This window comes from Hoplias malabaricus, chromosome 13, assembly GCF_029633855.1.
Source record: "Hoplias malabaricus isolate fHopMal1 chromosome 13, fHopMal1.hap1, whole genome shotgun sequence".
NCBI classification, from domain to species: domain Eukaryota; kingdom Metazoa; phylum Chordata; class Actinopteri; order Characiformes; family Erythrinidae; genus Hoplias; species Hoplias malabaricus.
This window is the reverse complement of record NC_089812.1, coordinates 21802069-21869872: the sequence shown is the minus strand read 5'-3', so window position 1 is coordinate 21869872 and position 67804 is coordinate 21802069. Positions and strand designations below refer to the sequence as shown.

The following is a 67804-nucleotide window of genomic DNA, read 5'->3' as shown; positions in this document are numbered from 1 at the left end:
CACAAAATAAGCTTTACACATATTATTGGAAAAATGTGGAACAGATAAAGAGAAGAAAAGAAAAGGAAGGAATAAGAGAGGCATAAAAGAGGGAATAAGAAATTGAAGAATCTAAATATTAAATGACAAGTGAGCTGTCTTTGTTTTTAACCAACGTTCATATTCGAATCCCCCGTTCCACCTTAAATGGCGCAGCAATCACAGTCTGGCTCAAGAAGCTACATTTAAGGTGGAACGAGGAGTTCCAGTAAGGAAGCTGGAAAATAATTATGGTAACTTCGGCTTTATTCTTAGCAGTCTGTCCATGAATTTATAACCTTTTTATTTATCTCATGCAGGAACACAAATACATATTAGATTTCAGAAAATTACATTAGACAGTATATGTGCTGGGAATGAGTTGCATGATCTTGGCTTTTTAAGGCAGTGCAGAGAGCTGTTATGAGGCTAATAATGGAGGCGCAGGAGAGAGAGAGAGAGAGAGAGAGAGAGAGAGAGAGAGACTATGTATGTGTGTCATGGCTGAAGGGAGGTGGTGAGATGGGAAAATATTCATAACAATTATTTAGAAATATAGATATAAATGACAGTTCATGGCTTGTGATTAACGTCCATGCACAATTAGGAGGTGTGCAAAAAACGGGCACGAGACGAATAACAGCCAATGCAATGAGCAATCTGTGCGACTGTGTAATGATATGGAGACAGAGAGAGAGTGTGTGTGTGTGTGTGTGTGTGTATGTATGACGTCTTGCCTTGTTGCCTTCAGCTCGCACGCACAAGGATGCACGAATGCACATGCAAAATATATATATATACACACACACACACACTCACACAAACATATGAGATGCAACGTCGATATGCATGCACGGGTGCCAGTCAGTCCCTATTTCCACCCTCTCCTACCCCCCCCATCCATCCATCCATCCATCCGTTCATCTTTCCATCCATCCTTCCATCCATACACAGGGAAAGATAGCGATAAAGAATAAAAGCATGCGAGCGCACCCTGATCATGGTCCACAGTCTCGGAACCGGAGCGACGAAAATATTCGCCGTTTTTCTCCTCCGGTTTGTCGTTTCTCTCTCTCTCTCTCTCTCTCTCTCCCTCTCTCGTTCGCTCGCTCACTCACTCGCTCAGTGCTACACCTCACACACAAGCTCTCTCTCTCTCTCTCTCTCTCTCTCTCTCTCTCTCTCTCTCATGTAATAAAGGTGTGCGCGCGGTCTTAAAGAAACCCTTCTCCCCCTATCTCCTCCTATAGGCAAGCGCATGCGCAGACACGCACACATGCATAATGTGTACACATACACTGTGAATGCAAAACTTTGGACACCACAGGTCATCCCTGCTTTTTTGCAAAATTTCTGTTTATTTTCCATTCATTTTCTCACATTTAAATTCATAAAAACGTACATATGTTCAGAATTACAGCTGTAGAAATTATTTCTTAGACAGAAGCCCTCTAACGTATTAAAATCAGTTCTGGTTTAAACCTAAAACTTACCTGTGACCTACGAATCACAGGTGGATATACGAAGATGCAGTTAGTCGCCATCTCCACCCAATCCTCCACTGCTTGCCTGCAGCTTGAAGGCCCTGCAACATGGGTTGACAGGATTGGTTCATTAGGTGTGTGAGGTATGAAACCCTGTCCGTCTGAATCAGTGTTTCCAAGACTGTGTTTGGAATGCTACAATGCTAACGCATGACTTCTTATTCGTTCAGTATACACTAGCATGAATACAACACGCACACATACACACACACACACACACACACACACACACACACACACACACACTAACAACACTAAATACCATACCAGGCATATTAACAAGACTAAATACCACCACATATACACAAGATGGGTGTCATCTTTATGCCATCAGGGCATTTGATTTACCGAGCTATTCTAAGTAAAGATTATTTCAAGAAATATAACAAAAAGTCAAACATTTTAAGGCAAATAACCTACTCCAGCTTTAGGCACATGGCCCACTTGCTGCTTTATGTTAAATGCAGCAAATAAGCAGTGACTGTGTGTTAAAATGTTCAGAAAAGTGTTCATTAATTTACATGCAGAAAATCAAATAAACCTGCACAGGATTCAGTATGCTGTAATTACATGCACTCCTCACTCCTGTACGTTACAACACCACTTCATTTACAGATTCTGCTTGGTGTCCATGGGTTCTGCATTCACAGATTCATCCAACCACAGATTGAAAATATTTAAAAAAATGTTCAAGAAAGCAGATCTAGCATTTGAGGCGTGGAGTGCTACACTGAGTACACCCAGCTGCAGCTTCCCACACTGCATACACTATGTAATCATGTACTGAAGATATTCATTCATTCATTATCTGTAACCGCTTATCCAGTTCAGGGTCTCTGTGTCCAGAGCCTACCTGGAGTCATTGGGTGCAAGGCGGGAACACACCCTGGAGGGGGCGCCAGTCCTTCACAGGGCAACACACACACATTCACTCACACCTATGGACACTTTTGAGTCGCCAATCCACCTACCAACGTGTGTTTTTGGACTGTGGGAGGAAACCGGAGCACCCGGAGGAAACCCACATGGACACAGGGAGAGCACACCAACTTTTCACCAACAGTCACCCTGAGCGGGAATCGAACCCACAACCTCCAGGCCCCTTGAGCTGTGTGACTGCGACACTACCTGCTGCGCCACCGTGCCGTGCCGTATCAACGATATTTTTTAAAAAAGGAATCCAATTAGAATAAATATAAAATGTATGTATTTTCACTATTGGTTTCAGACTATGACCGTGTGTGTGTCTCCAGTTTTGCCTAATTAGAAAACCCTTGTGCACTGGGTTTGAATTCTATATTAAAGGATTAATATCAGTGGTCAACTGTCCTTTTATGTCCATTACACGTTAAAGATTACTTTTCTTCACTTGAAAAATTAGATAGTTTGGAGATAATAGTTTTGTTCCTTCAGTCACAATATGTATGTGTCTGTGTGTATGCAGTGTGTATACATGCATTCATTCATTCATTCATTGATTTATTAATTTTCTTTAACCTCTTCATCCCATTCAGGGTCATGGTGTGTTAACTGGAGTCTTCAGACTCAAGGCAGTAACATGCAGTGGACAGAGCACCAGTCCATTGCAGGGCATCACACGCTCATCAAGTCCAGTACTGAGTGTATCTGACCAATGAGGAGAGCAGCTTTTTAATAATTATTGTTGACTAGGTAGCTGAGGTCTGGAGTGGTTCATCATCACTGGCCCTACCATCAGGAGGTCACAGGTTCGGTCCCCAGAGGTGCCTCAGCCTTTCGAGGCTGAAAGTGATAGAGAGCACCACAGTCCACACTGAGAAGAGCCGTCAAAGGTTTAAAAATCCATCATTTGAACTTAGGCTTCTTTACCCTTTGAAATGTATTCACACAAATGTGAATATGGCATACCTCAAAGAACCCATAGTAGCACCTTTATTTTTCACACAAACACAGTGCTCACTACTGCAGGCATCTGTTGCCTGATGTGACAGATCTGGACAGTTACCATTCTCCTCCAGTGTGTTGAGCTGTCTGAGGCATGGCTGGATCCCCATGTCTCAGAGGGCACATGGGCTTGCCTTTAACTTCCCAGGCTCATGGCATTGTGTGCTTATTTTGGATCGAAGGAGACTCAGTTTCTTAGAGGTCAAGAAATCACACAAAGGCTTCTTCAGACATTTTTCCTTTCATGTGTGTTTATGTCTGTTTATTATAAAGTCAAAACAATATATCAAAACACATAGTTTTTACAAGTTTGCTCAGGTGTCTGAGACGTCTACACATTATTGTATATCACTGTGGACAGTTTCACACACTTGCTCACTCACTATTTTGTTGTGTCCCTGTTTTTGCTTGAATGTCTTCATTCATTCATTCATTCATTCATTCATTCATCTCCTGTAATACCTCGGGTTGCAAAGAGTTGGGAGTCTACACAGAATCACTGGGTGCAAGGCAGGAACACACGCTGGACACACACACACACACGCACAGTCACAAACACAAGATCTACTTTAGGTCTACTTTCCTCATTGTGAGTTGTAGTTAAGAAAAATTCCTCCAATTTATGACAGGCTCATAATAAATTAATTACGCCACTGACACACACTGGAAACTGACTTTGCTCTGGTGAATATCAGTAAACATATCACCTTACAACACAAATGCCATCACGAAGTGTCCCCCGACACAGCAGATTAATTAATTTGTATGATACAAATGTGCGGATGCAGTTGGAACACGATGATTTAGCCTCCACAAATGCCTTTTCATTAACAGTAAGCACAACAACCTCATTAAGAGGAACATCTGTGTGTTCATTAGCTGAGTGTTGTGTGTACACTGTGTGTGTAACAAAGATATTGCAACTAAGTCCAGTGGGAGTGGGGATGGGGACTATCTGAGGTGCCTATAAATCACCTTATACAAGTTAAGACTTAATTAATAAAAAAAAAACTTTTACTTTCTCTTTAAATGAATCTACATTAATTTCCTTTCGGTAGTTTACACTCCGCCTGTTGTGGTGGTTTGTAAAATGTGCTTGTGCTGTGTTTAGTATTCAGTTTGTGTGTAAATGTGTTCGATCACCTCCCTCCCTCTCTCCTTCTCTCCTTCTCATGCAAATCTATTTTCTGCATATTGATCATGGGAATCTCACCGTGACGTCACCGCGAACCAAACGACCCTCAAGCGGCAGACGGAGAGTAGCCAATCAGGACGAGCCACAGGGGAACTCTCAGCCAATGGAAGTGAGGAGGGGGCGGGGCCTAGCTGCTCAGAACGAACCAATGGTGAAGACAATTGAGTGAGAATAAACGTGTGTGTGGGGAGGGAGAGAGAGCGAGAAGAGGGAGAGAGCGGGAGAGAGAGAGAGAGAGAGAGAGAGAGAGAGAGGAGGGGGACAATAGGGTGGGGTAGGGATGACGTAATGTGGTTTTAGAGGATGATGTCATCCCCATGCACAAGGAATTGGGGAAGAGTGTGAGGGAGGGGGGGCTTTAAAGAGGCACAAGGGGCCGTGTGAGGACACTACACTTTGTGTGTGTGTGTGTGTGTGTGTGTGTGTGTGTTGAGTGGGGATGGAGAGGGGCAGTTTAATTTTACCTCCATCAGCAAATCTGTTCCAAAGCAAACAAATACAAACGGATATCTAGAACACAGCTCCATTCTGAACACACACACAATATTAACAACACTATGCCCTGTTCTAATAATTGTGTTAACTAACTGGCAGCTGATGAGATGCCTCTCTCAGGTGGCAGCATCCAGTCACAGCCGTGGTTGCCATGGCAACAGAGGCAGCACGGTTTCAGAGCTGCAGCATCACCTCCTTACAGCTTATACAGAGAGAGAGAGAGAGAGAGAGAGAGAGAGAGAGAGAGAGAGAGAGGGGACGGGGGAAGCCCTTTACAGAGTAACTACAACACAGCCCCTTTATTACAGACACTCACAGGGGTCAGAAAAAGTTCAGGCTCAGAGGTCAGGGCAGGTGGCCAAGCCTACTGTCACTGTTTGTAGTTTATGTTTTGTATTTGTATTCAATTATGATGTTTCTATGTTCAAAATGTTTCATTCATTCAATATTTCAGACAGAGTAGTGGTGCTGGAGTTTTTAAAGCTCTCAGAATCACTGCAGCTCTCAGAATGACCCACTACCCCAATCATACCTGCTCCCTTTGACCATTGAAGAACAGGGTGAAAGATGTCAAAGTATGCAGAACAACGGATGGACTACAGTCTGTAACTGTAGAATTACACAGTGCTCCTTTGCGGTCAATGCAGCACAGAATGGATAGTGTTCATTCAATGTAGTCATAATATTCTGATATGACTGTGTAGAGAGGTACAGTGTCTCTGGTGTTGCTTATATTGTGAGGATGGCGCCCCCTCTGCTGGAGAGTTGTGATACTGCAGCGTGGCCCACATTCAGAATGCTGTGACAACAGGTCAGATAACAGCAACAAACTTCCCTGTAGAAGGCTGTTTCAGCCTTTAGTGTGTCACAATAACGAAGAAGATTAGAACTGTATGAATTGTACTATATTATATTATACAATTTAACTTTGTTACCTGATTTGTGACATTAAATTATTATTATTGTTATTATTCATGTTGTTATTAAAAGGTGGCATTATGAATTCTGGTATGCAGCTATTGATCGGGTGTACAATTATATTGTAGCAATGGACTGTTCTCCCTGTGTCCATGTGGGTTTCCTCCGGGTGCTCCAGTTGCCTCCCACTGTCCAATAACACACGTTGGTAGGTGGATTGGCAACTCAGAAGTGTCCGTGAGTGTGTGAGTGAATGTATGAGTGTGTATCTCCTTGTGAAAGACTGGCACCCCCTCCAATGTGCACCCAGTGATTCCGGGTGGGCTCTGGACCCACAGCAACCTTGAACTGGAGAAGTGCTTACGGACAATGAATTAATTCATTAACAGTAGTGTCTTAACATGTCATAGTCATGACTCAGAACCTCAAAATAATATGAATATGTATTAATTTCACATATAAAAATATTCAAGAACTAAACAGAAGTTTCAGGAAATATCAAATTGTGAGCAAGAGTCCAAGAGCGCACAGATAGACAATGCTAGTCAATGGTGAGCATCTGTTAGCTAACATAGTTCACTGGGGCAGTTTCCAAAAAACCAAACAGTGTTAAGAACATGTTAAACTCTAGAGAGAGTTGCTTTCAAGGAACTCAGCCCTGGTTAGTTACTGCTCTCCTCCAAGTGTGTAGAGCTCCAGTGGGACTGTGGTTAGCCGCACCCTGATAGCAAGGAGACGGCGGACCACTGTTGACCCACTGAGGGCAAAGTTGGAAGTCCACTAGTGTTTTGCGCACATTGGGTATGGTGTTCAAGTTTGGATGTCAGAAGCGTGCACACACACTCACACACAAACACTGCAGCAGAAGCTAAACCCATGCTAACCCTGCGTTAGCCTCCAACACAAACATGAGCCACAACAAAAGCGGAGTGATTCAGGAGTAGTTAGCCCACTCAGCCATGCTAATGACTCAAAGCCTTCACATCATCGGCACTGAAAAGCACAGCTCTCTTTAATACCTCTCTTCCCACTGACTCTGACTCATCTGCTTCTGCTTTTGTGCTACATTTCCTTTTTGTCCTCTTTCACAGCAGCGTTCATCATCTCAGCCCTAATTCCACGTCCCAATTCAGAGTCTATAAACACTGCTTACAAAGACATTTTACAGTAGCAGCCGTGGCCTAATGGTTAGAGAAGTGGGTTTGAGACGCAGGCTCACCAGTTATATCTCCTCACCAGCAAGAAAATTTGTCTCTTTCCTTAACACACACAGTTAAGGTACTTGTGTTTGTCTTAACTGTCACAGAGGACTGAAATTCTGAAGAAAATATTTGTTGTACAATAAAAAGCACATTTTAAAAACTTAATTTAACACTCTACAGTTTTACCACCACTTTATCAATAAATGTATAACCCACTTTCCAAATAACGTCCACAACTTGCAACAAGTAAATAAAACAGAATCAAACCACAGGCCCATTATTAATCCCTGGGTTTATTTGAAAACAATAAATACACACATTCAAATGTTGAAATAAATTTGTTTTTGAGCAAGATCTATTTTCCCATTTTAAATGTGTTGCTAGCAACATGATTCAGAAAAGTAGGAACGTGTGTTTACCACTGTGATGCACCTCCTCTTTTTAACAGAGCATTTGGGGACAGACAAGACACGTTGCTGTAGTTTTGAAAATAAAAATGTTTTGATATTGTTTGATTCTGCTCAAAATTTCAACTGAATAAATCGGCCAAAATCTGTGTTGTAAACTTTCTGTTATAATCAGCATCATTTTTTTCTGCAATTCATGATCCACATAATTCCCTCTTTTCTGTCTCTCTACTGAAGCATCTGCATGAATTAGGGCATGTTTAATGTAAATGAGCCACTGGTGAGTGATACTTGAGTTCACACACTGATTCATCAACTGTGTTTCAGTTTCTATGTCGTATGAAAGATTTGAAGAATCAGACGACGGAGAAATTGCAGTCCTTCAGCGTGGTCAAATCTGATCTGGCTTCTCAAGTATTGTAATGTTTTATTATTGCTACTTTTTACAGATGGCCCTGTCGCAATTTCAGATTTATAACAGTCATTGTTTTAGAAATGTGATTAAAAAAAAGCCTTTTTAGTAATTTTATCATTATCAATTTTATAACCAGGTTCATTTCTTTATTAGCTTCGGTGCAAAACTAAAGAAATATGTTTCAGGCACAAAACATGCTTTGTCTCAACCACATTATAGCAATTAGAGAAAAATGGCATAAAAATATAATTTCTAAGAGAACCATGTCTTTAAAATTAAATAAATAAACCCTGCAGGGAGATATTTGAAGTGTATTGTAATGAGGGGGGAAAAGTGGCAGGTCATTAAACAGTGACAGGTTTTAAGAGTGAAGCCTCTTAAGTAAACAGCTCCTTAACAGCTCTCCACTCTGACCCTGGAGCAGACCTCACAGAGGGTTTGACTGACAAGTGACAGCTGAGAGGGCGGGGCCTCAGGGTCTCTGGGGTTACAGAGTCTAACAGGAATCTGAAGCTGGAATGTGGCATGTGATCATACATGTGAGTAAAACACACACACACACACACACACACACACACACACACAGAACTGCTGTCTAAGGAAACATAATAAAAGGAAATTTAATGTCACAAGGAAAAAAGAAAAATAATAAAAGATGGCAAATGAAAAAAAGGTGGAAGTGGACTCAGGAGGCGGCAGTCCTTTGGAAAGTGAAAGAAATAAAAAAAAGTGAGTTATACAAAACATAAGGAAGAAAGTGAGACAGAGTGGGAATTTCATAAAGAACAGAAATGAAAAAAAGAAGAGAGAGAGACTGAGAGAAAATGGGAGCAAATATGTGAATTAGAGAAAGCAGAAAAATAAAGGGTCAATAAAATGGAAAAAAGAGAGAATGAGGAATGAGTAAAAGGAGAGAGGAACCATATGATGTTCAGGTACAAACTGAGGGCCAGGAGAAAGAAATCATTGATTAAACAGATGGAGGGCGAGGGAATGGTGTTTTAAACGTCAGGAGGAGACTGACAGAGAAAAATGCCAAACATCTCAGTACTTCAAACTCAGGGTTAAAGGCCAACAGTCAGAATGAGGAGTGTGTGAACAGCAGGGCGATCGGCATCTGTTCAATAAAATAACCACACCACAGTCTGAGCTCAGTGTCTGTCAGGACTTTATTAAAGATGTGTATATTAATGACAATCACAGAAATGATCTCTATCATCCCAACCTGTCTGTCTGGAGTGTGTGTGTGTGTGTGTGTGTGTGTGCGTTCATGCAGACAGGTTTGCAGAGTGAAGGTGTGCATCATTTCTGTTTTATGACAGACGTATAACTTCTTTAAAGGGTCAAATGTGCAACACGTATAAGAACACGGCTCATTTTCGGCACTATGCGATACAGAGGTGTCCGCAGAAACAGCAGGAGAACCCTAGTTACCATCAAATACAATCTTAAAAATAACATTACACTTTTCTTTATTACACTTTTTGCCAGACAAAAAAAAAAGAATAAAAATACCTCCAAACTTTAATTGAGATCTTGGATAAATAAAGGGAAACTTTTTTTATTCCCTTATAGTTAACTGGTTAAGATGTAAAATAATAATAATAATAATAATAATAATAATAATAATAGGGTGGGTTTGTTTTGGTATGAATAGTGGCTGGTGAATTGAAGAGGGTAACATCACTGACTTCACTGCACCGGTGCCTTGGGCAAGACTCCAAACACTATAGTTGCCTAAAACGTACACAGTCGCTGTAGGTAAAAACATCTGCCAAATGCTCCAACTGCTTCTAGAGGCATTAACCAAATCACAGCTGTTCTCAGGTGTGTTGAATGGAACCAGATGTCCACCTCTAAAAAGCTACTCAGGAATTGACTGCAAGAAACGGCTCTGCACTTGCTGCTGATGCCCAAGAAATAATTTCTGATAGTTTTGTGAAAGTTACAGAGCTACCACCGTCATATGGTAAATTCAGAAGTTACTGCTGCTGGTGGAAAAGAAAGATGATGTTGGGTTCAGGTTATAGACAAGAAGATGTCTTTTTCCATTCCCCCACATTGTTTCTCTACAAACATTTCACATCAAATCAAACTCTCTCCATCTCTCAAGACTTTTTGAAAAAGGAAAAACGGATGGCATTTCCCTTTAAGATGAAGCTGTTTTTCTGCAGATGTGTTCAGTAACATTGTGTGATCTTTTCACCACATCTACCATAAGACCCTAGTATTGAAGCATGTGTTTTAAAATAAAGCTCACAAACACCAAACTGCTTAAATATGTTCAGATTCACAGCCATGGTTCACACATTCTTCAGCATCGCCCTAAAACCCATGCAGCCAGTGATTCTACGATCTAAACTTCAGAGTCCAATTCTGATCTAGATGCCAAACTGTAAAGGTAAAAGCTGAGAGGAGGATCCAGAGTGAGATGTTTAGTAGTGTATTCCCACGCAAACAACACCGGCCAAACTCAAAATATTAAAACATTAAAGCTTTCAATGAACCTCAAGCTTAAACACAGAAAAGGTTTTAACAACTGCACGTTTACAGGATGTTTTTAAAGGACCTGAGTGTGGGAGCTTTTCCCTTTTATTTCTTTAGATGTTACTGCAAATGATTTTTTGTTTTTTTTTAATACAGAAAGTATTTCCACTTGTTCTTCACAATCTTCTAGAGGGGCTTCAGCCTTTGGTCTGCGAGTCTTACCTCTTTTTAAGAGTGGGAAGAAAGCCATTCCACACTATTCTCTGGTACTATAATGCCTTACTGCAATGTTTTATTCAATTTTTTTTTTGTCAGTGCCAAATAAATCTCAATGTTCTGCCATTTTGGGTTTGGCCCATTGTTTTGCATGAGGAGGAGTGTATGTGTTTCCTGGTTTGGAGACTTGGAGGATGTTTGTGTGGCAGATTGTTAGGCGCTTTTAATAACAATAATAAGTGTGTGTGTGTGTGTGTGTGTGTGTGTCTGTGTGTGTGAGAGAGAGCAATGAGGCAGTTTGTTAAGAGGTGTGTTGGGGAAGGTTCTGTGGCGGTTCTGCAGGCAAACTGTTCTGGACTTCTCCGTTCAGATCAACCGGCATTTTACCAACTGGAAAAAACAAAACAAAAAAAAGGTTTAGCCTCCTGGGGGTAGAAAATAAGGGAGAAAATGTCTAATAATCATTTTCTAAAAATCTAAGTTTCAGGAATTAATTCTACCCTCTAAACTACACTCTCAGAAAATAGGTACAAGAGAGGAACATAAAAAAGGTACAACAGTGGTGTTAAAGTCCAGTTGTGTTTCTCAAAGAGGTACATTACATTCTCCAGAAGGAGAGGTGAATATTTTTAATCTTTTATTACAGAACTGTGTAAAATAAAAAGTCCTGGAAAAGAAACTTATTCAAGGTATGATCAACAAAAATGAGTGTCAGTGAATATCATTTGTTTTTATCAGCCAAGCTCCACACTTTTGCTTAAAGTTATACTCTCTGTGGTCAAATCATATTTATTTTGATTTTCTCTTTGAAAAAATTTAAGCACATCCTAAAAAATAATGTATTTTTCTGCATATTTTAATGCACAGTCTGAGCAGCATTAAGTCTGTCCAAATTCCTAACTCTAGCAATGAAAGGCTGAATGTATTTAGGCCTCAAATTATAGCAGCATGAAATTCAGTGCAGTCAAAATCCAAGAAACAACATTAAAATAGAATAATGATAAAAAAATATATTGTTAGATTTTCATGAGACAAAATACACACACACAGGAAATAAGGGATGAGCTGTTTATCCAACAGCAACAAAAACAGTGAATCTCCATCAACCTGGGAGTGAGCTGTGAATTCTTTTCTCACCTGGATTCTCATCTTGAGACAGTTTCTGAATCTCTTGCTGAAACTGTAATTCTCCATTTGGGCCTGAGGGTGGCGCCTGTTGCTCTTTCTGTCTCTGGGACATCTCCAGCAAGGCCTGAATACAGAAAACACACATAAAACACTGAAGAGCCTGACAGCCACGGCTAGTTCTACACCACTGGCAACATAGACAGCTGCTTAGTGGCTCACTGCCACCAGGAGGCGCCCTTACACGTGCTGGACAGCACAAAACCAATTTGCCAAACATTCAGGTGTTTCTTCAATATACTTCTTCAAAGTAGTTTAATGTTTCATCTGAAGAAATCTCCTATTCTGGGGTCGCATTATAATAGATGTTGGAACATTGCTGTGAGCATTTAATGACTTTCAGCCACAAGCATTAGTAAGGTCAGATACTGATGTTGGATAATTAGTTCTGTATCACAGACATCACTCCAACTCATCCCAGAGGAACTGTATGAAACACTAGCTGCAGGGTGGAGTTGAGATTATGTCCCTCACCTGTTGGTACTCTCTCTTCTGAGCCTCCAGAGCTTTCCCTCTCTCTCGGAGGAGTTCCTGTTCTTGTCTCAGAGTCTCTGCCCTCCTGCTCAGTTCCTCCTCTTTATCTCGAAGCTCTGCCTCAAACCTCTGAAGTTCCTCCTCCGTGTACACCGGCGTTTTGTCGTCCAGTGTCTGTCAGGACAAGATGTGATAAAAATTAACTTGTGAACTATACTAGGCCCAAGTTCATCTCCAATAAAAACTGATTTAAAACCCTAGGAACTCACCTTAAATCTAGGGCTAGAACAGTATACTGAGAGGAGCTCAAATTAAATATATTTAGGTCAATACAAGTCATTCCCTACCTCCCACTCCTTTGCGTTATTAAACTCCTTCTTCTCTGTGGATCTGATGAACTCCTCTAGACTCACCAGCCGGTCTCGGTTCAAGTCGACCTGCCATTAGAGAAACAAATCAATCAATTACCCAGCTGACTGTATACATATCTAATTAAAAATAAATCAAGCCACAACAGGTACTTGAATAATTAGTAACTGATGGCTAACAGACTGAAATACCAACTAGCAAAAAGATTGACAGGATGGCTAACTGACTAAATAACAGAACCTGAGAGATTTACAAGCTGACTGTCTAGCTAAATTCAGATTGACTAACTAATGGACAGACTGAACTGTTAACTAAACAATTAAATGACTCATAACTAGTTAACTCATAACCAGTTAACTGACTGACAGACAGGCTAATAAACTAGCTAACTAGCTAGCTAAAATGCTAATTGACAAGCTGACTGACCCCTAACTCTCTAACTAACTTGTTAATGGACTGACTGGCTAACTCCCTAACAGATTGACTTACATACTAGCTACACAAGTTACTGACTGACAAATTAACTAACTACTGACAAATTCTATTGAATAAATGAAACAATAATGTAACTGGCTGTACAGACATGCTAATTAACTAGCTAAATGGCTAATTGACAAATTGACTGACTAGCTACCCAACTCCCTAACAGACTGGCTCACATACTACTTGGCTAAATTGCTGACTGACTGATTAACTAACTGACTGACTAGTTACCTGACTAAATTAAACAATAATATAACTGGCTGTCAGACTGACTAGATAACACACATGACTGACCGACTGAGTAGCTGAATGTCTAACTGGACATAACAGCAAAATACAAATGTAAAGGTAAAAAGGTCTGAAAAAGTGGAAAATGATAGACAGGTTGATGAACAATTGAAAAGCAAATTAATGAATTGTGACTTTCAAATCAGCCCTGACAGAAATGACACAGCACACAAACACACAAAATGAAATGGCACAAAGAAAGATTTAACTAAGCACCAAGCAGTAACTAGGAACTTAAAAAAAGACCAGGAAAAGGAGGGGATATGGAGAAAATGACATGAAAAATGATGTGTTACATTCTTCATGACGTGTTCTCTCATTCTCAGCCTCTCCTCCTCCATCTCCATCATGTCATCCTCTTCATTCTTCGGGTCGTAAACTTTCTCCAGCTGCCGATGGATAATTGAACAGACAAGAACTAAAACATCTTAATATTACAAGGATTTACAGATTTCACTACAAAAGCAGCTGAAATGTAGTGCTTTAAATATAAAACAAGAAAAATCATGTCTTTCAAAATAAGATTTAATTATAAATCAGTGCATTGTTTTCCCAAGAAAGATAATATCAGTCAGTCCTGCTGCTGTGGTGTCACTGGTGAGCCTATCCTGAAGCAGCTGGTCTGGTTTTGCTTTACCTCTTTTGTAAAGAGAGCTTCCAGCTCCTGTTCATCCAGAACCCCATCTCCATTTGTGTCTGAGAAAAGGAAGACAACACAGTGGTCAGCCTGATCATCATACAAACAAATCTCTTTCATAGCTGCTTCATAAAATATTGGTTTGCATTTCACAAAGTCAGGCACCTTAAGATGTTCACATGGCAGTTCAGACTGCACTTTTTGAACACTGCTACTGTCTGTGTGACTGACTGTGGAGCTCTTAGGGCCTGTTTACATCTGGCATCAATATGTGTTTCTGGTGATCAGATCACATTCGTAGTTCACACGCCCTAATGAAGACCAGGTGTAAATACGTCAAGGATGTATTCTAATTAGGTTACGATCAGATCACACAACCACATTCGGAGATGGTCTTGTCCAGATCAGTGGCTGGATTAACTGTTTGTCATTGCATGTGAAGGAATGACAGGAAGGAAGTGGAAATTATTTTTTTCACATGGAAAATTAAAATTGGAACTCATCTGCTTGGGCTGGGGATGCATGTTACTATCCAGATACAAAATAAACTGTAATGTCAGATTTAAACAGGCCATTCATGTCAGTGGAGTCAGCTCCTTTTCTTGAACTGTTGCAAAATGCAAGCTGCAAAAATAGAATTGACGTCTATGATTTTAGTTTTAACAAACGCCATTACCATCCATACGTCAAGTGGATGTATAACAATATGGTCAAGAGTTTTATTTCATTTCTGTCACTTCAAAAACACAAGGCTCTGGACTTAAACTGACCATGAAGTTTGAAGAATGTTTTGGGGTTAAACTCCTGTGGGTCCAAACCGTCCGTCTCCTCCCACACTTCTCTGAGCTGGTCTACACTGCCCTGGAGGGAAGAGAAAAAGAGAGAGGGAAAAATACAGAGGTTCTGGGTTCAGGGAACAAAGACAGGACTGGAGGTAAACATCGTAAAACTAAGCTCACTCACTGGAGCATTGACTTTCGGATGTTGTCTGTGCTTCTCCCTTAGTTCCTCTATCCGCTTCTCCTCCCTCTCTCTCTTCTCCTGGTCCAGACTCTTCAGATACTCTCTCCTCTCATGCTCCTTCAGCATCTCGTAACGTTTAAACTCCTCATGACGCTCCGCATCATAATTCTCCAGGTCTTTAGTGGCCTAAACCATACAGACAGGTTGATTAAATGAGAGAATTTCCTGGTCAGAAAAACTTTACATCTATTTCTCCTTCTGTCACTCTCTCACACACACACAGACACAGACACAGACACACAATGCACTTAAAGGGAAATCCCACCCATTTTCAAAAAATTCTGCAAAATTCAGTAGTGATTAATGCCAATCCCATTTCACCACTTGTCCGTACCCATTTGTTTTGTCTAAGAGGAAAGGGTAAGGATGACATCTTTATGATGTCTTGTGAATCAGCTGCGAGGCGCTGTGCAGCGACCAAAGAACCCCACAAATGTCAGCATTTCCTCCTTTAAATACTATAATCAGTGTATTATCTTAGTTTAATACAGTCACAGTGTATTATGACCATTTACTTCAGAAAACTGCTAGTAATATGCAGCAGTTAGCTGTAAATTTCTCGTACCACCTTAAATGTTGAAACAATTACATACTAGCGCCTGATACTATTGCAACATTTAATGTGTAACTGGAACATTTGAAGAAAAAATCTGTTGAATTTCGAAAAAAGGGGTAGGCATTTCAATAAGCAACCACCAGTGAACCTGCACACACCATCTGAACTGTAAATGGATGGAAGATGGTGAAATGGTGGTGAAGTCGAAAATCTGAAAACAGAGGATTATTTGGTATATAACACCTTGGATGTACCTAACTGGCATGAATTGGTTTTAAAAAGTGGATATTTGCAACTATTTGATGTAATGACTTTCAGCATTGGTGCTTTTAGTGTCATTTAACATTAAGCTCCTTAGATTTCTGGTTCCTTATAGATCCAGATATCAATGGAAATAAAAATCCTCAAGCTGTGGAATAGCAGGTTACGGTAAGGGTAATAGCAGGTAAGGGTATTGGCCCAATATTCCGGGACAAAATATCGTGTATTAACAATACAAATCTAAAGACGGTGAGATTCAGCATGTGTGTATGAGTCTACCTATCCAAGTGTTAAGTGTTTTACCGCAGAAATGAGCAGCTCCAGATCTCTGGCCTCAAACGTGTTCTGGTTGTGTGGATCCAGATGCTCAAACTGCTTTAGTAAGGACACGTGATCCATCTGAACACCTAAAAACATAATGAGTGAATGAGTGAGGAGAAACTTCTAAATCTAAACTGTGCAACAAGAGATTTTCTTAATAATGTAGCAAAACCACAGAAGCCCCCTACATTTTCTGTGGTGTATTACAACGTCAGAATGACGTTACAGAGCACTTCTATTCATGTAAATAACTGTCTGTGCCTCAGATTTAGGACCCTAAGCCATACACCAGCTTAATATTTCACACACATAATTCACACTTACTCTGTGTGTTGGTGCTGTCCAGTTTGGCCTTGAGCAGCATCCTGAGGCGCGACACCTCCTGTCGCTTCAGCTCGTCCAGACGGGTGCGGACATGATGACCCACCAGGTCCAGCTCTTTACTGAGACGGCCATTCTAATACACATCAGAACAAGAAACAACATGAAAAGAAGGAAACAGATTAAGAGGAATATATGATTGAGAGGAAACGTTTGGATGGCGAAGCAGAAACATAGAGACTGAAAAAAGAAGACAGCAAGGAAGATTTACAGAAAGAGAAAGGAAAAGAACACAAGACAAGTGAAGAGATTAGAAAGAGAATGAGAGAGAGGGAGAGAAACAGGAAAGGGGAGAGAGAAAGAAAGAAGGAACAAAATACAAAGTCATAAGAAAAGGAAGGTGTTGGACAAGAAGGAGAAAATGTAGAGAGAGTGAGTACTTTACTTTAATATCTTCTGTGTTGGCTGTCTGTAGTTTCTCTCTGAAATGAGGGTCTGTCTCCAGGACCTCAATGACCTCCCTCAGGTAACGGTCATAGTATAGACCTGTATCCTAAAAACACACCAGATTTTAATAAACACAGAAAACCTATACTACACAGAGATATCCACATTGAATCTGGTTATAATGAGAGCCATACCACATTTTCTTCTCCTCTCTCCTCCTGTGGTGGAGGTTCTTTCTGGGCATTAGGTTTTTGCTCTATGGGAACTGACCAAACCCTCAGAGAGATGGACAGAAGCAGCAGCCAGCGGCAAGCCCCCACCATAATCCTAACACAGCAAACACAGAAGAGTTGAAGAAAACTGCTTCACTAGCTGAGAATGTAAAAAGGACAACCAAAGAGCAGGTATGATTTGGACGGTGGATCATTCTCAGCGCTGCAGTGACACTGACGTGGTGGTGGTGTGTTAGTGTGCTGTGCTGCTACGAGTGGATCAGACACAGCAGTGCTGCTAGACTTTTAAACCCCTGTCACTGCTGGACTGAGAATAGTTCACCGACTAAAAAACATCCAACCAATATCATTCTGTGTCACTGATTAAGGACTAGAGGAAGATCGACACATACTGTGCAGTGACAGATGAGCTACTGTCTCTTATTTTACATCTACAACGTGGACCAAGGAGGGAGGAGTGTATCACAGAGTGGACAGTGAATGGACACAGGGTTTAAAAACTCCAGCAGCACTGCTGTGTCTGATCCACCCGCACCGACATAACACACACTAACACACCACCGCCACGTCAGTGCCACTGCAGCACTGAGAATGATCCACCACCACATCACACCTGCTCTGTGGGAGTCCTAAGCTTTGACGAACAGGGGGAATTGGGGCAAATAAAGTACGGAGAGCAATAGATATACTGCAGTCTGTAACTGTAGAATTACAAAGTGCTCCTGTGTGGCTTTAATGTTTTGGCTAAATATAACAGGACTAAAAGACTTGGGGTTTCAGAACTAGAGCTGGAATCCCCTTTATTTTTTTCAATCTCTCAGTGTTATTGAGGAGAAACTAGAGACAGACCTACTTTGTTTAGATAGATATATATTTATTAATCAGCTGAAGCTAAATCTGATATTAATTAAGATATTAACCTTTAATTCCACATTAAAACAACGTTTTGTATTTTAGCTGTAACCACTCTATTCGCAGATTCACCACAATAATGTCGATTTATGCTCGAATAAAGCCATTCTCTCACCGTCTCAGTCCTCCGGAGGAATACCGTGGATGTTGTCGCTGTTTTCGTCCAGAAAATAATAACAAACAAGCCGCAAAAACACAGAAATAGTGTTTTATTTTAGCCTCGTCCTGAAACTCGATCCAACAACACGCAGCTCTAGGAAAATGACGTAATCAACCCGCGACGCCCCTCAGCGCTTAAAATATAAATAAACTACATGGCCAAATGTCTGTGGACAGCTTAATTTTCTTCTGAGAAAATGAGGGATTTTAGGGAATTATCCTCTCTTTACTGCAGTGACAGTGACCTCTGCTCTGCCAAAAAAAGCTTTACACATATTGTTGGAATATTGTGGATTAGATGGCGTTCAGCCACATAAGCAGGTTCTAGCTCTATAAATCATCCCAGTAGTATGGGATGGAATCCAATGTTACAGAGCAAACATGTCCAGCCATAATATTATGACCACCTCCTTGTTTCTATATTCACTGACCACACACGAGCGCACTGAAGGTCTACAGTCTGTAGTTCTTAAATCTGTTGTTCTTAATACCTTGTTTGCCCCTTGTACCCTGTTCTTCAATGGCCAGGACCCCAGCATTTATGATCTGGGTGGTTGGTCATTCTAGGTGCTGCAGTGACACTGCTGCTGTGGTGTTTTTGTGTATGTTGTGCTCTTATGAGTGGATAAGACAGCAGTTCTGCTGGAGTTTTTAAACCCCTCAGTGTCACTGCTGGACTGAATTTATAGTCGACCAGCCAAATATATCCAGCTGTGTCCACTGATGAAGGACTAGAGGACGACCAACCGTGTTGGACCAACACAAACAGTGCAGCAACAGATGAGCTACTCTCTCTGACTTTACATCTACAAGGTAGACCAACGAGGCAGGAGTGTCTCACAGAGTGGAAAGTAAATGGACACAGTTCCACTCATACTAGCACCATATTAACTAGCAGGGAGTTTTCCAACAACTATATTTAAAATGACAAACATCAGGTTCGTTGAACATTAGACTAAAACGATTCCTTTAAAGCTTTATTTGAACGTCTGGGTGATGTTAGCCAAGCCAAGTTGTGGGAACTTTCCCTGCTAGCTGGTGTGTCACTTCATTGTTGATGAGGATCCATCCACTACCCAATTAATAATTGTTCTGGGATGGTCTTGAGCATCCCCACACACCCACATGGGCTCATGTGGGCATCCCAACTGAGTACCACCTTGGACTGCTCACAGGTTATATTAGGGCCTCACAGGTTAAATATAGGGCCAATATGGGCAGAACACAGAGAGAGAGAGTTAGTGTGCTGCCCACGTATGTCTGATGTAGTTGGCCCACTTGGGTACCACTAATATCACATGTAACAACACACCTAAAACCCATCCTCACTTTGAACACAGTCAGACTGGGTATAACCCCACTAAGGCATTTAAACCACCAGAACAACAGTCAATGATATTTATTATTTGAAAATAGATAAAAAATATGATTTAATCAAAAATAGATTTCATCAGTTTCATCACTGTCAAACAGTAAAGATTAGCACATAAAATAAATACAAATTATAGCATCCCAAGAAATAAATAAATTCAATAATGTATAAATTAACATGTTACAGCATAACACAGACCCTCACACAGCAAAATTGCCACACAGCATAAAGGTAGTTCAGAACAGAAATCACAGTAAAACGGCAGTAACACAAACATATGGCACCTGAATACCTCATAGAAACAAATAAATAAGAATAATTATTAAATTAGAATTAAATAATTGGATAAGACAGCATTTAGATAGTATCAGTTTCACTGAGATCTGCACTTTCATCTTTAAATGGCTTTTAATTCCTGCTTATTAGAAGTCTATTTCTCTCAGGTCGGTTGGTGTGCTGGACCTCTCCTCCTCCTCCTCCATCTCTCCATCCTTCTCCTCATCCACTTCTCTGCTGTTTCTTAGCCGTTCTCTCAGAGCATCTTCTATCAGTTCACTGTAGCATTGCAGCACAGCCTGGAAAACACAAAATGTTTATTCTTATTTATTCTGTTATTCATCAGTGTGAAGGGGGCGTTGCTAAATGGCTGTTGGCTGAAATGGCTGATATTCATAAACAGTTGGCTTTTGTGATGTCATTAAATCACTATAATCATGCAACTCGAGTTTACAATGATTTTAAAGCTATAGATCACGTTTTAGAGTTCAATACTTTATAAGAACAGTTTGTTATTGTTAGCAGAAGATAATGAATACAATATTTGCCAAATTTATGACAAATGTCCCAGGCTTACCAAATCCGTTTGACACAGTGCAGCGAGGGTGGAGGTCATGTGTCCGGTTTCTCTGTGCCGTTTTTCATCCAGGCCCCGGAGAGCCGAGCTGATGGCTGCTGCGGACACCAGCGAGGCCGGAGTGCCCAAGAACCGAGCATCACACACACACAGAGCCACCAGAGTGTCAGCATGGCGTCTCAGAGTGGAGAAGAACTCTCTGTCCTCTTCCTCTCCCTCCAGCTCCTCCAGACACGACAGCAAATGAGGAATAAAGTCCTGAGGGGTCACTGCAGCCACGTCCCAGCGCAGAGTGCCCAGCACCACACGCTCCATCTCCTGGACAAGAGGAAAACAATGTCTCAATAGTGTCCAGTCTGTGTTTTCTCTGTAGAGGTGTGTTTTCATTATTTATGGACCTCTGTCCAGTGCTTCTGAGTTGTAGAGGTGTGAGAGACTCACCCTGAGGTTGGAGGTGAAGAAGTCATAGTCGGCGGCAGCACACAGAGAGTCCGCACTGACCGCTTCACTCTCCACGAGCTTGGAGGACACCAGGACACACGCAGAAGCCAGGCAGGGTGGAGAGGATGGCAGAGAAAGAGAGATGGACAAGTAGCGGTCCAGAAGAGAAACAGCCAATGGGAAGACAGGCTCATCACAACCACAGTCACAACACACCTACAGCACAGGGGGTGGGGGGTAGAGGAAGATAGACAGAATGAGAGAAAGTGTTAATGTGTAACTACTAAATAATTCATACTGGTTAGAGTATTTTGTAGTAGTTAAATTATAGTGGTAACTAAATTATTCATAATGTTTACTGAATAATTAGTTGTAGATCATGGATAATTAATAGTGGAGACTGAATAATTAATTAACTGCTGAGTAATTACAAGTAAACAGTGTAGTATATATAAATAATTCATACTGATTACTGAATGAACTATTATTAAAGAGTACACTCTCTAAAGTGTAACAAGTAAATATAAACAGTCATTTTAGGAGTGTTTGAAGTGGTCAGTACCTCCAGCATCCACTTGACCAGCTCCTCTCTCTGTTTGGGGTTCCTCTGGATGAGGGAGGTGTAGAGTGGAGAGAGCAGGTATTTGTCCTGAGAGTGCAGCAGGTTCTGGATGACCCTGAGTCCTGAAGCGTGTGGGTCTCGTGAGGCTCTGACAGAGTTGGATTCTCGCTGACCAACCAGCTGGACATTCTCCTCCTCCTCACACCACAGAGAGACAGACATCCCCTCTGGTCCAGAATGTGCTGAGAGTTATGAATCCAGACCCCTGCAGCAAGGGCAGGAAACGGTCATTAATAACAAGACTGGAAATAAGCGATTAGAAGTGGTGGTCACTAATTGTAATGGCTGTGATTCGGCTGCAGTAAATCCTGTGTTTCAAACACACATTTTAATATCTGCAAATTAATCTGCCCCAAAAAAATAGTTCCATTCCACTGTGCTGCAGAAAGTTGCCCAACACCTGACTGGACTACTGTCCAAAGTTGGGGATATATCTGGCACATCCAGAGCTCACAAAATGAGTCTCACCAACTGTAGACTCAAACGTGATTGGTCAATTCTGCCATCAATTATCTAAAACCAGCATTTAGTATTTATTACAGGCCTTCAGTTCACCCACTGAAGGCCTGAACAATGGAAACACTCCTTTGGCTGCATCTATCTAGACACCACTGAGGAAACAATTTTAACTGAATATTTTCTGAGAATCGGTTCACAAGCTTAACTCTTTGGTTTCTGGTCTAATCTTTTAAACACAACAGGCAAGCTTCTCTTCTACCAAACTAAAAATGAACAGAGCTGTTTCTGAAGTCTTAAAAGGCCCCAAGGGTCCCCCACTGTCATCACAGCAGTGGCCCTATGCTGCTAGGGGACATTTACACTTGCTTACCTTGTCCACCTCTGAACTCCACTGCTGTCCAATGGACCTGTTGTTACTTCTGTGCTCAGAGGAAGGCACAAACAAGGTTGTGTGTCCAGTCACTGCAGTAGGAGCTGTGAGTTTTTCAAAGTGTGTCCCAGTTAGTGCAGGGTGCTCTGAGAGGTGTTGTGTGTTGTTGTGGCTGTGAATCTGGCCTGGCTTTTCTTGCCGGCCTCCTTATATACACTCAGAGAGAGAAAAGAGGAGGGTGATGAAAAAGTGAGAAATAAAAGAGGGGTGTGTAAAGAAAGTGGAGAAAAATAACAAGGAGGCACAATGCCATCGACTCAACAATGGAGTCAACAGGTGGAGAGAGAGAGAGGAGAGAGAGAGAGAGAGTGAGAGAGAGAGAGAGAGAGAGAGAGCACAGACAAGAGAGGGAGTGGCCCAGAGGGACAGCAACAGCTTGTCACTGACAGTGAGGAAAGAAAAAAGGAGAGAGGGAGAGAGAGAGAGGTCACCTCCTAACTCTGACAATGGGAATGACTAATGAAGGCTGAGAGTGTTTGTTGACAGACAGAGCAAAACATTGTGTTAAACGCCAGTTTGCACAGTTGGAGACCACCCTTCATTTATTTTATTTTCACCCAATTTTAAGTTTTATGTTATTCATATTTTTATTAATATTTTTTTATATTTGAAAGGTTGTAATAAAAAAATTGAATTGAACCTTTAGCACTTTAATATTAAAGTAAATGTGCTTTTACTGTAATTGCACGATGTACAATGTGGCAGTAAACACACACACACACACCCACACACACACACCCACACACATATACAAACACAGAAGTGGGCAGCCATCTCAGTGCCCAGGTAGCACTTGGGTGTTTGGTACCTTGCTCAAGGACATTTCAGCCATGGATGTTGAGGGAGGAGACAGCGTTGTTCCTTCACCCCACTGCCCCACATTTACTGCCAATTAAGGGGACCAAGTCAGAGACCCTTTTGTCCCAAGCCCCTTTCTCTTACTTTTAGGCCACAGAAGATAACCCAGCTCCATTCTTCCTTCCACTGTCAGAACAACAGCTCAGCTCTCTGGGTCTGAAAGGACGTGGAGCACTCAGGACTCCCACGCTGAGAAAAAGAAATGGACTCAAAAGAAGATTTCTCAGAATGGTGGACTGGCCGCCCCAGAGCCCAGACCTCAGCATCACAGACACAGACCAAGCATCGAGTGCAACCAACTTCCAGAACTGGACCTTGGACCCAGAGGAAAGAAAAAACTAAAAGGAGATCTCCTTAATGTCTCTGTAGTTTCTCTTCGGCAACACTGAGATCAGATGGAAAGACAAAGTCTCCTGCTTCTCAAATGTGTCTTTTTTTCTCATTCTTTTTCTCCTAAGAAAATTTAAGATAACGTTTCCTGAGCCATTACAGAGCAACTTATGAGCAATAAAAGATTTCTCTTGTGGGGGTGTGGGGAAATGTCTCTTTGCTGAAGACAGGAGGTCACACATCTGAGTGTCTCCTAAAGGTTTTAACCTAAAATACCGTCCTTCGTTATTCAGACCCATAAAGAATGCCTGGTCCTGCTTTACTGAAATCACACCCTGGACACTGGTCAGTCTGCAGGTGTGAGTAACAGTAGCAGATGGAGGGGGATTTGTGAAAGGTGATCTGACCGCGAGGAGACACACGGTGCGGAGTTAAGCTTTTGTTTCGAGTTGTAAACTCACGCTCGCTCTCGTGCCGCCTTGAGCCCCCCTCTTCTTTCCCTGGGATCTCATTGTCAAAGCAACAAGTGTCCCATTACCATTCTCCATAACACACACACACACACACACACTAGGCCCCTCCCTCTCCTAGTGGCAATCTGGTGTAGATTTTAAAGGGCGGAGCAGGGGGTCCGAGGCAGTGGGGCAACAGACAGTGGAGCAGAGCAGGTCAATGAGCCGTATTGTCTGCCTTTACAAATCAGTGTCAGACACCAGCTCCTGGCCTTCTGCTGCACACACACACACACACACACACACACACACACACACATTGTCGCTGTCAGATTAACTTCAATGAATAGAAGTTAATGGAACTGTCAGCTTATACCATTTTTATATTGCCAATGATGTAAGGAGCAGACGATGTGGTTAAATGATGTATAAATCTTTAAAGGGGAAATATTTCCCTCTATTTCCAGTAGTGAACACAGTTCTGGTTCTTAATGAAACATCTGTGAGCTGCATTGGTCAAAACCCCACAAGGATCAAACCCCACAACAGCATTCTCCCCCTGTATAAACAGCCCTGTTCAGAATGCCAGCTTCCAGCGCCTGTTTCTTTAAATGATAATGAGCCGCTCGATATTCACCCCGACCCCGAGTGCCCAGCAGTGAGGAGCGAGGAGCAGAAGCTCTGCTTTTTAGTCATTTTCACACTGTTCTCTTTCTTCTCCGTTCTTGTTTTCTCCGTTTTTACGTGCTCTTATTTCTCCACGCTTGTTGTGTCTGCTTTGCTGCTCTCACATAAACGTGGGTCCAGCGCTGTGATTGGACAGACTCAGTCGAGGAGGTGGGGCGATTCTAAAGTCTCTGCGCTCGACGTGAGATGCAGAGCAGAATCAGAACGGCTCGTTTTATCCTATATTTTCAGACTTGCACACAGACCTCTGCACACAGAAAACTGACTTGTTTACTGGTCTTGTTTCACAGTGTGTGTGTTGGTGTGCTCCATATCCCTAAATTAATATGCAAACTTAGGAATGGAGTTACAACATTTAAACACAACAAGCAAGATGCTTCAAACTGAAAATGAACAGAGCTGAGAACCCTAGAGGTCCGTCACTGTCATTAGGGAAGTGGCCCCTGGCTCCTGGGGGACCTACACAGATGCTTGCTTTGTACGAGTGTGAAGTCCACTGCTGCCCACTGGACCTGTTGATCTGTTTCCAAGTGTATTTAAATGACAGATGATGTGTTCTGGGGATGTAGAACTGCACTGCAGACTGCACAACAGCCATAATTATGTTGTTATAGCTGATCAGTGTGTATCTAAAGTTGTATCTAAAGGGGCTTTATGGTTTCTGGCACTGTGGAGACACTTTGCTCCTTACAAGGAGAAGCGCGCACACACACACCCACACACACACACACACACACACACATGCTCTGAGATTGCTGCTCCTACAGGAGGCTGGTCTCTAAGTGAAATACGACCCGTTTATTCCTCATTAAGGACACAGATCCTGTAATGACTGAACTCAAGAGACCTTGTTTTGTCCAGCTCTTTGTTCTCACTGCTCTGAATGCTTGACCATTTTGCTTTGTATTTAAACGCAGCATATGTTTCATTAGGGCCACAGTATGCAGCACAAAAGGGTCTCCACTTGTGGCCAAGTGCTAATTATTCTCTTAATGTGGGCCTAGTTATTCATTTGGTTATAGTAATGAGGAGGAAAGAGGTGGAGATGCTACAGAATCTTGCACACACTTTCTGTGTAAACACAATGATCAGCCACAAGATTAAAACACCTGAAGTGTGCTCTGGTTACAGTGGCACCTGCTGGAGTGAGTATCAGGTCAGTGAGCAGTCAGTTGTTAAAGCTGATGTGTTGAAATCAGGTCAGAAGGATTTGATTGGTGCCTTGTGGGGGGTTCCTGATCTGCAGTGGTTTGTACCAACTAAAGGTGGTTGGAACAAGGACCAAAAAGTACAACTGACAAACTGGCAAAAGTGTCATGGCTGCGTAAAGGCAACATATTCTGACAGCAAAACAAACTCCCTCCTGTTTGTTTAAGGTGGAATGGTGTGTTTAAGTAAGAAGCGACTGTATCTTGTTGGTGGTTGAAGTTAAACTTGTCTCTAGGTTTTTATTCACTGTTTGATTGACCACAGAACTCATTTGTAACTGTTTAGTTTTGTAGCACTTTTGGTCTGCGTTTACTTTCATGGGAAGTTAGCAGTCTGGTAAATTTGGAGTCAGTCCTTCCTTGAGTAATACATCTGAGACAGCCCAAATAAGTCAATATCACACACTTACAGAGCAGGAATAGAGCAACATCCTCATCTCTTTTCATGCTTTCTAACATTCTGAGCTCTCTCCTCCAAAGCAAATGCCTCCAGATGCCGTTTCTCGGCTGCGCCTGAGCATTTTGGAATGAGACGCATTTTTCTTTTTGTTTCCCATTTACCAAGCCAGGGCTCTGTCCAAACAGCTGAGATTCTTCCAGTGTGCAAACAGACCACAGAGCTAGCAAATGAGAAAATAATCTCTGAATTTTATTAAAATTGAACTGGTTTAAAATCATGCCTTTTACACAATGCCTTTAAGGCTCATTCATGTGCCTGAGGGGAAGGAGGCAGTGTGATGCTCTAGGTAGTGTTCTGCTGGTGAACCTAGGGTCCTGGCGCCCATGTGTATGTTATTTTGACATATGCCAAGTACCTCCCGTTATGCCAAAGTTATACTCTAAAGCCAGTGGCTTCTTTCAGCACTGTTCAGGAATGATTTGAAGAACATGAAGAAGAGTTTGAAGAGAAGTAAGATATTGACTTGGCCTCTAAAATGCCCCAGATCTCAGTCTGATCAATTGAGATCAATTGGGCCCTACTTTGCAACTTACAGATCTTGATGAAGTTGATGCTAATGTCTTAGTGCCAGCTGCCACTGTACACAGAGGTCTTGTGGAGTGTGGGTTTAAAGGGTCAGGACTGTTTTGATGGCAAAAGGGGGACCCACCTAGTGGTTTTAATATCATGGCTGATTGTTCCTAAACCTGAAATGCAGGATGAATTATTGCATTAGATATGAGTTAATAGTAGTTAATAGACCTGTTATAAAACACCTGACATTTTACTGAAACAGCAGATGAATGTATTAGTAACAGATTAATGGTCATTTCAAAGTGTCTGTAAAATATAGAATCAGACACTAATTCCAGTGGAACTTGATGCTAATCCTGCTGGACCCCCTGCTCTGTATAGTGTGTGTGTGTGTGTGCGTGCATGGGTTTCTTTTCTGAACTGATTTACTCCCAGAATTAACACAAAACACAGCTTCAGTCTGTTTACATAAAAAGTGTTTAACCAGCTTTAGAGCGCTCTCGCTCTCTCTCGCAGCTGAAAGCAGATTTAGTTGGATGGTCACTCTTCCATTCTCCTCCACTTACTTGGATTATTTCACTCCTCCTTGTATCTATCTTTTGTCTTTCCTCTTATTCTAACACTTTTTTCTCCTTCCTCTCTCTCTCTCTCTGCCCAAGTCAAGCAAAGTCAGGTCAAGTGGTGAAAGGGGAGGGGGAGTGGGTTTGAGTGTGTGTGTGTGTGTGTGGGAGATGGGGGACCTAAAGAAAAAGAGGGAGTAACGGCACTGTGTTGTTTAAGTGCCGTAATAAATTCATGTGTGGCAGCTGTATTCTAAGGAGAGACAGAGACAGAGAGAGAGCAGTGTTTTGGGGCAAATATGGGGTTCTTTTAGAGTGGGAGGGTCTCTCCGCCCCTCATTTCTTGCCTCATTTGTTGCGACAGTGGGAAACAGTGACCCCCACTTACCCGCTCTTTTAACCCTAGTCAGACACCTGCTGTGTGTGTGTGATGATGGTGTGACTGACAAGAGGTCTGAAAGTGATAGTATGGTAGCAAAACAAATGTAGACCGCCACGACACCCCAGCACCCCCACCCCCACCCCCACCCCCACCACCATCGATTAACCAGCACATGTTTGGTGTCTGAAGTTTTCCTTAGTTTTGCACTGGAGCCACGAGGCTAATGTCACTAACCGTTAGCATTATGCAAAGCGAAGGCACCGAGCAGACGCACCTCCAAAGTGCAGTCACAGAATGTATTTGCTGTTTCTTCTTTTGTGTCTATTTCCTTTTCTCATGGCAGATTTATTAACAAATCAGCATCCTTTCAGATCCTTTGTGTTTGTAATCTGCTCAGAAGTATCTCCTGAAACTAACAACTAATATGTAATGAGTGCCTGTATTTTACAAACAATAACTTTTTTCCACAGGTGTATGAGTGAATGAGTGTGTGTGTGAAATTGTCCACAGGTGCGTGAGTGAATGGCTGAGTGTGTGAAATTGTCCACAGGTGTGTGAGTGAATGGCTGAGTGTGTGAAATTTTCCACAGGTGTGTGAGTGAATGGCTGAGTGTGTGAAATTGTCCACAGGTGTGTGAGTGAATGGCTGAGTGTGTGAAATTTTCCACAGGTGTGTGAGTGAATGAGTGTGTGTGTGAAATTGTCCACAGGTGTGTGAGTGAATGAGTGTGTGTGTGAAATTGTCCACAGGTGCGTGAGTAAATGGGTGAGTGTATGCAATTGTCCACAGGTGCATGAGTGAATGAGTGTGTGTGAAATTGTCCACAGGTGCGTGAGTGTGTGAAATTGTCCACAGGTGCATGAGTGAATGAGGGAAATTGTCCACAGGTGCGTGAGTGTGTGAAATTGTCCACAGGTGCATGAGTAAATGGGTGAGTGTATGAAATTGTCCACAGGTGCGTGAGTGAAATTGTCCACAGGTGTGTGAGTGAAATTGTCCACAGGTGCATGAGTGAATGAGTGTGTGTGAAATTGTCCACAGGTGCGTGAGTGAATGAGTGTGTGTGGGAAATTGTCCACAGGTGTGTGAGTGAATGGGTAAGTGTATGAAATTGTCCACAGGTGCATGAGTGAATGAGTGTGTGTGAAATTGTCCACAGGTGCATGAGTGAATGCGTGAGTGTGTGAAATTGTCCACAGGTGCGTGAGTGAATGCGTGAGTGTGTGAAATTGTCCACAGGTGTGTGAGTGAATGAGTGTGTGTGAAATTGTCCACAGGTGCATGAGTGAATGCGTGAGTGTGTGAAATTGTCCACAGGTGCATGAGTGAATGCGTGAGTGTGTGAAATTGTCCACAGGTGTGTGAGTGAATGGGTAAGTGTATGAAATTGTCCACAGGTGCATGAGTGAATGAGTGTGTGTGAAATTGTCCACAGGTGCATGAGTGAATGCGTGAGTGTGTGAAATTGTCCACAGGTGCGTGAGTGAATGGGTAAGTGTATGAAATTGTCCACAGGTGCATGAGTGAATGTGTGTGAAATTGTCCACAGGTGCATGAGTGAATGCGTGAGTGTGTGAAATTGTCCACAGGTGCATGAGTGAATGCGTGAGTGTGTGAAATTGTCCACAGGTGTGTGAGTGAATGGGTAAGTGTATGAAATTGTCCACAGGTGCATGAGTGAATGAGTGTGTGTGAAATTGTCCACAGGTGCATGAGTGAATGTGTGAGTGTGTGAAATTGTCCACAGGTGCGTGAGTGAATGCGTGTGTGAAATTGTCCACAGGTGTGTGAGTGAATGGGTAAGTGTATGAAATTGTCCACAGGTGCATGAGTGAATGAGTGTGTGTGAAATTGTCCACAGGTGCATGAGTGAATGAGTGTGTGTGAAATTGTCCACAGGTGCGTGAGTGAATGCGTGAGTGTATGAAATTGTCCACAGGTGCATGAGTGAATGAGTGTGTGTGAAATTGTCCACAGGTGCATGAGTGAATGAGTGTGTGTGAAATTGTCCACAGGTGCGTGAGTGAATGCGTGAGTGTGTGAAATTGTCCACAGGTGCGTGAGTGAATGCGTGAGTGTGTGAAATTGTCCACAGGTGTGTGAGTGAATGGGTAAGTGTATGAAATTGTCCACAGGTGCATGAGTGAATGAGTGTGTGTGAAATTGTCCACAGGTGCATGAGTGAATGGGTAAGTGTATGAAATTGTCCACAGGTGCATGAGTGAATGGGTAAGTGTATGAAATTGTCCACAGGTGCATGAGTGAATGGGTAAGTGTATGAAATTGTCCACAGGTGCATGAGTGAATGGGGGAAATTGTCCACAGGTGCATGAGTAAATGGGTGAGTGTATGAAATTGTCCACAGGTGCATGAGTGAATGAGGGAAATTGTCCACAGGTGCATGAGTAAATGGGTGAGTGTATGCAATTGTCCACAGGTGCATGAGTGAATGAATGTGTGTGAAATTGTCCACAGGTGCATGAGTGTGTGAAATTGTCCACAGGTGAGTGAGTGAATGAGTGTGTGTGAAATTGTCCACAGGTGTGTGAGTGAATGAGTGTGTGAAATTGTCCACAGGTGCGTGAGTGAATGAGTGAGTGTATGAAATTACCCACAGGTGCGTGAGTAAATGAGTGAGTGTGTGAAATTGTCCACAGGTGTGTGAGTGAATGAATTTGTCCACAGTTGTGTGAGTGAATGGGTGAATGTGTGAAATTGTCCACAGGTGTGTGAGTGAATGAATTTGTCCACAGTTGTGTGAGTGAATGGGTGAGTGTGTGAAATTTTTCACAGATGTGAGTGAGTGAATGGGTGTGTGAAATTGTCCACAGATGTGAGTGGGTGAGTGTGAGTGACTGGGTGAGTGTGTAACACCCTCCCTGAGAGCAAGGAGCCGGGGCAAAGTTGGAGGTCCACTAGTGTTTTTTTGGGGGTGGGGGGTCCACTGCTGATTAAACAGAACTTTAGAAAAAAGGCCACATTTTAACACTTTCCCCATTCACAGTCCAAAAATTTTCCTTCTTTACTATTCTTTATGAATTACATTAGTAAATCGTATTAATCCAGTACAATATCAACATTTTGTATCAGGCTTATACTCATTGTTTTATCTCTTGGAGCTGTTGGTAATAATTAAACATGAGTTACATCCTGTACAGGACAGTAATCTGAGTGGTCCGGTGGTGGACCAGCAGTGGTCTACAGTCAGTGGTGTGCCAACCTTTTTACGCCAGTGGACCAATATATGCTCGCTGTCTGGGCTGCGATACACTGGTGCCCTGTGTGGCCTACAGAAAATGAGTGAATGACTAATTGAATGAAACAGGAGTTTTCAGGGGCTCCACAAGTCTTTACCAAGGCAGTATTAGGGAATTAGACGTGCTTTTTGTCTATGAATTTCCCTCTTAAGCAGCGTGTAAGCTTTAATGTAATCCTCAGCTAATGGCTAATAATGGGGCTTTATCTGGAGGAGCATCTCTCCATGGTGAAAAGGGCAGACGGCCACAGAGCCACTTTATTATTTATGAGGCTGTAAAAGATCAACAGATTGAAGAGGACCAGAGAGGGGGGGAGGAGTGAGGGGGAGAGAAAAGGGCGTGAAAAAGAGAGAATAGAAAAGAGAAGAAAACATAATATTACATTACGTGAAAACAAAAAGGCAGACAGCATCTGTGTACAGTTTATTTCAGATAGAATCGTTAAAGTTAGGGCACATACAGCCATGGTTAACCACACAACAAAGAAAATATATCTGTATTTATATATGTATACATGTTTTTATTAGAGTACGCCGGGTTCTCATGCTTATGTAGAAAAAAAAAAAAGAAATGCTATCACAAATGAGTCACCCTTTTTACCCTAAAATGGAGGGAGGGACAGAGAGTGAGACAGAGAGAGAGAGACATATATATGGTTCATAATAACAATAGGATAAAACCATAGATTATGAAATAAATACATGAAACTGCATGATTTAAATGTTAGCTACACATCAGACAGCAGAAATATTAAAGGGGAATTGCACCTGTACAAACTTGAAGTGATGGTGCTTTGGTTTGGTGTTTCTAGAGAAACTTAATCCGAATTGTTCTCAGCGGTGGTGAATGGAACCAGACGTCCACCTCTATAAGCTTCTGAGTTATTTCATGAAATGACTTTTGAGAAAAAAAAAGTTTAATAAAGTTTTTTTCTAAAATGTTAAATCTTAAAATAAAAAATAAAAATAAAAAAGCTTTTCAGTAAAAACAGCCCTCCAAATACACTTAATATTTTTTGATTTCCCAGTTTCCCCATCCTCCCCGTTCCATACGAAGCTCTAGTAAATGTGTGGAGGTCACTGCTGGTGGCAGAGAGGAAATACCACGCTGAATGTGTGTTGGAAACCTGGAGACACCTGGTCCCATTCACTGCCACTGGAAAGAGTTCAGAGTTCACAAGTTCCTCTATAATTAACCACTTCACACCTAAACAAACTCTCTCCATCACTTTGTTCACAGCTCAAACACGGCACTGTGCAGATCTTCGTCTTATTAAACCAGTGGAATACCCCTTTAGAGGAACACTCCACCCAAAATTGGTCAAAAGAAAGCTCTTAAAGGCAAGTCAGCACAATCTAAATTGCATAATGCTAACATCATGCTGTGACTAGCTTTAAATCATCACCAGCAATGTTAGCATTTACGGGGAATTAATGCGCGGTTGGAAACATAAGTGAAAGCATAAAAACCAAAGCTGTAAATGGTAAAGTTGTTCTTAAAACTCACTCTCTCCTCAGGGTCTCCGCACAATGCCCCTTCATCGCTAACACACAGTGATAATAACACAGACTGTTCCAGAAGAGGGGGGGGGGGGGTGGCAGAGTGGGAAACGTGGGAAACTGAAAGCTGTGACACAACTTTGGGCCAGTGGAATTTTAAGATGCAAAGCACCTCATGGAACAGGTTTGTAGTTTATTCACTCTTTCATTCACCCAACCACGCTCACGGCTTGCTCACCTACTAATTACACTCACTCAGTCATTCACCCACATATATACTGGCACATTCACGTACTATTTTATACACATACATACACCCTTACTGTTAGGAATGGCTCCAGAAGGGGGTGCTGTATCGTGCTACATATAAAAGACACCCTGCATCCTTATCATTTAAATACAGGTCAAACTGTAGCCAAATCACGGCTATTTGATTCGATTGACATTTCACATACCGTCCCAAACAGTTCCAATTGTTTTTTTTAATAATAACAGTAACAATAATAAAAATATTAATTATAAAATAGTGATTTCCTTATTCATCCCTTCTTATGAAAATACAGTTTTATAAAGTCCAGCATTCACTCGCTCGCAGCACTCATCCCTTTCAGCTACACAACACCACCAATGAGTTCATAATCATTCACAAGCATCCCATAAGGCTTAGCCCGAGCTTAATATATATATTCTTTTACATTTTCTAACCTGTTTTCTGTCTGCTGCATGTGCCGTGTGTATTTTTTCACCATGTGTACGTTCAAGAATTCACTTACAGCAGAAATCAGGGGGCAGTGGCTGAATTCAGGCCAAATATTTGTATACAACCACTACTAATTACTGAATTAATCTATTTAATGTGCACCCATCGTTCCACACAAACATGGAACACTCTGGAGCAGCTGCACATGAGCCTACGTTCACCTGCCTAATGCAAAGCATGTGTTAGAGGGCTGTAAAGCCGCACAGCATTGTGCTGTCGAGCAGTGGGGCCTTATTCTCTGAAGTGATGGAGCTAGAGTGGGGTTTGGGATCCAGAACTGATCCTAATCCTCACCCCCACAGCAATGTTCGAGTGCAAAGCCTTCTCAGAGGCAGTAAATGCAGAGGAACAAAGTCCTGAAGAATGCCCTTTATTTCAGACAAAATGTTGTATGGTAAGTTCAGAACGTCCATTTGGGACCTTTTGGGTACCGGAAAACTGATTATTATTAACACATACTGCACTGACAGTGCAATGCATAGTCACAGGTATAATACTCATTTACACAATTCAGAAACTGCCCACTGGCTTCATCTATAAGGGATATTTATGTCGAATGTCAAGCCCTGCATCACTGGGCATTGAGTCGTGTCACAAGTCACTGGGAATCAAAACAAAGTGGAGTCTAAAATCACTTGGATACATTAGTATTCCAAGTCCAGTCAGTGGGAACTAAGCATGTGAGTCCGAGGCATGTGAATCCGAGCTGAGTCACAGTCTTCTTGGAATCTCGTCCAAGCCATGAGTCACTTGGATGAAGCTCTGAGTCGACTCACAAGTCGCCAAAATGAGTTGATTCATGAGTCACTTGGAATTATCCAATGTGTCATCTGGGTATTGAGTTGAGTCACAAATCTTTGGAAATGGAGTCAGTTCCCATCCCAGTGATTTGTGACTAGACTCTGAGATTCAGAGTCTGACTGCGAGTCAGAGTCAAGTGTGGAGACACAGTGTTATGAATCAAGTCTCAAGGCTCTGTTATGAGTTGATTTATCTGTCACTAGAAATAGGAATCTATAGGAATTGGAGTCATGAGTCACTGGGAGTCGACACATATACAGCAGGACTGTAGACTGCTGGAGTGAGCCTTTAAGCTGAGAGTGAATTATGGGTAAGTGGGCTGTGAGCGTTGTGGTGTGTGGCTGAGGTTTGATTGACAGGCAGCTGCCCCACGAGGTTCTGAGTGTGTGAGGAGTGTGTCTGTTTCTCTGGACTCGGACTCTAGAGCAATATCATGAGAAATGGAGGGGAGACACACTCCCAGAACCTCCTGCACCTTCACTGGTAGTTCCTAGAAAGAGAAAGAAAGAGAGAGAGAATGAAAGAGAGAGACTTCAGAATTTTTTAAATCTTGGTGGCCTTAGACTTCTGTATTTTCTAAATATATTTAAAGCGAGGCAATTCTAATGAAGGCTAAGGCTAGTTCCACAGTTGAACAGAGCACACTGCTGAAATGCTGCAAAGTGCTGACGTGTATGTCTGTGTTTTCTCACCTTGCACAGAGTGAGCTGCAGGTAGATTCCCTCTGCTTCCCTCAGCACCATCTGCAGATCCAGCTTCATGTTCAGTTCATTAATGTGCTGCAAAACACACACACACACACCCTCTTCACTATGTTTTCATTCCATTTTCTCCCATTTCCACCCACTAGAACCCCAGAGGGTGCAGGCAGCCCATGCTTGCTCTGAGACAAGTGAAGCTGCACCACATGGTTCCTAACTGCTGCTAACACAACACAACTGGAGGAGAACACTAACTGCCCACGCATCATTCTGAGTGACAGAGGGCCATCCTGCTCACCCAAACAGCATAAAGCCCATTGCTCTCTCTCGGTCCTCCAGTTACAGGTGGCTGTGGCATCAATATGGAGAAAAAAGCCCTGTCCAGATCACAGGACCAAGGCTGAGGCAGTTCCTAGGTGTTTTCACACTATTCCACCTTCTCACACATAACACATACCTTCAGTATTGTGTTAAAATCATGGTTTGATCCAATCAGTTCCCCCTTCTGAGACTCCAGAATGGCGCAGGCCATCAGCAGATGGAAGTTTTCACATGGCAAACGGGTCCACAGAACCTGTACACACACACAGAGAGAGAGAGAGAGAGAGAGAGAGAGAGAGAGAGAGAGAGAGAGAGAGAGAGAGAGAGAGAGAGAGAGAGAGAGGTGGGGTGCTTTCAGTTTATATAAGAGACTACACAGTGGTGACAATGAAGATCAAACATATTTGTGTATTTTCTGTTACCTCCCACAGGTGGAGGATGTCCTCAAAGGGGAACTCTCTCTTGTACCAGATGAGCAGCCAGCGGAAACAAAAGCACAGAGAACCGCTGTCCTGAGAATCTGGCGCGAACACACAAACACACATATATGATTTAATATTCAATTTAATTTAATATAGTCAGCTCTCTGTATCCAATATTAAGTGTACAAAAAATATAAGCGTATTTTTATGTACCTTCTCCTGCTCTGTTGTCTTTTATGGTAACTGTTGTGTAGATTTAAAACTGACCATTGTTGTTTTATATTAAAAAACAAACTACAAATTATGCATCAAAACACTAATTTCAAGACCAGGAACATTGAGATCCCCATAAATCGTATAAACCTAAACTTACACGTACGTTTGGACATGATATTATCTCCAAGAACAGAAAACAATTCAACACAGTCTTCTGCTGCTTTTATATTTTCTTACTTGCCTAATACATAGATGTTATATGTTATTGAATAAAATGACAACTCTTACCATAAAATGACAGAAGTAGGAGAATGTTTTGATTTTTAATTATACATTACACAAAATGGCTTTAAACATATTTGAACTCCTAACAAAACAAATCCAAATTAAAACAATTCTAAAAATGCAGTTTTATGAAGGTTTTTTGAAGTTAAAATTGCGTAAAAATGTTAAGAGTTTAAAAATATTTAAAGTAAATTAAAGTAAAGACCTAGCCACTCCCACCTCTCCAACAAAACAAGCTTTTTCCAACACACAGCAGCAGATAAACTGAATTTTAGCATTAATAAGTTGACACAAACGTTATGAGCAATGAATAGTCTGTAGATATTGCAGATACTAATATTTCTTACTTCGTAAATGTTTTTTTTTCTCCAGCCACTTGACTGAAAGTTTAAAAAGCTCACATTAGTTCTGTTATTTCCCCCCCTCTAATTCACACATGGAGTGGCCATACTGAACTTAGGCTCATGTGCAGCTGCTTCAGAGCATTTCATTTTGCTTTGTGCTTTTCTATAAAGTTTATAACAACTGTGAGCACACAGCTGAACGCCCGAGTCAGCCACTGACGCGTCTAAAATAATTTGAATTCACCTCTAATTACAAGTGTCCATACAAGTGTGCGTGAGTGCGTTTTACCGAGATAGTCACAGAGCTCTGGATCCAGAGCTCTCAGCAGGAGACTGAGCTGGAGAAGCTGCTGTTTCATGGCCTCCTGCGATTCCTCGAAATTCTGGTGCTGAACACAAACACACACACAAAGAGCTAAAGATGATATTCACTACACGAGTCCCATTAGCTCTCACCACCAAAGTTTGTAATAAATTGGAGACATCAGTGTTCAGTAATTTAATTAACAAAAGCCTGCTTCTGAGTTAAAAAAATATTTTCAAAAATATTCTGACTGACCACAAGCTCCATGAAGCCAGTCAAACACCAGAAGGACTCCACTTCATTCTGTGTGACGAAGAGGAGAGGGGCCAGGAGGTCGCTCATACCCTGGACATACCCTACACAGAGAAACAGAGTAGAGTATTATTTATTCATTCATTGTCTGTAACCCTTATCCAGTTCAGGGTCGCGGTGGGTCTGGAGCCTACCCGGATTTACTGGGTACAGGGCGGGAACACACGTGTGTTTTTGGAGCATGGGAGGAAACCGGAGCACCCGGAGGAAACCCACGCGGACACAGGGAGAACACACCACACACCTAACACACAGTCACCCGGAGCGGAACGCAAACCCACAACCTCCAGGACTCGAGGCCCACAGAGGGTCTGTGCGACTAACACTACCTGCTGCTCCAGTGTACCGTCCTGAGTTGAGTATTAACTGGACTTTATTTAAGCCATCAGTTCAACAGATAACACATAATCTCATAAAATACTGTTAAACTTAATTTGCCATTTCATGTTTCAAGTTAAAAGGAGAGTAAATTTTAAGACCCAGCAGAAATGTTGAAAAAGCGCACCCCCATATCCCCATTATCCCACAAACTCTCAGAACCGTCTAGATGTTTCACTGCATTGTAAAACAAATCAACCTTTATCAACCACTTAAAAAGAACAAAACCACATCACAGTCCTCACCAGACTCCAGTTTTCTTTTGGCACTAAAATAAATTAGCAATTTTAACCTGACCGGAAATACGTTTTATCAATATGCAGTTCTGCTTCTGACAGCACAGAAACCGTAGAACAAAAACGAGAGAGAGAGAGAGAGAGAGATAGATGTGCTCCAATATTAATACAGAAACAGTGCCCCTCAGTGGCGGAGGGGTGTAACTGCGGTGTGTGGAATTGAGACTTACCCAGGTCAAAGTTGTACATGCAGTAGGTCATCAGCACGTCGTGGAGAAGTTTCAGGCCTGGGTTCTCGTTTCCGGAGAAGAAGGGATTTTGACGGTCTGTACGGTTCACGTCTCGCTCTGTCCAATCATAGCACAGCGATGCATCAAACATCAAAGCACAAGGAACAGCCAAAAAGGTACAGGAAGGTAATGGGAGTCTGTAGCATTTAGCAGTTAGCACTGTGCAAGTCGCTAACCTAAATCACCTGGTCTGAGTCTAATGGGTCTGCACTTGGGTGTCCCTCAGAAATCTGTCTGGGTGGTCTTGTTTCACAGTGTGTGGGTTGGTGGGTTCCATTTACACACATTAATGTGCGCATGCCCTGAACGTGATCTTTTCATAACATCCCCTTTTTACAAATTTTTACAAGTTAACACCACTGTAACATGGTGTTATCTATAAACACAAAGTTGTTTTATAAGTAGTCCAGTCATATTTACAGCACTGTACTGAAATCAGTTGGGGATGATGGGGTCCCTATCCTCCTTCAGAAGTTACATAGTTCGTTTTCTGCAGTGCTAAACCCAGACAACCAAGGACAGTGGCTCTATTCTCCCTCAGCAGAGCATTACAATGATTTTGAAGCTGTCATTTTAAAGTAAAAATATTACATTGTGTTCCTTTAAAAAAATTTAATTGGCCAGCAGGTTGATAAGCAGTTGAACTAACCAATCAGGCTGCGGTATCCTCGCAGGAGGGAGTTTCTCATCTCTTGCTCTTCACTGACGGATTTCCACTGAACCTTCATCCTGAAATACTCATCCCTGCAGAGGACAGGTAGAGCATTTATAAACAGGCAACATATTCATTACTCAGACTAACATGATATTTACCTGAACCACATTAATGGTGGAACAGAGCACCAGTGCATCAAACATTCACCCAGTCTCTCTCTCACACACACACACACACCTGTGGTGGCTGTGGGATGAAACCAGAGCACCTGGAAGAAACCCATGCAGACACAGGGAGAACACAACACACTTCTGACAGACAGTGACCTGAGGTGGGCACTGAACCCAGGAGCCCGAGACCCTGCTAATGCTGCCCCCTGAGCCACAACACAAATGTTATAAGACAGTAACACTCACGTTTTGACTCTGATGATGTCCTCCCTCTCTTTGGTCGTGCTGTTCCAGGGATAAAATCCCAGCAGGAATTTCCACACTTCCTTCCTCAGAGAAGGAATAATGCCCTGGCAAATGGACACCAACCATCAGCATCACACTGCCCCCATTCCTTAAATCAAATTACTGAGCAAAGTATTGAATTGACTCAAGACTCAAAAAGTTAGCTTAACAGTGCTAATGGAAACAGGGCTGTGACACACTGCTTATTGATTAGTCTATTAACTAGCATTAGTAAGGCTGGGCAATTAATCAAAATCGACCTTCAGAAATTCTAATCAATATAATCTTGTCTGTATCAGTTATATTGATTATTATTATTATTCTGTCCCCACTGTGGGTTCATATACTGTCCCTTTAAAACCACACTACAAAGCTGTAGTCACATGATTCAGCTCCTATCTGCCACATGGAAGCAACCTACACACAGAGGCTGACCGAGTGACTCGAGCTCGTACCAAAGAAAAACACAGCTGTGGTTTGGATGTGCTGCATTTTGACTATAATTAAAGAATAATATAATAATGAAACTGAACAACAGGAAGTCAAATGTAAACACTGAGTAAAAACAGTTTCAGCCAAAGCACAATTACACACCAAATATAAACAGTGCTCAGAAAACGAGAGAGGAACAAGAAATATCCCAGCTTTAAAACTGGAGCATATTCACAGCACAAGCCTCATCACTGAACTATGAGGGTCACAAATACAACAACAATATAATCGCTCATTAATCGGAATTGTGGTAAAATGTACAATTAATTGTGATATTGTTTCGCCCAGACTAGTGTTTTCTCCTGAGGTTAGTGTCTGAGCATTAATGAGGATGTGTTCTAACCCTTTTTTTTTTTTACCACGGATGAACAGAGTTCTGGGGTCAAGACATGCTTCAGTTTAAAAAAAAAAAAAATAATAAAAAAACCCACATGGGTTAAATAAAAGAGCACTAATTCAATATTAATGTATATCGCAATATAAAATGTTTCAATAACAATGATATGATTTCATTTTCAATATGCATTATTTACAGCATCTGTCACTGACCGAAGGTTATTAGAGGCCGCTGTCATCAGTTCAGCTTTCACTTTTAAATTTGCTTTAAAATTATTTCTATTGACAAAGACAAGAGGTTAATGTTTGATGGTGATGTCAGGTTTCTTGTTTGTTCTTAGATGTTTTTCAGTAGATTTTATGTTGTTTATATAGATATCAGATTTATATCATATCGACCAAAATTAAGAATATGTTATGATATAGATTTTGGCCGGCCCTCAGTTAAAATATATATACCCTCTCCTCCAGCCTCCTGACCGACCGTGCTCAAGGCTGTCTCAGGCTAATGTCCCGTTTTAAAAATAGCTCAGACCGTGTTTTAGAAACTGCCTTGCTTTCCGTCAGAATGTCTGTATGGATCAAGGGAACGTCACAGGTCTCTTTGGATTTTAGTAAACAACTTGTCGACCTGTCAATCAGTCAACGTTATCCACCTACCCCTCTAAACACCAGCTCCTTGACCTTCTGTGGATCTGTAACACGGCCCTCAGGGTCCAGAAACTGCTCCCAGTTATCCAGAGGCTGTCCCCTGGTCACCTCTGGCCGAGGCCCCAACTCTGCCCCCTGCTGGCACAATACAAAACAACATTTCTCAACTGATTCAACTGCATCAGCAATGTTTATTTTAATATTTAATAATAATGGAATTTAATTCCATTATTTGTGAGTGGAGCAATTTCCTCTGATACTCCTCATCCCCCCTGTATTTCAAATATGAAACAATAAACAAATTCTTACGCAGGTTATGAGCTCGAAGCCTGGCTCGTCGTCGGACGGGTGGGGCATTTGTGGGTCTAGTGCTGAGCGAGAGTGTAAAGGAGACTCTGGGGGTCTTAGGGCCCCTCTGAAGAAATTTGTCACCTTGGAGAACCCTCCAAAAGTGGTGGCATAGGGGTCTTGGATGAACCTCTGTATAGAAAACACCCAAACAAGGATTAAGACCCAAAAATGACATGTTTCAAGTAAGAAAACTGTAAAAAAATAGCTGTAATTTTACAGCAGCATTCTGTTTAATGTATTCTTAAACTGCAGTATGTTATTTTGTTTTTCTATAAATCGGGGAAGTGGAGCTTTTGCTGCCATGGAATGACTGTGAAATACTTAACAGTGCTATATACTGACAGTACTTTTACTGACTTTACAGACAAAACCGCGTGAGTGGTTTACGCACAGAGACGAGGTCTGAACTGGCGTCATCAAATAACTGCAGCTCATCAAACGACTGAGAGAGAGCACCGGAGTCATGAGGATACGCCAGAAACAAACGTCCATCCACTGGAGACCTGCGAGAGCAATAAATACACAGCTCATTTTAGCTCACGTAGAATCATCACTAACAAACTGGTACTGGCCTGACCTGACATGACACAGCAAAAATATCCTGCCAATATCATGTCAATAAAACTGAGATGAATACAGAAAGAATGAGAGAGAGAGAGAGAGAGTGAGTGAGTGAGAGAGAGAGAGACAGAACAGAGAGTGTGAGACATTCTTTTTGAGAAAGAAAGAGAGTATGAAGAGTGAGTAGAGAGAGAGAGAGAAATGTATTGAGTGTATACTGACGGCGCGAGTCTGATGTATCTCTGCATGGCTCTGAGCAGCTCTCTGGTTCCTCCTCTGTGGAAGTGCAGTGGAGGAAGAGGGTCTCCTCCTCGACTCGTCAGCACCATAAAGTTTCTACCGAGGGAGAAACGAGCTCGCCGTAGAGAGTACAGCTCTGTCAGAGGCAGAGAGAACGAGCCCCAATGACCTGAGCACAGAGGACACACAGAAACCCACCAGATGGGTTACAACACAGCAGCTTTTCAGGCTTCTGACCAAATCTGTCTCATTAAAAGTGAACGATTGTTTCTGTAAGGATACACCCTCAGGATCCTCACAGGGTGGTGGATCATTCTCAGCGCTGCAGTGACACTGTGTGTTGTGCTGGTGTAGAGTGGATCAGACACAGCAGTGCTGTTGGAGTTTTTAAACCCTGTGTCCACTCACTGTCCACTCTGTGAGACACTCCTCCCTCGTTGATCCACCTTGTAGATGTAAAGTCAGAGACAGTACTTCATCTGTAGCTTCACAGTGTGTGTTGGTCATCCTCTAGTTTTTCATCAGTGAAAGAGGAAGCTGTCGGCTGGATGTTTTTGGTCGGTGAACTATTCTCAGTCCAACAGTGACACAGAGGGCTTTAAAAACTCCAGCAGCACTTCTGTGTCTGATCCACTCACGCCAGCACAACACACACTAACACACCACCACCACGTCAGTGTCACTGCATCACAGTTTGGAAAGAATTCTCCTGCGATAAAGAAAAGCCCAGCCCTGATCCTGGGTGTGGACAGAGGTATTCAGGTGATGTAGGTGTGTTGTACCTGTCTCTCTGACAGGAGCTTGCACCTTCTCTCTGCTCTGCTTCACTGTGCTGATCACAGCCCAGTCAGGCTCATACCCCGGGTCAAACTTGGTCTCCTCCTCCCCTCCTTCACCCTCCTTTCACAACAGAATTACACAGGAAGAGTCAAAGAGAAGTGAGAAAGTCAGGTTCACGGTCTGCATGGATGGTTTCCACTTAAAGTACCACTAAGTAGTATTTTTTGTAAGCCTTATCCAGTTCAGGGTGGCGGTGGGTCCAGAGCCTACCCAGAATCACTGGGCGCAAGGCGAGAACACACCCTGGAGGAGGCGCCAGTCCTTCACAGGGCAACACACCCTCACACATACACACACCTAGAACTTTTATCAGAACACACAGCAGAACGCGGCTGCGACTGCATTGTAATGTATGAAGGGTCAAAGTAAGATTTAACAACACTCAGTAATTCCTCTAAAGCTCTTATACTTCAATATACTGGAATAACATTTGTACCTTTTTGGCGTAAAAAACCGCAGGAGCGTTCTTCCCTTCATCCTGAACCGGGCTCCACTCCAAAATTGGCTCACCGTCCTGTCAGGGTTTCAACAGTCCTTAGTTACACTTTCATCTCAGAGAGAGTTAAGAGAAGATATATATGACAACTGTATACATTGGAACATATTTGATCCTCTGATCATCTTCAGTAAGTAAGTTTGGATCCCAAAGGTTTAGAGGGAGCTCCATTACAAGAAACAACACAGCTCCCCTGCTCCACAATACACCCCTCCAGGCCACACTTTGTATCGGGAAAAGTAATCACTGGCTCGTATGTAGCTTTAGAATATAAAACACGTATTAATTGTGTAATGTACCTCATTAGTTCATGTCTCTGCTCATATCCCTGCTGTTCACAGAGTCTCCATCAAAATACAATGTATTCTTGCCTTTAAACTATCTTCTGCTTTTTTTTTTTATTATTTTTTTTTTTTTTTTACATCACCATGCACCAGTGGGTGGGGAAAAGTAACATCTACCCACCGTGAGGTTTCACTTCCCCATCCCTCCACCAGAGAAAGTACTCAGCTACTGTTTGTCAGTGTTTCACTTGCAAATGCACCACATGATTCATGTTAATGTTACAGTATGGGAGCTCACTCTTTGGAAGGCCTGTCCAGATAATTATGGACGGTGGATGGTTTTGTATCTGTATCTCTTACCAGTTCTACAATGCGGATGAATCCAGGAATGGTGGTGTCCTGGTTGCTCCTTTTGGCGTTGGTGTGGAGGTAAACCCCCTCCTTCTCAAAGATCAGCTGTGATTAAACACACACACACACACAACCTTCAGACTGGAGCAGGGACGGGGTTCAAGGTGATTTAGACCATGACTCACGCTCACATGTGTGATTTATAAGTCCAATGGAAAGTACTAGCACTCAGGGTCAACAGTACACCTCAGCTGGAGCTATTTCAATATTCCCATATTCTTAATCTGATTTTTATTTAATCCCCAGACATATGTACAACTCCAAACCAGCCTCTCTGCCCTGTATACTGTCTTCTAGATCAACTCTTTAGTGTCGCAGCCCAGTGTCAGCTAAGGATTATTAACATGGGAAAAAGACCAAGATCATTTTCTTAGATTTCTCTCTCTTTTATAAATCGGGTATCTTTCAACAGTTATACTTGTAGTATTAGGCCTGCTGAGAGATGGATAGGAGCCAGTTACATCTTTTCCAGTACATTTACTTAAAGAAAAAACACATTTTTACTGTACATTTACTGCTTCAAAATCCCTGTGATGCTCCACTGATCAGTGAGGGGGAGATTAGAGAAGCCAGGGAATTGGAATGAAATCCTTACTGTTTGTCATCTCTATATTTAGTTCCTATTCACACATTATTTTAACTGAGAAACACTAACCAGAAGATGGATTCATGACTCTGCACATGCTTTTCTCATTCACTTTTCACCTTACTCATGTTAAGCTACTCCTCAAGTGAATGAAATCAGTTCTTGGTCTTAACAACAACTTTTTTGTCCTTAGGGTTAGTGTTAGGATCAATAACCTTTATTTTAGGTCAATGACCCATTAAACATTCCTGTTAATGTTGAGTTCTCAGTACTGGGCTGGTAAAAAGTCAACAAAGTATGGTTTTATCAGTTTAGCCAGACTTAAGAACTTAAGAAACATGGCAAAAGTGTCCACTAACTAGAGCCAGATAACTTAAGAAGTCAAATTGCATTTATAATACTTGAGGCATATGTCTTGCCGGGGGCGGGGGGTACTCCATGAAGCAGGATTTCTCAGTTAGCCGGATAAATTGAGTGCAAAGTTGAGGACTGTCCAATAGAAATGTCCCGAACCCCTGTTTTTCTTATTGGACACTTCTGAGGGCTATTGCACAAAGAAGGATTTCTCCCTTAGCCAGCTAACTTAAGCCCAAAGTCAAGCCTTTCCAGTAGGAACAGAGCTGAAGGTGGTAACCATTGGACAGTCCTCAAATCTGGGCTTAAATTAGCTGGCTTACTGAGAAATCATGCTTTGTGGGATTCCCCTGACTTGTTTCTCAGATAACCACTTAAGTCCAAGGTGTCTAATTACTAGAGGAAAAGCAGGGTTTCTTGGTTTAGCCAGCTCACTTAAATCCAGTGTTGAGGAATGTCAAATCTGAATGTCTCTCAGCTTTACTTCTATTGGAAGGGCTTGACTTAAGGCTTAAGAAATCCTGTGGGTGTAATACAAATTAGGAATCTCAGTTTAACCAGCTAACTTAAGCTCAAAGTCAAGTATGTCCAATAGGAACAGAGCTGAGGGAGATTCCTAATGGACAGTCCACAACTTTGGGTTTAACTTACCTGTCTAACTGAGAAATCCTTCTTGGTGTCGTACCCCTCCCTTGATAAACAGGTTCTTTACTTAATAAAACAATAAAAACAGATACAAAATGAGGCTCCATATAAACAGATCTCTCTAGTAAATCCGAGGCCTGGGACATTCCTCTAGAGTTTAACCAGATAAACTGAGGGACCTGGGTTTTTAAATGTCTTTAAACCAGACTTAATCACTTAAAAACGGAGCTAAAATGGACACACAGATCAGCCGGAGCCTTAACCTACATGTGACGTCACTGGCTTCACTATCAGAGCCTAAGGTCCAGATCGGATCCAAACAGCAGCGAAAACAACAGCCCCGAGCCCATCCCCAAAAGCCGCTCCACACTGCCCCGTCCATCCTTCACTTACCCTGCGGTTCCCGGCCTCCATCCCGCGCTGTTTCTGCCTCTATGATAAAAAGATAAATCACCAAAACAACAGCAGCCCTCCTTCCGCCCTGCCGTCGAGGCCCCGCCCACTATCACACGCTCCGTCACGTGATCAGTGACGCTATGTTTACTTCGATGTTTATTTATTTATTTATTTATTTCCATCGTTGTTTAATCAGGGACACTCATATACGTATACACAGACCAGCCATAACATTAAAGCCATCCAGAAATTGTAGTTCTACAGTTACAGACTGTATTCCATCTGTTGCTCTGCATACTTTGTTAGCCAACAAGGGGGGATAACTTAAGCCCAAAGTCAAGCCTGTCCAATAAGAACAGAGCTGAATGAGATTCCTATTGAACAGACTTCAACTTTAGGCTTAAGATAGCTAATACCCAGGTATGATTTCGGTGGTGGATCATTCTCAGCGCTACAGTGACACTGATGTAGTGGTGGCGTGTTAGTGTGTGTTGTGCTAATACAGAGTGGATCAGACACAGCAATACTGGAGTTTTTAAACACTGTGCCCACTCACAAGATAGAGCTGCACACTGTGTTGGATGTCAGTGATAAACTAGAGGACAGCCTTCATCATCAGGTCCTGCAATGAAGCTAATTTTCTGAAAATCACATCAAATCCAAGACCAGTTTTTTAGGTTTTTATACCTTCATTAATTTAATTTTAAGGGGTGTAACCCGCAAGGCTTCATAGAAATCCAAACATTTCTGTCACACGCCTTTATTAACACTATTTGCAAATACAACTTACAAACATGTCATGCCATGTTTAAAAAAAAGAACTTGATGTAGACTGTACATTTTGTGATCATATAGAAATTATTGATTGTTTGATTGTTTAAAATTGTATTTTTGCCAGTTTATTTGGGGTATATCTAGAGAATTTGATTTAATATGAATCATATTAAATATATATATATGTGTGTGTGTTTTGATTCATATTCATATTTTTTGATATATTCATATTTTGATTCATATTAAATCATATATATATATATATATATATATATATTTTTTTTTTTTTCTTTTCAAACTTTTCATATATTATGGTAAAATGTATACACATAAATGCCAATGAGAAAATAAAATAAATCTTATTCAAATTGAAAAATTAATCATTACGTAAACCTCTTCAACAAAGTTAAAAACTCAAAAGCACTGAGAACATTAAATATATGTAAAGATTTGTGTATTGTAATTGTACACAGACAAGATCTAAAATACCCAATGCCAGTCCATTAGAGCTTCACCTAGGGGCCCAGCTCACTCTCTTCCTACCAGCCACCACAACATTTTTGCTATCATCCATCGTTTAACATTTAACCAACCCATAACCACTAAGGTTACTCACTGGGCCCTGTCCACACTGGCCTCCCTGGTGACTAAGGCCCACTGGCACCGTTAATGCATGTTGAGTGCCATCAGTTCCATGTGAGCTTTACATCACCAACAAACACAATAATACAACACATCACCTTAATCACCTAACACCGCTCAGCCACCCCAAATAAAATAATGTGAATTTATTTTTCATATTGTTAACCTCAGCCACTTTTTTGTATGGTCTATGTGTTCAGTCTATTCCAATACTTTAGTCTATATAGTCCATATAGTGTATATAAAATTACATTATTTGGACTGAAGCCACTGTGATGACGCGGTGCTGACGTCACGCCTCTGGAGTGTGAGAGAGACAGAGCGAGAGAGAGAGACGGAGAAAAACAGCAGGTTCTGAACGACTGGACCGGCTGTACCAGCAACGGAAGGCCCCAGAGAGAGTGAGTGGACCGGGCCCGGTTATGCACGGTGTCGCTTGGTGTGAAACAGAGTTTGGGCCACAGTCAAGTTCTTTGGAGCAGCTCCGTTAGCTTTAGCTTCGTTAGCTCTGGCTTATTTACTGCAGCTGCAGAGACTCTGTGGGTCTGGGTAATAAAACAGCTCGGTTACTGGACTTTATCTTGATTTCAGCGTTTTTTTTAGTTAATGAAGAGCCCTGCCAAGTTTCTAGGCTACAGCGTCTGTTTTTTGATCCCGGGGAACTGTATTTTAAGCCCATTTTTGTTGTAAATTTGTAGAAATCTCTAGGTCTGGGGTCTTTGTTTTATTTTTATGTTTTTTTTTTAGCTTTCTTTAAGCAGGGTAGCCACAAAGAGATTTAAATCTCACGTGTATGATTTTCCAGTCTTGTTACTTTATATTTATTTATTTTTCACTAAATGTTTTAGTTATTTAATGTTTTTTGGCTTTTGCAATTTTATTGTTAACAGAAATTAGTCCCCCTCCAAAAAATATGTATATAGTATGTTAATATTTTATATTTTTTGTTAAACCCAGCATACAGTTGTTCATGGACAGATGAATGAAACGCCCTGTTATTGGTGTTGACTCAGTGACACCAAGTTCCTATGCCCACCACTGTGAAGAAGTCTGAATGCTTACAATGACCTTCTTAAAGCCCCCCACTGGTCACCAGTTAAACTCCTCAAGCCCATCTCTGTTCAGTTAGACATAGAACTTATTTTACAATAAGTAAATTCTCTGACGCCTTAAAAGTGGTTTTGCTGTAGCTCTACACCTTCGTCTTCATTCAGTATGTGTAGATCTATGTAACTTGTTCCCACTATCATAACCCACCCCTCCCCCATTTGCTTGCACCGTGAAAGCCTCCCACCATGAGCTGAGGTTGATTTCCTAGGTGTGTGACATAAGAAATCCTCTCTGTCTGAATTTGTATTTTTGGGACACTGTGGTTTCAAAGTGGAAACGGTCAGCTATGAAGCTGACTGCTTATTTTGCTCATGATACACTTCACCACTCTGAATGACTTTACAATTTATGAAAATAATTGAAACTGAAGAATTTAGTTTATTACTGTAAAGTTGATTGATGTTTTGGTCCGTCAGCCTCAGTTTCTCAGTGGAGAGTGACCAGTAGGGTAATGTCAATGTTGTGTCATAATGCAAGTTGATTTGAGAGGGCAAACGTTACTTGAACATTGAGTTTCATGATGTAACTGACAACTCTGCTTAGGATTAGACCGATTTACTTTATCAAAATCACAGATAAATGCACAAAGGACTGCATATATTTACACACAAATCACAGTGCAATGACACTGTTGCACAACAAATCAACATCAGCTGCAACAGTACTGAGCCAAGACAAGAATTACATCATTGCCTAATCTATTGTCTTTTTTTGTTCCTAGGCAACATCAGCGTGTCGTCCTCCTGTCTCTCCCCTAGTTCTCTCTTTGCACACAGACACGGCCACCTACCTGTGCCTCGCATAACTTCACATCAGCATTTTATTCTGAAGCAAACTGCACTCATTTACCAAAGAAAATTTATGACAAGGGATTGCTAAATATCAGTAAATCATTTTAGATCAGACGAAGGCATTATACCCTGCTCAGCCCCGTCTCCCAAGCTGAACAATCACCTGATTTCATCTAAATACCAGCATCTGCACATTTCAAAATAAATCACAAGCCCATATTTCCTCACATTCACCATGGCCTCCATCATCACATCCTCTGACCTCGAGATCCCAGACAACCACAAAGAGAGCTGGCTGGCTCTACTTGCTGCAGCAGAAGCGTACAGTCAGAAGTCCGGCTGTGATCTAGCCATCCTCACGGCCTCTAAGAAGTTCTTGCCCTCCGGCATGGAGGGAGATGTGGTGAAAAAGCTGGAAGGGGGAGGAGCTTTGCCCCCTGGAGGGAGGACGTGCGATTACTCATATCATGTGTGGGGTCAGGGGGCGCTGGCCGAAGCGTCGCGGAGGTATGCGGATGACATCGCCGTTCTCCACTCCACCACGGTGCTCACAGCCCATAGACACACACGCCTCAGCTCCGGAGAGGGTGGGGCCAAGCTGGGTGTCGACGTGCCCTCTGATAGGCCGGTGAGTCTCTCAGGGGCTCATCTAATCTGCTTCTTTTTTCAACTCTTTCAAGACAAAACTGTTTGTAGAGTTCTTAAAAAATAAAGATTTTAACAACATTAACCCGATAGGAGCACATCATCCAGCCCATTATAGTGAGGAGCAGGAGCAAAGAAACCAGAGCCATGTTTCTGAAACTTATCAACGTAAAAGGGGACAAATGCTACCCCATTTTGATAAGAAAACAGTTCTTAAAGTATCACTAGGTAAGATTTAGTGTTCTTGCTCATAGGCTTCCCTCACAGTGGCAGTGGAATCATTTTTACACCATTGTCTTAAGATCAAGGGGAGGGGGAGGGGGGTGGTTTCCTACCCTCCTCCAAATATTACATAGTACAGTTTCTGCAGTGCTGAGCCCAAAGTGTCTATGACAGAGGCTCTATTCTCCCTGTTACATGTCAGTAGAGCATCTTAATGCTTTTGAAGCTGTAATCTTGAGGTAAAAACACTACTTAATGTCTCTTTAATGTAACCCCTGTGTCCAAAGCATATCCCGTATGTTATATTAAGACCCCGGAACCATGCTCCCTTGTGCAAAATGGGTAGAACATGTCCCTTTTATTCTACTGACAAGATTTGAGGCTGATGTGGAATGTTTATTGTGTTGAAATCTCATGATGCATTAGCTGTACATTGCTTTTATTGTGTTTCTTTTGCAAGACATTACCTGTTAGCTACATTCAGGATGTGGGGGTTTGATTTTTGGCCACAACTTTAATGAAACAAAATAATTTAATAAAAATAAAATAATTCTCTTTCCACAGACTTTGATTGGTGACTCAGGCTCTGTAAGCCCCAGCGCTAGACTTTACTCTCAGAATTATCCATCGATCTACAGCCAGGGTGCAGTGATCCAACCCGTGGTTCCTCAGGGCAATGGGGAGAGAGTGCGAGTGGGTCTGCAGGAGGCAGAGCGGGCGAGGGAGAGGGAGAGAGGCGGCATCGTGGACCTGGAGGAGGATGAGGAGGAAGGGGAGGAAGATATGGACGGACGGAGACACAATTTAAATGAATCAACAGGTGAAATCTTACTACTACTACTTCCAAACAAGGCAGTAACATGTACTTGGTGCAGTTTTAAAAATAATTCAGAAACAAAATAATCAAAGTTTCTCTCTCTTTTTTTTTTTCAGGTGTGTTCTCTATGGATGAAGACTCTCTGTCTCGTGACTGTGAGCCGTTCTTTGAGTCTGATGGAGAAGAAGAGAGCACTGATGGTGAGTCAGGAGGAACTTCTGATCTTATATTCACATTTTAATTTTATATTCTGTTAATCTTAGGTAAATAAAGATTACTGACTGCTATAATTAGCCATAATAATACCATTATACAAGGTCAGACTTCCAGTTATAAATAAAGTGCACAGGTTAACAAGGTTAAAGGGCCTCTGCTTGCAATTACAGAGATTAAGCAGCAGGGGTCACTAGAGGTTTACCTTTAAAATATCAGCCCGAGACACTTTTCTTTTTCTTTTTTTAAGATTACAAAAGTAAATCTAAACCTGATCTTAGCCATTTCTGTTCTCAAGGATTAAAGTTACAAGGTAAATTTACAAGTGTCAAATATAAATATAACAGGGAAATGTATAACATCATTTACAAGAGAAGCATCAGTAGGTATTTACTGGTGGTAGTTACCGCATTCATAAATGGCAGGAGTTTTATAATCCTTGATTAAAGGGGACATATTCGCCACTTTTTCCACAAAAGAATACAGTTCTGTGTCTTAATGACATGCCTGTGAACTTTGGTCAAAATGCCACAAGGATCAAACCCAAAAGTACTATCTCCCCATGTCTAACAGCCCTGTCCAGAATACCCACTTTCAGTACCTGTTTCTTTAAATGATAATGAGCCACCTGCTGTTCACCCCGACCCCGAGTGCACAGCAGTGAGAAGTGAGGAGCAGAAGCTCTGTTTTTTTTGGGCAGCACACAGAAAACATAGCTTTTTTTCCACAAAATCTTGTTTCACTGTGTGTGGGTTTGTGGACTCCTCATCCACAAATGAATGTGCTTACGCACTGAACAAGTGATTGTTTTCATATGTCATTATTTAAATTCATCATTAAACAGTGAAGTAATATTTTTCAATATATTTAATAAAGATTCTTATTTGAACTTATTTAGATCGTTGTGTGTGCGTGTGTGTGTGTGCGCGTGTGTGCGTGCGCGCGTATGTGGTAGGGCTGGGTGATATTGCTCAAATAATATCACGATATTTCAGGGTGTTTTGGTGATAACAATATACTTGGCTGTATGGGGAAAAACTGTTAAATATTTTTATTAATTTCAAGAACACACTACTGAAACAAAATAAATGTTATATTAATAGTATTAAATGGCTTTATTTATTAAAATGTCATTTTACTACAAATCTAACAGTTTCAAACATTCAGAAGGAGGGACAAAAATAATAAGTAAACATTTGCTTATTTGGTAAACAACAGTAACTTACCAATTTTCAGTTTTTTCATTTAAATATAAATTAGTGTGCATATAAACAGCAAGCTTAAACAGTTATACAAAGGTACACTTAAAGCTTCACAGTAAATAACAAAACAAATGCAGAATAGTTGCTCTGCTGATTATTGGTAACTGCATGACATCGTTATATAAACAAGTCAGAACATCACGATAATGTTTTTTTTTTTTTTTGATCGTTTTAAAAGTTATGATGGTATTATTGCGTATGATATGACATGGCACAGCCCTGTTGACTGTGTGTTTTTTTTTTCTGCAAAAATATATTTTCCAGGCTCTCTAAGTGAGGAAGCCCCTCCTCCTCCACGTGGGCTGGCCATGGGTCACTCTTCTTTTGCCTCTCGTCTTTCTCATCACACCGTGCCTCTGGCTCGCTCTCTCCCAGTGTCTGTGCCCGTGTGGGGTTTCAGAAGCAACCGAGCGCCGCAGGGGGAGCCACACAGTGGAGAACGGGTCAGTTACTCACCCCTGCCGCTCATTCCTTAACTCTCTTTTTACTCTGCTACTCAGAAGTGTGATGTAAAACGTTTACCCCACCAAACACTCTCCTTTAACAGAGTCAGCACCAGGGGTGGATTTCAGGCAAAAGCCTTCAGTACTAGAGGCAGCCTGTTCAGAAATGAAGTCAGAAGTTTTACTCTTGATTTCAGTATTTTAGGTTTAACACAGATTTAACACATTCTGCAGAGACATTCACATCACTGTGTTCTGCTCCAGTTCTCTTTGAATAATCCTTCAGTGTGAGCACCCTCCAATCATCAGATAAATCCATTTGGGGAAATGGAGTGCAGCACAATCCATGTTACGAAATGTTCTTTCACACATTAAGTGCAATAAAATTTACTGTATTGCTTAAATTTAGTGTATTGCAGTAGTGCTGCAAGACTGTGGTTGCAGACTTCCTCCACAGAGGTCAAAGGGAGACTTCAAGTGAATTTCATTGTCCCTCCAGTAAGAATTAGATGAAAATATATTGAGTATTAGTATGAATGGTCTGCCAGAGATGTTTCTTTGTTAGCTTGTGTAGTGTCATTAAGTACAGTATCTGACCAGCTTGTTCACTCACCACACTATCACACTGTTTTATTTCTACCGTGTCCCTCGTGCTTAATTGTGGTGCATGTGCGTTGTAGGTTGGCTGTGCAGATCTGGAACACATAGCTGCGAGTATGAAGGCTCTTCTGGCTCCTGCAGCCACTGACGGCACGGAGATGTTTGGAGCTCTGCCAAGACCTCGCCTCAACACGGGAGACTTCTCTCTGAAACACTGAGAGACCCTCAGCAAGTGTGTGTTTGGGTGTGTGTGGGGTGGACAGAGAGAGAGAGAGAGAGAGAGAGAGAGAGAGATGTGTGTGGGGGTAAATGAGAAGTGGTGATGGTATATGATACGGATGTAAATAAGGTGCCGAAACCAAACTTTTTTTTAAAGAAACCTTTGCCTCAGCGAGGATTTAATGTTAAAAAGTGGCAGAAACTCTGGTAAAATATTTTTTATTCCTGTCTTCACAACAGGATAGAAGGCAAATTTATGACTGTTTAATTTTATGGCCCTCGTGCCGGCAGACTCCAGGTGAGTGTTTGACAAAGCAGGATTTGTCAGTTTGCCAGAAGACATGTTAGTTTTACCACCAAAAAGTAGCCAACATTATTAATGAGAGTGATTATATGTCATACTTTCATTATTTTTATAAAGTACAGTTCACTTGAGATGCCTTGTAGGCTCCGAACGAAGCAGTTTATGCTCCACAGAGTGGGTCCCACACACAGAGACTGCCATGTTTAATACAGACACATCTGATATAACCTGACCATTAAGTCTTAGTGTAGCAGCTGTTTCTTAACACAAAACATCACCCCAGTTTAATATTTCGGGTTTTACAATTTCCTCTAGCCCTTTTTATTTTTACTAGTTTGAGTTTAAGCTTAACTTCTCTGGCTAACTAAGGAAATCTGCTTTGTGGACTACTCTCGATGCCCTTTGGAGTTCTGGCTCGTGTTTCTCCGAGCAGCTGTTGTAGGATCAGCTTTGGCCTTGTGCTTATTGAATGTAACTGAATGACCCCAGAGGAGCTGACCCTACATCAGTGCTTTTGAATATGGGCCGTGTGAATCCTTAAGGACCGGAGATGATGCGTTCTTCATCATGTCGCTCGCTATAAACCTGTGACAGTGAAGTTCAAATTCACTGCTGTTTTTATGTAGCTTACGGGCTTTACAAGATATTTGCTGCCTGTAAAATGTGAGAGTCCTCAACAACTTTCTTTTTAACATCCTCCAGCAATGGTACAAGGTGGATGGTGAAAAAGAAAGTCTTCTCTAAGCTAAAACGTACCAAAACAAGAGTGCCACAACAAATCAGGTAGCTACAAACCCCTTAAGTATATTTACGAGTCATTTACCTTTTTCTTTGACTTATGTTCCCAGAATGAAGGCTCATCGTTGATTTTCCCTTAGTTTAGGAGGTTTGTTCTCAACTCCAACTCATTTTGATAACTAAGGGTCACCACTAGAGGCCACTGTATATCTGGATGGTATTTGCATAATGCTAATGTGTGTCTTTTTTGTTTTGCCTTGAACATAAGCATATGTAACTGACCTTTAGCACATGGCCAAATGTTTGTGGACGCCTGCTGAGCTGCTGTTTCTAGTGAAAATCAAGGGTTTTAAAAAGTCTGTCCCTTGTTTTCTACAATTCAGGGAAGGCTTTAGAGTGGATGTTGAAACATTGCTGTGAGGTTTCGATGGCATTCTCTCACATGAACAGTTCCACTGCTCCACAAGCGGTTTATACCCCTCCAGCCCACGTTCGGCATGGTAATGTATAGCAAGCTAAAGGGGGTGTCCACAAATATTTGTTCATAAAGTGTTAATTAACTGGATGACGAAATTGTGACAAATCAAATTCAGGCATTCAAGGCATTCTTCAGGGTGTCACATTGGGACACGTTTCTTAATATTCAGGCTTGTGCTGGTGTGAGGGCCATAAACACTGTGATAAAGTGACACTAACCCAGCAAATGTGCACCAGCTAAACGTACGGCTGCTGAGAGTGGACAAAGCAAACCGCACAGAGACAGACCTACAGACACTGAGCATTTTAAAACATTAGCAAACACTAAACTCTTCAAATTGTACACTACATTTCTTCTAAAGGACGGGTCGCTGATGTTGGCTTTACATGCTACACATTATTTAATTAAAGGATTACTCCAGTTTTTTTAAACTCCTCCATAATGCACCCTCAGATGAACACAGGTGATAGCTTCCATGAATTATCAGATTCCTAGAAAATAATCGAAAAACTCTTAGACTCAGAACACTTTTATAATAGAAGCCAATGGGCAGTTGTTGATTGTGTAACACAAACCTGAAACTACACTCCTAACAGCACAGGTGGTGTTGAAATTCAAGTTCTTTGTTGATCCTGAATTTCAGAATATTAATTGAATATGTTTAAAAAGACTGAAAATGAATAATTAGAATATGTGAAATATGTGGAAATCACAGTAATGTGCTAATATGGTCAAGGGGTAATGGTCTGTTTGTTACAGATGCAGAACACACACACACACACACACACACACACACACACATATTCTTAATACTGACATTAAAATCTCAGCTTGTGAATCAGTGCTTTCCAATGTAAAGAGCTGTTTGCTGCAGGAGATTCTGCTTTGAGAAACTGAGTGTCAGGAGCAGGCTAATGATGTAACAGTGTGAGATACATCTGTGTGAAACCGAGAACTCAAGCAGTGGGAGAAAAAGCGTACTATGGCAACTCTCAAATATCAATCTTAAATATTTCAGATCTGTTTGGAATAAACCAGCTATTTGTTGTTGAAGAGACTGAGTTATTATTTTTTTAAATTTCATTTTGTGTTTTTGTTGTTGTTTTTATTAAAAATGATTGGTCTGGTCGGTTCACACACACAGGTCAAACATTTTAGAGGCCTACGCTCCAAATTCAGCAAACAAACTGTTAAAGGAACACTAGGTAGTGTTTTTACTTTACATTTCCACGTTCAAAAACATTGTTGTTCCATTGAGCTGTAACTGGGTGAACAGAGCCTCTGTTACTACTCTGCAGTGCTCAGCCCAGAAACTGCACTATGTGACTATTGGAGCAGGGTGGGGGAAACTACTCTTGATTTCAGGACAGTGCTCTAAAAGTTAATTACACTCTGCAACCGCAGGTGGAGCCCAGGGGCAAAAATACCAAATCTAACCTAATGTTGCTTTAAAATAGAAGCAGTGTTTATGCATTTTTATAATTCAGTTCCTGATGTGAAAGATATGATTAGTGTATAATTTTCTGTATTATGATGTGACATAAAACATAACACAGATAGGAGATAAACCACTTTATTTAAGCGTAAATATACATGGCCACTACTCATACGGCACATGGGATATAAAATGAAAAACTACAGCTCACAAAAATCAGAAGCAAAACACTTAAATCAAATAACGCCTCTCTGGGGCCTTAGGGCAAGTCAGTCCTTTTCAACCGAATACAATCACTTACATAACTAGCTCTATGTTGCATACGTCCTGTATTATAGGGAATATCATGAATCCCATAAAGATTAAAAAGATTGCTAAACTTCTATGGTTTAAATATCATTCCACTTCATAAATAAAATGATCTCACCATCTCCAGCTTCTCCACCCCGACCTTGTTGCCCCACAACAGGCTTTCATTATATACCTGATCCACCTAAAGCTGCACCATGAACAATGTCTGGATATTAGTTTGTGTAGAAACCAGGACTTATACCCATCTTGCAGAACTTGAACACATCTCATAGCATTCACACCCGTGTCTAGAACTGTGATGAGGGGATGAATGATCTTTTATGGGAAGGCAATAAAGCCACAGGGGAACTGTCTTTTCTGTTAAGTGCAGGAAATGTGTAGCTATGGTTTAGTGAAAGGTGACAAGCAACAAATCGTGTTTGAGAACAACAGTTCCTCTGAACTATCACACAGATGCACTGTCTGAGGTCCCACCCTCAAACCATTGAAATGATTGTATTCCAGTTCTCAAGTGTGGTGCCCAGAAATGGAGAGAATGTTTCATTTGTTTCTGTTCTGCCTCTTTGCTCAAGTACAGAACCTGCTCAAATGAAAATGAGGCATGGACGCTTGATACTGTACACACCCTCAAGCAAAATCAGGAGGGGTCCTGAACACACCCACAAGAGACAAACATAGGAAGCCATAGGCTTTGTTCACACTGAAAGGCAAATGTGATTTAATCTGGCCATATTGCAAATTACTTGCGAGTAAATGAGATCAGATATTTTAGAGCCAAAATCAGGCAGCATTTTATACAAGCATCCAATTCAAACACAATTTGGCACCTTTCTCTCTCAGAATACTGCCTCAGTAGACTGCATTTAGGACGTTTCAGACACAGCCCCTACAGTGCAGGGGGCCTTGGTTCCTCCTCACCTGAGAGAGTTTTTCCTTGCCACTGTCACCCTTGGCCCCGTTCACCTGGGGATTTTTACATTCTTTACATTTTTAAATTTTATGTCAAAACTTTGTCTTTACCGGAATTGCGTGAAGCTGTTTTGTGACATCATCAGTTGTAAAAAGCGCTATACAAATAAATTTTATAATTTTATTTGATTGAAGGCACGAAGGCGAGAAGCTCTGTCCTTAGACGATAGACAATGTCTTACTCAAATCAGGCCAGCTGAAGAATCAGATTTGAGTGGGACAGTCTGGCGCCAAAGGTAAGAGCATTTACCCACTGGCGTTGTTAGGGGCGATGTCTGAAGTGTCCTAAGTGAGGTCTACTGAGGCAGTATGAACACCAAGCGCCTGTGTGAACAAGGCCAGGGAAATGTGCTCATGCAATTTCAGACTAGGGCTGGGAATCACAGGGCATCTCGCAATATGATATTATCACGATACGTTGCCTTCGATAACGATGATGTCACGATACTGTGATTCTGTGATACCCGGTATATTGCAAGACAACTCTCTCACGGCATCTGTGTAAACGAAGAGGATAAAGTATTTAGAAATGAGCTAATACCAGAAAGTATGTATTTATTGGTATCGGCTTCACAGTATTTGACACCGATATGAAGCAATGTACAGCTAAGTGTATTGCTTAGATTGCTCATGTCTCTTTAACACACACACACTGACTGCAACTCTTCCAAGTATGTCATCATTCCAATGTGGTAAAATAGCCATAAACTGGAACAGCCATTAAAATGTCTAAGTAGAATGTCACGTGTCGATAACGTATCTAAAACTATGCGATATATCGCTGTATCAATATTTTGTCCCACCCCTATTTCAGACATATTCAATTTGCTGGGCAGGGTGATCAGAGCCTGTCTGCAAACACAGGCAGAACTCCAGGCAACATGCAATGATCCTAACTGCTGGTGTAAAAACGTCCACTCCTAGTTACATTAACCTCGTAGCTCCAGTGTAAACCTAACAACGTAAACTTCAGATACATTTTAAGGTGGATCAGATGAGTTCAGGCTCACTCTCCTCTCCCAACCATCTCTCTTATCTTTCCCCCAGCCTTTTCGACTCCCCCTCCCCCTTCCCTCCTCTTTTACTGATCCTTCTTCCGGATCTGGCAGAAGGACTTGCGTCCAATCCAGAATCCCGGCAGCACCTTGTCTTTGAAGGTGGTTTTGAAGTGGTGCAGCATCTGGACCTCCCTGGCCCCGTCCTCGGTCTCCTCCACCAGGTAGAAGCACAGGATCCCGGCTGGATGGTCCACGTAGATGCCGAATGTTTTGCAGAATTTCCCAGGGACCTCCACGTTCTCTCCGTCGTGCCAGATGTGGTAGCAGGACCCGGCCCAGCCCACAGCCCACGAGGCGTTGTTCTCTCCTAGACCACAAGGGCCGTCCTTGGTCTTCCTGTTAGAGCTCTCATACGCGACTCCGATCACCACCCAGCCGTCGTAATCCACCTCCCAATACCCACGAGTGCCCAGCAGCCCCTCCTTACACAGAACCTGCAGAACACACACACGCAGGCTCTTCAATACAGCTTATGAAATATCTTAGCATAGCACACGACATGACACAAACAGGCCACAGTGCAGCCCTTCATTGATAGGCACTTTCTGACTGCACAGCTGGACAATTTTGGGAATCCCAGTCTCATTGTGTCAGTGACTTTAAGAGCAACCTGTAATGATCTTTTTACATACATTTGGGGGTCTGAAAAATTATGAAATATGATTTTTATGACTTTAAAAATCTTCTCATTGTCTCTAGTGAATTGACCAAGCTGTCCTCGCTCTCGCATCCCTCCCACTGTCGCTAGTGAACTGGAGATGTCCCTCTCGCTCTCTCTCCAGTGAAGCCTCATGAACTACAATCATTCATTCATTCATTATCTGTAACTGCTTATCCAGTTCAGGGTCGCGGTTGGTCCAGAGCCTACCTGGAATCATTGGGCACAAGGCAGGAATACACCCTGGAGGGGGCACCAGTCCTTCACAGTGTAACACAGACACACACACACCTACGGACAATTTTTGAGTCACCAATCCACCTACCAACGTGTGTTTTTGGACTGTGGGAGGAAACCGGAGCACCCGGAGGAAACCCACACGGACACGGAGAGAACACACCAACTCCTCACAGAGAGTCAGCCGGAGTGGGAATCGAACCCACAACCTCCAGGCCCCTGGAGCTGTTTGACTGTGACACACATCATTTTCATTAAGTGATTACAGTTTAGTCACAGACCTTGATCAGTGTGAATGAGAGATGTGGAGAGTGTGAAGTATTATTTTCAGAAGAGACAGCAGGGGTTTGTATGTTACTGAGTTAAAAGGCACCTGTGGGGCGTGCTCATATCTCTCAGGTCTGTCCAGGATGGGACACACTTCGTCAGACATGCGGGACACTTTCATTCCACCTTCAGAGATCCACAGCAGCTTCTGAGACGTTCTTTCATCCAGAGAGAGAGGCATCCAGTCTGGGAGATGGTGAGGGAGAGATGAATTGTTTCTCAAGGCAAAGATATTTCATTTCTTAGATTCTAAAAACTGGCTGTGGGTCCATGCTTCAAATAACCGGATCAGACTGAGATATCGAATCATTTATCATAGATGAATTATTAGTAGTAGATACTAGATCACTTAGTATAATATTGGATAATTTAATCCACAGAGAATATAATGGATACTAATAATGGAGAGGATCTTCTGAATGTTCATAACAGGTACTGCACAATTCATAATAGATACTTTATGATAGAGTTACAGAAGATTCTGAATAATTCATACTGGATACTGAATATTTAATAATTCATAGTAGACCATGTATAATCAGCACAGATTAATATCTGAATCATATTTAAGTGTTTTATTTGAGAGGAATCCACTTTAAAAGCTCATACATTTCATCAGCTCTGCTCTGGTGGTGGGCTCAGGAATGTCCGGCTCATAAGGAGGCAGCTCCACTGAGAGAGAGAGAGAGAGAGAGAGGGTCATTACATTCTGCGCCGTGATCAGCTAATCCACTGTAAATGAGAGCACCTGTTCAAACCTAGCTAAATATCTCGGACACCAGAGGGAGGTCAATCCCCTCACTAGCCCCAGGGAATCAGAGTGTAAACATCATTTACACAAGAGAGAGAGAGAGAGAGAGAGAGAGAGAGAGAGGGCCACAGGGAAAAGAGACACTCCGGTCTCAGCTTCATGGCTCACCTTCACAAAGTAAAGGCCATAATAATCACATCCCGACTCTGTGGTCCATATATACCCCAGAGGCCCAGGTGTCCACGTGTGAAGTGTGAGTTCTGGTCAGAAAAGTGCTGCTCAGTTTGAGACATTGCGTATCTGCTGGACTCAGACTTGCACTGGTATTTATAATTTATAGCTAATTTAAGGGTGATGGAAAAGCGTGAAACCAAATGAGACGCTCTGTAGCAGCCACACAAGCTTAGTCTCACCGTGCTCAGTGCCAACTGTTGGTCAGAGGGGGTTAAAGAGCCCCTGGAGCAGTAGAATTTCTCTTGTATTACACTGTAGAAAAATGTGAACTTTACGGTGGAAAACTAAAACCATGACAGTAAATGACTGTAAACTCTAAAAAGGTTGAAAACAGTTTCTGTAACAATGAAATACCGTAAATGCTTTTATCAGCCAAAATACACATTTTTACATCTCTATACTGTAGAAAATACGTTATTGCACTGTTAAATGTACAGACCATTAGGGGGCAGTACAAGTGTCTAATGAGACTCATGGAGCTCCCAGCATGCCTTGCTTCTCCATATTTTCTGTGATTTTCAGAGTTTATTTGTTTTTTTCTTTCTTTGAGACTTTTAGATTTTGGGTTGCATTTAGGGTGATTATTTTGTGTGTGTGTGTGTGTGTGTGTGTGTGTGTGTTTTTGTGGATGTTGTGACGAGATGTGTGTTGGTCAGTAAAATTTACCATCAGCCTGTGTTTTCCGAGAGCTAGAATGTGGCACCTACATAACGCACATTTCTTTGATCCTTTCAGCAATATCTCCTTTTAAGGGCTAAATATAGGATGTGCTTTGGCTGCATCTAAATACGACTATATCTCAGCCTCCATTCTCTCATTTGTCACACAATTTACATGTAAATTTTATGGCAAAACAATGTTTCTTTGCTATTTTTATGTAGATTTTTATGTAAATGTCTTTTTTACAGTGTACATCGTTTTTTTTTTAAACAGAAAAGTGCTGTAAACAAAACAGTCCTTAAATGTAAAATGTATGATTGCCAGAAACGTGACCGTATATTTTAAAGTGAAATTCTGGCAACCACAGCTGCCAGTTTTTTACTGTAAATTTTACTTTATTTTTTTACAGTGTATGGAGTTTGTGTGGTGTAGAGTACGAGTAAATCAACTGTAACAGTGTAATCATGTGATTGTTTACCTTCAGCAACTGCTGCTTTTGAGCCTTTTCTTCCTGAAAGAGAGAGAGAGAGAGAGAGAGAGAGAGAGAGAGAGAGAGCGAGAGAGAGAGAGAGAGAGAGAGAGAGAGTGAGAGATAGAGATAGAGAGTGAGAGATGTCTTAAAGGACATTTGGCATATTTACCACCCAAAAAGAGTATTTATTACACCCATCCATCCATCCATCCATCCATTATCTGTAACCGCTTATCCAATTTAGGGTCACGGGGGGTCCAGAGCCTACCTGGATTTATTACATTAATAAAACATTAAACAGAGGTCTAAGCCTTGACCCTATTCTCTGTAGGTACACAGAGACGCCTCAACCGCCCGAGGCCGAGAGTACGGTGCTTTTCCACTGCATGGGCTCTACTCAACTCTATGGTTTTCTGTTTATCCACCAGGTGAATCAGGTCCTGTTTCTGGAAGCGTGTTCTTGTTTAGTCGCTGTTCTCTTGTGGTTCAGAGCGAACCGAGTAGGGACTAAACCGTGGCGTGTAAACTTTGCAGAGCGCTGATTGTCCAGAGAGAGTCGTCACTCTATGCCATGCAACGCAGACGTCCAGCACCAACTCTCCATCTGTAAAATCTCCAGCTGCAGCAGAGATCACATTTGTTTTTATTTGACTCACGATGGCAGCTCATAAAATTACGCCGTGATCTTTTGAAGAGGTTCAAACGCTCCTTGGATCGGTGGCTGGCAAAAGAATCCAGCGAAAACACACCAATACACCAGCAACAACACACCAATACACCATGAGTAAACACCGCTTAACGTTACCTCCACCGTTGTTGTGGTGATGAGTGGGTGTGTTGACAACTAATAATTTAGGAGAATATTCAGCAGAAACCAGGTTTAAACTAAAATACTACTATTAATAATTTAAAAAATTCCAGAAACATGGAGGGTAGGTGAATTGGCTTCTCTAATAACTGTCCTGGTGTGTGAATGAATGTCTGTATGTGTGAGCCCAGATATGGATTGGCGCTCTGTCCTGGGTTAAACCCTAGTGCCCGATGCAGTCCTCCAGGTGGACGGTCGTTTCTGGTTGAGAGTACGCTGTGCGCGTTTGGCTGCCGCTTCTCGCCTGTGTGTGTGAATTGAGCGTTCTGAGCAGTGTAGATTGTAAAGCGTCCTTGGGTGTCTAGAAAGGCGCTATATAAGTGTAACAATAATGTATTTATTGTGTAATGATGTAATGGTTTGTGCACCGATAAAGAGCCGCAGCAGTGCTCTATAAATGAAATGGTTAGTACACATTATACACACTGTAGTACACATATAAATAACGGCAGTGATTATATTCATTATATAATTATTTTATATTGTATTACCTATGATATTGTTAATAAATGCTACACTGTACAAATGTTATCGTAGTACAGTACGTGTAGATAGATGTTCTTAAAAGGTGTAAATGCTGTTGTTTGTCCGGGGTATGTGTGTGTGCCTCTAGTCCTCTGAGACCCTCGCTGTGTCATCATTCCCCTATCTCTTCCTCTGGTGTGTGGACCGTAAATCTCGTTCCACTATTTTCACTATGTGGACATGTCATTGTTAGCTCTGATTCATGTTCTTTACTCATGCCTCACTTCCTAGATCAGCTCCCACAGACAAGCAGCACCAAAACAAACCCACACACACACACCACACACACACACACACAGAGGTGTTTCTGGGAAGAAGCTTTGTGTGTGCTGCTGTTATTTTAGAGATGAGGGATTACTCTCTGACCTGGCTTAGACCTGAGACTTGTGTGTGGATTGCAGCTAGATAAGATTTTAACCTGTTGTGTTTACACCTGGGGGTCAGAAGTGTCTCCTGTGAGTCTGTGTGAAATATGATTGGTGAAATATATATATAGTGAAAACGGGAAACTATTTACTTTTTGTTACTGAAGTTAAGTATTGTTAATTACAGTAAGTACAGAAGGTCCTCACAAGCATATCAGAACCAACGTGTGTGTGTGTGTGTGTGTGTGTGTGTGGGTAGGTAGGCTGTTTATAACGGCGAGAGGTGAGGTCTCTAATGTGGAGATGGCAGGTTGTCCTTGTTCAGAGCGAGCGATGGATGGTTTAAGATTTAACTAGAACAACGTGTCATTTTTCAACTGCTCATTTGTCTTCACTCATCTCTCTGACACTTTCCATCTATATATACACACAACCCGCAAGCACACAAACAGACGAAAACTGATCACTCTTCATCCCTCAAATATCTCTACAGCTGACATCAGTGTTGTCCAGGAAACACTAAGGAGGCACTAGAGATATTAATGGGACACTACAGAGATATTAAGGAGACACTACAGAAACATTAATGAGACATTAATGAGACAGCAGAGATATTAACGAGACACTACAGAGACATTAATGAGACACTAGAGAGACATTAATGAGACACTAAAGATATTAACAAGACACTACAGATACATTAAGGAGACTACTGAGATATTAAGGTGGAACTACATTGATATTAGGGAGAGAATATAGAGATATTCATGAGACACAAGAGAGATATTAAAGAGGCACTACATAGGATTTATGGAGGAACGGAATGAGATACTTCAGAGATATTAAGTTAGTTCAGAGTTAATTAACTTTCTCTCACTCCTGGGTAACTGTGTCTTGCACCGTGTAAGATTAGACACCCTCACGTCCGAGGAGTATCTAAAAGGTGTGACAGAGGGTGTTGTGTTTGTTTTTGGAGTTCTAAAATAGAGCCAAGGCACATATCTCTCAACACGCTTCTGTAAAGAAGTGCAGGAAAGCATCAGACTTCCTGACGTCTGGCCCTCCCTGGTCTGTAGAAGGTAAAGACGTGAGTGTGTGAGCTGTCACTCGATCAGAGGCGTGGCCTCGGGAAGCTGTTTTCGCTGTCATGCGTCTTCTTGACAGGATGCTGTGACACACAGAACTTTCTGGGGACAGGTGTCTGACCAGCAGGAGTCTGACCACGCGTGAGCAAGAAATACTGCCATCCAGCACACTCAGGGTCCTCACACACCTGTCTCACTGGGGTTACATCTCTCTCTCTCTGGCTCGAACACACACACGCACACACACACGCACACGACTGCTTAAGCAGCCTTAACAAACATGGGAACATTACATAATCCTGATCTTCACAACGGTCCAGAACCAAAATTAGTGGCTCATATGAAACGTCCTCATACATCATACATGTCTCATCATGCACTTCACATTGCTGATCTCGATTAACACCCAGCTCTGAGACTCTGGTTTTGAACAGGCCACAGGAAGAATAACCACAACCTGCTCTGTCCGTGTTTAAACACTCAATTTACTGCATCAGCTTTCCTTATTCTGGATGACACACTGTCCTCACTTTTCTGCCCCTCTCAGATACTGAATTGGACATCAGAGAGCAAATATAAAGGTGGAAATATATAAAGGTGACAATTAAAAAAAAAAAAAAAGTGTCTAATGAGGGCGGCACGGTGGTGCAGCAGGTAGTGTCTCTGTCACAGCTCCAGGGTCCTGAAGGTTGTGGGTTTCAGTCCTGCTCTGGGTGACTGTCTGTGAGGAGTGTGGTGTGTTCTCCCCGTGTCCGCATGGGTTTCCTCCGGGTGCTCCGGTTTCCTCCCACAGACCAAAAACACATGTTGGTAGGTGGATTGATGACTCAAAAGTGTCCACAGGTGTGATTGTGTGTGTTGCCCTCGAGGGTGATTCCAGGTAGGCTCTGGACCCACCGCGACCCTGAACTGGATAAGCGGTTACAGTTAACGAATGAATGAATGAAAAAGGGTCCAATGTGTTTACGAAGCGTGAAAATGTTTAAAAAAATTGCCTCGGCCCGGTATGCTAGGCTTTCTCTTTCATTGCTCACGGCAGAAAAAATGCATCTAGAATATTAGACAGCAAACAGACCCCAAATGTGAAAAAGCATGATCTAAAATGAGGATTTGGCTCTATTCTGTTCCATAGGTGGGTAATATTGACTTATCTTGGCTGTAGAGTTTGGGACATTGCCAACTGCATGAAAGTAACACAGACAGAAAGTGGTACAACACTTAAAACAACTCGAGTAACAAAATTAGTTTCTGTGGTAATTTAAACAGTGAATAAAAACTTACAAGTTAAATTTAAGCCTAAATTTCAGACATATTTGACAACAATCCACTTTAAAAGATGCTGAACTTCTGAATGTAAACAAACCGGAGAGAACAGTGTTTCCCTACAAACGTAGGCATTCCCTTTAATTGAAAAATATGGACTACTCGGACAGAAATATGGACAGAAAAAAACGGCTTTGTATTTGTTTCTGTCATGGCACTGCGTGTAACTACACTCTGTTCCAAGTAGCACCCTACCTCCTACATAGTGCACTTCACAGATTATAAAACAGATACAACAACACTACTACATAGTGCATTGCATAAGGGTGAGGAAGATGTAGGAGATTTAGCTCTAGTGGTTTCAGAGTGTAAGTGTAGAGCCACAAAGACACACCAACACACACTACAGCGTAGGACACTTGCACACTCGACAGCGTAGACTCTGAAGCATAAGGTGGCCTTTAAGTGTTATAAAGGTATTCGTTAAGTGTACAAATAGTGAATCATGAGATAATTATGATGGTATGTAGGAGAACACAGCAGGAGAACACTGGGCTTTGGTTCAGGTTACAAATAGAGAGATTGAGAGAGAGAAACAGAAACACAGAGAGGATTAGGACTGAGAGGAGGTTGTGAAGGTCGCCTTTATCTGATGACAGCTCACTCTATCTGTCATTAGTACTTTACTGCTCCCTGCAGACCTCTGCCTTACTGGAAAAGTATGTATCACTGTGTGGGGATCAGATGTCCACAGCAGGAATAAAACCTGAGTGTTTAGTGCTTGTGGGACACCTCTGTAAAAACATTCATGTTCAATGCCAAGAGTCTGCTAGACAGGCACTGGGTAGTGAAGTGGTAGTACTGGAGTTTATAGTGGTAGTCCTCTGGAGGGACTGAGCTCCATCCAATACATTTCAGATGAGCTGTTCCTGCCTTGCCCAGTGATTCCAGGTAGGCTCCAGATCTACCACCATACTAATCATGATGAGTTAAAGAGGATGGATGGATGGATGGATGCATAAAGTGCCAGAACTATTCATCCAACGGCAGTACCTTGCCTCAGTAATGTTTCCTTAGCTGCCATCATATAATCACAGAAATGTTCCAGCATCTTCCACAAATCCTTCCCAGAAAAAAATGAGGCTGTTGCTGAAGCAAATGAAGCAACCCCCTGATTAAGACCATACATACCTGAAGAAATGTTAGATGAGCACGCATCCATCAACCTTTGGCCATGTAGTGTGTGTTTACATGTATCTTTGCCAGGACTGACATGCGGGTCCACCACCAAAACACACCACAGTGACCAAAATATCCACGGGTCAACTCCA

At 41.9% G+C, this 67804-nt stretch overlaps 5 protein-coding genes across 6 annotated transcripts; 1 reads left to right on the top strand and 4 right to left on the bottom strand.

The window, feature by feature from the left end:
- Positions 1 to 9274: 9274 nt before the first annotated feature.
- Positions 9275 to 18591, bottom strand: nucb1 (nucleobindin 1). The gene is made up of 13 exons (XM_066642590.1): positions 18446 to 18591; positions 17380 to 17512; positions 17184 to 17291; positions 16742 to 16874; positions 16400 to 16503; positions 15220 to 15405; positions 15027 to 15117; positions 14257 to 14315; positions 13916 to 14008; positions 12827 to 12916; positions 12480 to 12653; positions 11958 to 12072; positions 9275 to 11210 (listed from the first exon to the last, which is right to left on the bottom strand). The coding sequence occupies exons 2-13, from the start codon at positions 17506 to 17508 to the stop codon at positions 11122 to 11124; spliced, it is 1371 nt and encodes a 456-aa protein (XP_066498687.1). The 5' UTR covers positions 17509 to 17512; positions 18446 to 18591; the 3' UTR covers positions 9275 to 11121.
- Positions 18592 to 20283: 1692 nt separating this feature from the next.
- On the bottom strand, positions 20284 to 21939 carry ccndx (cyclin Dx). The gene is made up of 4 exons (XM_066641545.1): positions 21718 to 21939; positions 21156 to 21371; positions 20715 to 21032; positions 20284 to 20436 (listed from the first exon to the last, which is right to left on the bottom strand). Exons 1-4 carry the CDS (start codon positions 21937 to 21939, stop codon positions 20284 to 20286), a joined length of 909 nt encoding a protein of 302 aa, XP_066497642.1.
- Positions 21940 to 31790: 9851 nt separating this feature from the next.
- tbc1d17 (TBC1 domain family, member 17) lies at positions 31791 to 46117 on the bottom strand. Of its 2 annotated transcripts, none has more exons than XM_066642161.1 (17): positions 45994 to 46117; positions 43965 to 44060; positions 43261 to 43338; positions 42767 to 42884; positions 41967 to 42153; positions 41575 to 41686; positions 41142 to 41312; positions 40842 to 40970; positions 39315 to 39418; positions 38893 to 38987; positions 38184 to 38300; positions 37283 to 37383; positions 37013 to 37112; positions 35879 to 35976; positions 35593 to 35709; positions 35127 to 35213; positions 31791 to 34924 (listed from the first exon to the last, which is right to left on the bottom strand). In XM_066642161.1, exons 1-17 carry the CDS (start codon positions 46012 to 46014, stop codon positions 34739 to 34741), a joined length of 1917 nt encoding a protein of 638 aa, XP_066498258.1. In that variant the 5' UTR covers positions 46015 to 46117; the 3' UTR covers positions 31791 to 34738. The 2 variants fall into 2 exon arrangements, with proteins under 2 accessions (XP_066498258.1, XP_066498259.1); XM_066642162.1 differs by having other exon boundaries at positions 40842 to 40967.
- A 1558-nt stretch (positions 46118 to 47675) lies between these two features.
- Positions 47676 to 56409, top strand: akt1s1 (AKT1 substrate 1 (proline-rich)). Its single transcript, XM_066642857.1, has 6 exons — positions 47676 to 47813; positions 49244 to 49941; positions 50745 to 51000; positions 51114 to 51197; positions 52737 to 52915; positions 53596 to 56409. The coding sequence occupies exons 2-6, from the start codon at positions 49549 to 49551 to the stop codon at positions 53731 to 53733; spliced, it is 1050 nt and encodes a 349-aa protein (XP_066498954.1). The 5' UTR covers positions 47676 to 47813; positions 49244 to 49548; the 3' UTR covers positions 53734 to 56409.
- A 2642-nt stretch (positions 56410 to 59051) lies between these two features.
- Positions 59052 to 61294, bottom strand: zgc:195001 (uncharacterized protein LOC567531 homolog). Its single transcript, XM_066641639.1, has 4 exons — positions 61225 to 61294; positions 60860 to 60922; positions 60297 to 60436; positions 59052 to 59462 (listed from the first exon to the last, which is right to left on the bottom strand). The coding sequence occupies exons 1-4, from the start codon at positions 61292 to 61294 to the stop codon at positions 59052 to 59054; spliced, it is 684 nt and encodes a 227-aa protein (XP_066497736.1).
- Positions 61295 to 67804: the final 6510 nt, after the last annotated feature.

What these genes read in the sequence shown, in the direction of transcription:
- akt1s1 (XM_066642857.1), top strand. Translation starts at nt 49,549, where the DNA reads ATGGCCTCCATCATCACATCCTCTGACCTCGAGATCCCAGACAACCAC. An exon ending in CAATTTAAATGAATCAACAG is followed by an intron (nt 51,001 to 51,113) that starts GTGAAATCTTAC and finishes TTTTTTTTTCAG; the next exon opens with GTGTGTTCTCTATGGATGAA. An exon ending in AGCCACACAGTGGAGAACGG is followed by an intron (nt 52,916 to 53,595) that starts GTCAGTTACTCA and finishes TGTGCGTTGTAG; the next exon opens with GTTGGCTGTGCAGATCTGGA.
- ccndx (XM_066641545.1), bottom strand. Translation starts at nt 21,939, where the DNA reads ATGTCTGTCTCTCTGTGGTGTGAGGAGGAGGAGAATGTCCAGCTGGTT. An exon ending in TGGTCAAGTGGATGCTGGAG is followed by an intron (nt 21,372 to 21,717) that starts GTACTGACCACT and finishes CCTGTGCTGTAG; the next exon opens with GTGTGTTGTGACTGTGGTTG. An exon ending in CACTGTGTCAAACGGATTTG is followed by an intron (nt 20,437 to 20,714) that starts GTAAGCCTGGGA and finishes TGTGTTTTCCAG; the next exon opens with GCTGTGCTGCAATGCTACAG.
- nucb1 (XM_066642590.1), bottom strand. Translation starts at nt 17,508, where the DNA reads ATGGTGGGGGCTTGCCGCTGGCTGCTGCTTCTGTCCATCTCTCTGAGG. An exon ending in CCAACACAGAAGATATTAAA is followed by an intron (nt 16,875 to 17,183) that starts GTAAAGTACTCA and finishes GATGTGTATTAG; the next exon opens with AATGGCCGTCTCAGTAAAGA. An exon ending in AGAAGAGAGAGTACCAACAG is followed by an intron (nt 12,073 to 12,479) that starts GTGAGGGACATA and finishes TTCTGTATTCAG; the next exon opens with GCCTTGCTGGAGATGTCCCA.
- zgc:195001 (XM_066641639.1), bottom strand. Translation starts at nt 61,294, where the DNA reads ATGTCTCAAACTGAGCAGCACTTTTCTGACCAGAACTCACACTTCACA. An exon ending in CAGAGCAGAGCTGATGAAAT is followed by an intron (nt 60,437 to 60,859) that starts GTATGAGCTTTT and finishes ACCATCTCCCAG; the next exon opens with ACTGGATGCCTCTCTCTCTG. An exon ending in GATATGAGCACGCCCCACAG is followed by an intron (nt 59,463 to 60,296) that starts GTGCCTTTTAAC and finishes TGTGTTCTGCAG; the next exon opens with GTTCTGTGTAAGGAGGGGCT.
- tbc1d17 (XM_066642161.1), bottom strand. Translation starts at nt 46,014, where the DNA reads ATGGAGGCCGGGAACCGCAGG. An exon ending in CGGTTTTTTACGCCAAAAAG is followed by an intron (nt 42,885 to 43,260) that starts GTACAAATGTTA and finishes CTGTTGTGAAAG; the next exon opens with GAGGGTGAAGGAGGGGAGGA. An exon ending in AGGATACCGCAGCCTGATTG is followed by an intron (nt 38,301 to 38,892) that starts GTTAGTTCAACT and finishes ATGATTGGACAG; the next exon opens with AGCGAGACGTGAACCGTACA.